We start from the raw sequence: 72,089 nt of genomic DNA on the forward strand, positions 1-72,089 counted from the left end.
GTTACATGTAAATGTTGTTTTGAAACCTTTAGGTTAACGATCTTGTTGAATGTTGTTAACCCATTATTTATTATAACAAATGAGATGTTAAATTGTTATATTATCATGATATTATGATATATAATATATCTTAGTATGATATATATACAGTTAAATGTCGTTACAACGATAATCGTTACATATATGTCTCGTTTCGAAATCATTAAGTTAGTAGTCTTATTTTTACATATGTATTTCATTGTTAATACACTTAATAATATATTTACTTATCATTTAACATAATTAACCAAGTGTATTAATATCTTAATATGATTCATATGTACCTAGTAAGACGTTGTTATAACGATAATCGTTATATATATCGTTTTCGAGTTTCTTAAATTAATAGTCTCATTTTTATGCATATAACTCATTGTTAAAATACCTAATGAGATACATACTTATAATAAAATCATGTTAACTATATATATAACCATATATATGTCATCGTATAGTTTTTACAAGTCTTAACGTTCGTGAATCACCGGTCAACTTGGGTGGTCAATTGTCTATATGAAACCTATTTCAATTAATCAAGTCTTAACAAGTTTGATTGCTTAACATGTTGGAAACACTTAATCATGTAAATAACAATTTCATTTAATATATATATAAACATGGAAAAGTTCGGGTCACTACATCGGACATGATAATTTCGAAGTACTAAAGCATTCCAAATTCCAGAATGGGGCTTGTTGGGCCCAATAGATCTATCTTTAGGATTCACGTCAATTAGGGGGTCTGTTCCCTAATTCTTAGGCTACCAAGCTAAAAGGGGCATATTCGGCTTCGATCATTCAACCATATAATGTAGTTTCGATTACTTGTGTCTATTTCGTAAAACAGTTATAAAAGCAGCGCATGTATTCTCAGTCCCAAAAATATATATTGCAAAAGCATTTAAAAAGGGAGCAAATGAAACTCACAATACTGTATTTTGTAGTAAAAATACATATGACGTCATTGAACAAATGTGGGGTTTGGCCTCGGATTCACGAACCTATATCATTTGTGTATATATATTAATACACATAATCGTAATCGAATAAGTTTATATATATAACTTATTAATGATATTATTTTTATATTAATAATTTATTTATATTTCATATATTCCTTTTATATAATAACATATTTTGTTATGTTATAGGTGTTAGATATATATATTTATGTATTTCATTTGTTTATCAAAACAGTAGTTCTAAAAATAATGATATTAACATTAATAATATACTTATGTTAATAATAACAATTCTAATAATGATAATGATAGTTTTAATGATAAATAAATGATAGCGTTAATAATACTAATAATAATAATAATAATAGAAATATTAATTTTTAATAAAAAGATAATTTTAATAAAAATGATAAAAATAGTTATTAGTAATGATAATATTAAAAATGGTAGTTTTTAGTAGTAGTAATAATAATAATAATAATACTTACATTAATAATAAAAATAATAAAGTTAATAATAATAATAATAATAATAATAATAATAATAATAATAATAATAATAATAATAATAATAATAATAATAATAATAATAATAATAATAATAATAATAATAATAATAATAATAATAATAAATTTAGAATACAACCTTTGAAGAAACAAGCATTTAAAAAGAAACGCCACTGCCCGGGCTCGAACCCGTGACCTCTCGCTTAACACACAACCCCTTAACCATTGAACCATCTATTTCTTTCTATTTTAACTAGGATTTAAATCTTTAAATCTTTTTAACTAGCTTCCTGTTTTCATCTTCTTCCTAACATCAACTATAATCATCATTGATTATATTATCAAACCCGTATCATAATCATCATCAATAATGATCCTAATCTTCGAAATTATCATCATTATCATCCTTAACAACATTTAAACGAGTTTCATCATCATAAACTAACAATCTATCATAAGTATCATTATTAAATCGCCATCTTAATCATCATGATAAAATCGTCATCATCTTCTTTATTACGCCTATCACCATCTATTTCATTATCATACACGTATAACGTAATTGTAATATCACTCATCGTTCTTGAGCCAACTTCAAAACGCATGAATCGAATTAATGATGTCAACCATACGGTTCAACATCATTCTTTATCACCATTTCTGTATCGTTATTATCTCCTTAACATCATCTATTTTGAAGCCATCATTCACGGTCACCATTATTATTATCGTTTATCATTTTAATTAACATTAACATAAACTAATATGTTGAAGGTATTTCGTATGCCCGAGAGACATATTAAATTGATGTGGCTAATGGGTTATGATCCAAGTCGGGTCATACCCAATAACAAGCTTACCAACACTTTATATGTATTTATTTTAACGGTTGGATTGTTAAATAAATACGCGACACTTGAACTTTAGAAAAATCGGTTTTCTAAATAATAATCACTTGAGATAAATTATTTGGATAATTTATATATGATGTGGATTTAATTATTTATAGGTTTAAATAATTATGTTATGTTATATTTTATAAAATGGTTTATAAAATTATTGCAAGTAACAAATACATGTTTATTTTATACAAGTTTTATAAAATTATTACAAGTTTTATAAAATCATTCTTGTTATAAAATAATGGATGGTGGGCAGATTTTGGAGCCCCAAGAAAGTCTATCCCATGCTTATTCTTGCTGCTTTCCATAACACAATTCCACATGTACATGTCCTTTGACTAGTAGCAATACATACATGCAATTGTACATCAAAATTCTGCACAAAAACTCTCCTAAAACCCAGCTGAATTTCGTGGCCTTTTGGGAGGAAGAAAGGGTTCTTCATTTGGTTATTGCAAGCTCAATTCAAGTGTTATTAAATCCTAACCAAAGGCTAGGTGTTGGTGCAAAAGCTTGGGGTATTTCTCCTTGAGGTTTCATCACTTTGAAGCTCCATTCTTCATCATCTTCATCATCTTCTTTTGAACTAACCCTCAACTAGCTTGAGGAGGTATAAACTCTAAACCCACTCTTAGTTTGTAAGTATGTTTCACAACTTGATCCTTATTGGGATTTAACTTTAATTGGTTAAAGATTTACAAGTTTCAAAATGGTAATCTACACGCTTCCGCAAATCTTATTTCTTGAATGATTATAAGTATTATGAAACTTGTTAAATCCTAACAATGGTATCTAGAGCCGAAGTTGTTGAAATATGCTTCGAGATGGTTATTAAACCCACTATAATTTTGCATTCTATGAACATGCATGAAGTAGAATGTAAAATTTTCGGTTTTGGGTGGTTTGTCTTTTTGGCCAAAATCACTTGTGATTCTGCATTCTGTACTGCCAATCACTTGTGATTCTGTACTGCCAATCACTTGTGATTCTGTGCTGCCAATCACTTGTGATTCTGTATTGCCTATCTCTTATGTAGTTAAAGTTCACAATCTAAGCCTTGACCTTGTGTTTGGTTGCATGCATGGTTGATTGATATTTATTCAATTGGTTTGTAATAATATTTATTCATTTGGCATGTAATAATTCATTTGGTTATGTAATTTATTTTATATTTGGTATGTAAAATAGATTAGGTTGTAATTTCATTTTTTAGACAAAATGTATTAGGATATATTTTGTAAAATGATGAAGAATGATGAAGACTTGAAGAACACATGAAGAAGCATTTGGATGCAAGGTTAAGTGGGAGATTTGAAATCTCCTACTTTGTGTAATTACCCCTTATCCGGTGGCATTTGTTTTCGGCTAAACAAATGTCTACCAAAATGGCTTGATTGTGAACATATTTGTTTTGCATGCATGGTTGTTTATTGTATGATTGTGGATTGTATGTTTGTATGCTACAAGTTAATCACACAAGTTAACAACAAGCAAAATGGCAATTTAATTGGTTAAATTATACATTAATTAACGACATGCAAAATGACAATTTAATTGGTTAAATTAAAAATGGTTATTAAGAACATTAATAAACGGTTATTAAGAACATGATTAGGATCATATATATAAAATGGTTTATAGACATGAAAATGGATTTTCATAAGAACCATACACTAAATGCATGTTGGTGTATGGCATAAAAGTTTTCTCAAACTAGAAATAATGAAAACTTAAAATCCCTTTAACACACTAGGTTAACAAGTTTAAACGCCATCCTATTGTATGACACTTAGACGTATTAAGGAACTTATAATGGGATAAAGGTCACCTAACAGTTATGAGCAAACTAATATGATTAAGGTAAATTTCGCACACTTGTGGGATAAAGGTCACCTAACCACTTGTATGTTAAGTTTACATGTCTAAACAAGTAGGACGACTTGATTTGGAAATCATGAACTTAGGGTCACCGAAGCATGATGAACAAATAGGCGTTGATGGGATAATATGTCATGCAAAAGGATTGCATGATCCCATAACTTAGAAGTTGCAAAAGGATTGCAATTGTCATATAATGACTACCTAGCTAAATCAAATGACGGGATAAAGGTCACCTAACCGAAATTTGGTTTACCGTTGGATTCTAAAATTTAATATATATCAATTGGATTTAAAGGGTATTGATTGTTAAATTTAAAATCGATACTTAAATGAACTTTGTTAAATTTTGTAGATGGCCGCCAATAACAACAACATGCAAAATGCACCTATTAACTTGAACAACCTATCGTTAAGGTCTCTCCTCGAGAAAGACAAACTCAACCATACGAACTTTATGGATTGGTACCGCAATCTTAGGATTGTCCTCAAACTTGAGGATAAGGCGTATGTGTTGGAAGACCCCATTCCCGATCAACCCGACGAGGATGATACGGAAGGCATGACTTATTGGGATAAGTATTGCACCGATTCGGTGCAAGTCGCTTGCCTAATGCTTGGGACTATGATACCCGAACTCCAAAAGGATTTCGAGCATCATACTGCATACGACATGATCACGCAATTGAAGGAGATGTTCCTTCAACAAGCTCGTGTCGAGCGCTTTGAAATGGTCCGAGCGCTTCATGCATGTCGTATGGACGACTCCCAATCCGTTTCATCTTATGTCCTTAAGATGAAAAGCCTCATTGATCGCGCAAACCGTCTTAATCTCAACATATCTAATGAGCTAGCCACGGATCTTATCCTAAACTCCTTGTCAAAGAGGTTTGACCAATTTGTAATTAATTACAATATGAATGGGATGGATAAGACCATTGGCGAACTTCATGGCATGCTTAGGACGGCAGAAACTAGCATGGGTAAGAGGGCTTCACCCGTGCTAATGATCAATGATGGTGGGTCCAAAGGTAATAACACCTCTAAGCCAAAGGCGGCTAAGAGGAAAGGACCCGCCCATCAAGGCAAGGGAAAGGGGAGGATGGTTACCCCAACCAAAAACAAGAACAAGAAGCAAAAGGTTCCCAGACAAGCAAACCCCAAGGAAGACCCGTGCTTCGGTTGCGGTGAAATGGGTCACTGGAAACGAAACTGCCCGGTCTACCTTAAGGAGTTGAAGGAAAAGAGGGATGCGGGGCAAACCTCAGGTAATATATATATGGTATATATAGAGCTTAGTATTACTTCTTCTAATACATGGGTATTAGACACTGGATGTGGAACTCACATTTGCAATTCTTTGCAGGGGTTCAAAAGAAGTAGCAAGCAAATGAGAACATCAAGTCTCTTTATGGGTAATGGAGCCAAAGTGCAAGTGAAGGCTCAAGGAGACTTTGTATTAAAGCTTCCAAGTGGTTTGGAACTTATTTTGAACAATGTTTTGTATGCACCGGATTTATGTCGAAACATTATTTCAGTTTCCCGTTTAAAACAATGTGGTTTTTATCTTAATTTTGTTAATGATGATATTCACGTTTATTTAGATAATGTATTCTATTTTAAGGCTTCGCCTTCAAATGGAATTTATGAATTGGTTCATGATGACACATCATCTAGTAGCTCAATATACCATACTAGCACCGAGAAACTCAAAAGGGATTTGAGTGATTCCTACTTATGGCATTGTCGCCTTGGTCACATAAACAAGAATCGAATGCATACACTTCAAAAGAATGGCCTTTTGAAATCAAATGAACTAGACTCGTTTGATGTATGTGAATCTTGTTTACAAGGCAAAATGACTAAAGCACCTTTCAAAGGGACCTATGAAAGGGCTAAGGACTTATTGGGATTAATACATTCGGATGTATGTGGACCCTTTAAGCCCATAACTAGGAATGGTGAAAGATACTTCGTTACTTTCATTGATGACTTCAGTCGTTTCGGATATGTCTACTTGTTAAGACATAAGGACGAAACTTTTGAAGCATTCAAAGAGTATCAAAGCGAAGTACAAAATCAACTCAATAAGACAATCAAGGTACTTCGTACCGATAGAGGAGGTGAATACCTAAGTGATGCTTTCCAAGATCATCTTAGAAGTTGTGGGATTATCTCGCAACTCACTCCTCCTAGAACACCCCAACTGAATGGAGTTTCCGAAAGGAGCAACCGAACCCTAATGGATATGGTTCGATCTATGATGGCTAGAAGCTCGTTACCTCTATCATTTTGGGGTTATTGTCTATGCTCCGCGGCTCGTATTTTAAATATGGCCCCAACCAAGAAAGTGGAACGAACACCTCATGAGATATGGTTTGGAAAACCTCCATCTCTATCATACTTAAAGGTATGGGGATGTGAAGCTTATCCTAAGCGTTACGTCCCTAATAAGTTGAATGCTCGATCCACAAAGTGTATCTTCATAGGATATCCCAAGGATAATATGGGATATTATTTCTATGATCCATCCGAGCAGAATGTATTTGTTGCTCGGAAGGCGGAATTCCTTGAAACTAAGTTCCTAATGGAAGGAAGTAGTGAAAGGAAGATAGATCTTGAAGAGGTTCAAGATCAAGTAGATGATACACAATTGGTTGACACTAGCACTCAACATGAAAATGTTGAGAGTGATCAAATGGATGATCAAAATACACAAGACGTTCGCAGATCTGGTAGGTGAAAGGACCCGTTCATATACATTATAAACGATTCACAATAGTTGATTACATCGCGAGGTATTTGACCTCTATATGATACATATTACAAACATTGCATTCGTTTTTAAAACACAAACTTTCTTTACATCGAAAATTGACAGGCATGCATACCATTTCATAATATCCACTATCTAATTATAAATTAACTTAATAGTAATCTTTGATGAACTCAATGACTCAAATGCAACGATCTTCGAAATATGCCATGAAATACTCCAAGTAATATCTTTAAAACAAGCAAATGCACAACGGAAGATTTCTTTTATACCTGAGAATAAACATGCTTTAAAGTGTCAACCAAAAGGTTGGTGAGTTCATTAGTTTATCATAATCATTCATTTCCATCATTTTAATAGACCACAAGAATTTCATTTCCAGTTCTCATAAATATACGTCCCATGCATAGAGACAAAAATAATCATTCATATGGATTAAACACCTGGTAACCGACATTAACAATATGCATATAAGAATATCCCCATCATTCCGGGATCCTCCTTCGGACATGATATAAATTTCGAAGTACTAAAGCATCCGGTACTTTGGATGGGGTTTGTTAGGCCCAATAGATCTATCTTTAGGATTCGCGTCAATTAGGGTGTCTGTTCCCTAATTCTTAGATTACCAGACTTAATAAAAAGGGGCATATTCGATTTCGATAATTCAACCATAGAATGTAGTTTCACGTACTTGTGTCTATTTTGTAAATCATTTATAAAAATTGCGCATGAATTCTCAGCCCAAAAATATAAAGGGTAAAAAGGCAAATGAAACTCACGCATATAAATATTGTAAAATAGTTAATAAAGCATTTGCATGTATTCTCAGCCCCAAAAATGTAAAGAGTAAAAAGGGAGCAAATGAAACTCACCATACTGTATTTCGTAGTAAAAATACATATAACGTCATTGAACAAGTGCAAGGTTGGCCTCGGATTCACGAACCTAAATTAATTATGTATATATATGTGCTGGTCAATATTTGTCTAACAAATTAGGTCAAGTCATAGTGTACCACAATCCTAATGCTCGAGACTAATATGCAAAGATCAACAAAAGTTAATTTGACTCAAAATGATTTCCAAAATTTATACATGATTATTATATAGTTTAAATATCGTCGTTTTATATTTTTAAATATTTTTAAAAGATTTAATAGAGTAAATAATATAATTCATTTATTAATAAATAAAATTTTATATAAAAATGTACTTTTATATATCTTAAGTAATAAAATTTATAAAGTTAATTTAAAAAAAAATATTATGATAGGTTTTATTAAGCTAATTATATTATTTGTATTACATATTTATTTGATAAAATAACATTGATAATAATAATAAGTAAAAGTTGTATTATTTTGCAATAATAATTATTATTATTCTTTTAAAAATATCAATATTTATATTTACTAATAATGATATTATAATAAAACGATAATTCTAATTATGATAACTTTAATATTTATGATACTTTTTAATATTAACTTTAAAATAATAATTCTATTTAAAATGATAATAATAATGATATTTTATAATAACAATGACATTTCTATTAAAATGATATTTTTTGTTAAAATGATAGTTTTAATACTAACGATACTTTTAATAATAATAGTAATGATAAAAATAATAAGAATGATAATTTTATCTAGATCAATATCTTATAATATTTTAATTTCATCATGATACTCATACTCATTATTTCCTAATCGTTTCGTTTAATAGCTTTTAATCGTCTTTTATATTGTGTTTATAATAATACTAATAATAATAGTACTAAAAAGAATTAGGTGTTACTAATATTAGTTTTAATTACAATAATTCTAATAATGATAATTACTATGATATTATTAATAATACTAATAACTATTTTAATGATAATAATAATAATAATAACAATAACAATAACCATTTTTAAATAGTGATATATATATTAATAATAATGATAATAATAATAATAATAATAATAATAATAATAATAATAATAATAATAATAATAATAATAATAATAATAATAATAAGATAATAATAATAATAAGAATAATAATAATAATAATAATAATAATAATAATAATAATAATAATAATAATAATAATAATAATAATAATAATACTAATTATAACTTTAACGATGATAACAATAGTAATAATAATAAAAATAACAATTTTTAATGATAATTCCTTTTATTAATAATGATAATAATAAGATAAAACTAGAACGACGATAATCACGACGATAATAATAATCATTTTTATAAAAATTCAATTGACTATAACTTCTAATCCGTTCATCGAACCCATTCGATATCTAAATGAAAAGTTCTCAATTTTTCGCTAGCCTTCCAAGGACATGCATATCTTATACCTTATCTCAACCGCAAGTGTAACTAATTCAGGATTCAACATAACCTATCTAAGGGCAATATCAAAAGTACAAGCATGCATAATCCTATATTCTCGAGCACTAGTCAGGGATACACTATTAATATGTAAAAATAATTTACGAGTACTCACGTATCAATATTGAGATTCAATATTGCAGGAAAGGTACGTAGACGCAACGGAGAAAATAAACACTAGATTGACCTCACAAGCATACCCATGAATCATACCCATCACCTCCATAGCTATAACCCATGTTTTCCTTAGCTCTATCCCGCTCGAAAAATCCATTTTGAAATAATACGCTCATGACCGCGTCGTAGTATTTTATGTATACTAATAATATCTTGATATAATATTGAGTAAATATATATATGTAAGTCGATTGAGAGAGTTTGGAGAAATATATTTTAAGTTTCTATGAATTAATGAAACCTATTGAATTCTATTTATAATAGATTTTTGAATTATTAAAGTATGAATTATTAAAGTGAATTATTAAAGTGAATTATTAAAGTGAATTATTAAAGTATGAATTATTAAAGTATGAATTATTAAAGTGAATTATTAAAGTAAATTATTAAAGTTAAAGTAAAGTAAAAGTAAAGTAAAGGTAAAGTTAAAGTATAGTAAAAGTATAAAACTATGTACGTATAATACGCATATAAATATATATAAAATTAATTTAAATCATTATTTATATTTAATAAAATAAAATATAAATATCGTTATCTTTATCATACTGGTTAAGTAATGAGTTGTCAAAAGTGGTTCTAGATCTTTATAAAAGTTATATACGTTTTAATAATAAAGTTCTTTTTAAACTAAAAACGTTTTTGTACGTTTGAAAATAAATCAAATAAATATGATAATTTTGTTTTCCAAAACTAAATATATTTAATAACCATTTTGTTAAAAGGTTAAAATAATGGAAATCGTTATATCATAAAACGTTTTAGAAAAGTAGAATCATATATATTCATAATAGGTTTCAAGTTTTTAAATTACGGTCTGTTGGTGAAGCATGGGATAAAGTCCAAAGGTTAAATAAACGTATGAAAAATGTCGAGTTACTTAACTTGTCGATATCCAACATCTAAGTTATTTACACTCCACGTTCTTACTTATAAATCACTTTACCATTTTCCGAATGTTGTCAAAAAGAATAGATTTCTTAAATCACAGTGGACCTCATAACATAGACCCGTAATCATATCACAATGTATCTGATAAATAAATCATTTGATATTATCTTCTAATTCCATCGATAAACATATTAAAACAAATGTGTTCGTGTAAAGTAATATACGTTTAATACTTTATTAATATTCTCAAGTTATAATATATATATATATATATATATATATACATATATATACATATCTATTTATATATAACGGTTCATGAATCGTCGGAATTTGGTCGAGGTTATAATGAATGTATGAACACAGTTTAAAATTCTTGAGATTTAGCTTAACAAACTTTGCTTATCGTGTCGGAATAATATAAAGATAAAGTTTAAATTTGATTGGAAATTTCCGGGTTGTCACAGTAGGATTAGTAATCCTCCTGAGAGATATGGGTTTCTCATGGATGGTTGCTATGTGGTTGATTTGGATGAACCAATAAACTACCAAGATGCTTTATCAAGGATTGATAAATATAAATGGCAGGAAGCCATGAACGCTGAGATGCAATCCATGTATGACAACCAAGTTTGGGAACTTGTTACACAACCTGTTGGCTCAAGGCTAGTTGATTGTAAATGGCTTTTCAAAATGAAAACCGACATACATGGAAACTTGGATACATATAAAGCTAGACTTGTAGCAAAAGGTTTCACTCAAACTCAAGGGGTTGACTGTGATGAAACTTTTTCGCCTGTGGCAATGCTAAAGTCTATTAGGATATTACTTGCCATTACTGCTCATTATGATTATGAAATATGGAAAATGGATGTCAAGACCGCTTTCCTAAATGGATATCTTGTGGAAGATGTCTATATGGTTCAGCCTGAAGGTTTTGTTGATCCGAAATATCCTAAAAAGGTATGCAAGTTAAAGAAGTCAATCTACGGATTGAAACAAGCATCTAGAATGTGGAATCATCGTTTTAATGAGGAAGCCGAGAAATTTGGCTTCATTAAAAATGGTGATGAAGCTTGTGTATATAAGAAAGATAGTGGGAGCACTATCATGTTCCTTGTACTATATGTGGATGATATATTGTTATTTGGAAATGATATTCCGGCAATGCAAAGAGTTAAAACTTGGCTAAGTAAATGCTTCTCCATTAAGGATCTTGGAGAAGCACAATACGTTTTAGGGATTGGGATCTACAAGGATAGATCCAAGAAACTGATAGGTTTGAATCAAAGTGCATACATTGAAAAGATCTTGAAAAGGTTCAAGATGGAGAACTCTAAGAAAGGTTTGGTACCTATTCAAAGAGGAACACTTCTTAGTTCATCTCAGTGCCCCACCATGAAAGATGAACAAGAAAAAATGAAGAAGGTCCCATATGCGTCTGCCATTGGGTCAATCATGTATGCAATGATATGCACTAGACCGGATGTGTCATGCGCTCTTAGCCTGACAAGTAGATACCAGAATAACCCAGGAAACAGTCATTGGATTGCTGTCAAAAGTATATTGAAATACCTTAGGAGGACTAAGGATATGTTTCTGATATATGGGTCTGGTGAGGAGGAACTTGCTGTAAAAGGTTACGTGGATGCGAGTTTCCAAACTGATCGAGATGATTCTCGATCACAATCCGGTTATGTCTTCACATTAAATGGAGGTGCGGTCTCTTGGAAGAGTTCAAAACGGGATATTGTTGCTTTATCCACTACAGAGTCGGAGTACATCGCCGCATCATTGGCAGCTCAGGAAGCTGCATGGATGAAGAAATTCATCGACGACTTAGGAGTAGTCCCTTCCATTCAGGACCCTCTTGAGATCTTTTATGACAACGAGGGTGCGATTGCTCAAATCAAAGAACCTCGTGCTCACCAAAAGACCCGTCACATTGAGCGGAGATTCAACTACATAAGAGATGAAGTTGAAAAGGGAAAGATATGTATTCGCAAAGTTCACACAGATCTTAATATAGCGGATCCTCTCACGAAGCTCTTACATGGAGCAAAACATACTGGACATGTTTGTGCATTAGGGCTTCGATATTCTAGTGATTGGTCATGATCTGTTTTAAGTATTGTAATGGAATGAAATTGTTTAAACTCATTAATATAATTATGGTATTAATTTATTTTGAGTTGTGTTCCTATTTTGCATATTTTATCCATGAATAAGTAATTATTCTAAATTCCGTAGTCGATCACATTTGTGGGAGCAAATGTGAGGTTTAGACTATTATGAACTTGGATTGGTATACATTCACGGACTGAATGTGGGGCAAGGTTGCTACCAAGATTCATAGATATTTGTGGGATACAAATATTGGAAGACCCGCTCTCAAGATTCACTAAATGGAGCCTTTGTGGTTGATCACATGTAATCTTGAGTAAAGGCGAATATCATTGTATCCTCTGACCTGAGATACATATTGGGTTCAGATATTTGCCAAGTATTGTGCCTTGATTCTTTCCTTCGCTATTCTGAAATATGGTAGTTCATAAGGAGGAGCTCAGGTATAATGCAAGGTATATATTTAGGACATATGTAGTCAAGATGGAATTTGTTCCTCTTATTCGTTGAGAGTCAGATGTCTAAGGCCTGATAAAGTTAAATCTAAAGGAGAGTGATCACTCTGTATCTCTTGGATTTAACATGACATCTAGGACAAAAGGATGTAATGAAAAGATTCACCTATTCATATTCGAGATGGGAACTCGAAAGGAATGATGTTATTGAATGGCACAAAGTCATAACATATTGGGGGTGATGGACGGTCGTTAGGTGGTATCCATCACTTGCATTAATTTCTTATGTTTCTCGTGCAAGTGGGAGATTGAAGGTATTTCGTATGCCCGAGAGACATATTAAATTAATGTGGCTAATGTGTTATGATCCAAGTCGGGTCATACCCAATAACAAGCTTACCAACACTTTATATGTATTTATTTTAACGGTTGGATTGTTAAATAAATACGCGACACTTGAACTTTAGAAAAATCGGTTTTCTAAATAATAATCACTTGAGATAAATTATTTGGATAATTTATATATGATGTGGATTTAATTATTTATAGGTTTAAATAATTATGTTATGTTATATTTTATAAAATGGTTTATAAAATTATTGCAAGTAACAAATACATGTTTATTTTATACAAGTTTTATAAAATTATTACAAGTTTTATAAAATCATTCTTGTTATAAAATAATGGATGGTGGGCAGATTTTGGAGCCCCAAGAAAGTCTATCCCATGCTTATTCTTGTTGCTTTCCATAACACAATTCCACATGTACATGTCCTTTGACTAGTAGCAATACATACATGCAATTGTACATCAAAATTCTGCACAAAAACTCTCCTAAAACCCAGCTGAATTTCATGGCCTTTTGGGAGGAAGAAAGGGTTCTTCATTTGGTTATTGCAAGCTCAATTCAAGTGTTATTAAATCCTAACCAAAGGCTAGGTGTTGGTGCAAAAGCTTGGGGTATTTCTCCTTGAGGTTTCATCACTTTGAAGCTCCATTCTTCATCATCTTCATCATCTTCTTTTGAACTAACCCTCAACTAGCTTGAGGAGGTATAAACTCTAAACCCACTCTTAGTTTGTAAGTATGTTTCACAACTTGATCCTTATTGGGATTTAACTTTAATTGGTTAAAGATTTACAAGTTTCAAAATGGTAATCTACACGCTTCCGCAAATCTTATTTCTTGAATGATTATAAGTATTATGAAACTTGTTAAATCTCAACATATGTATCACTTATGGAAAGTAGTTACCATATCATTTTCTTATCACCATAATCATTATGATCAACATAACCTCATTCTAAACATCATCATAATACATCATCGACATTTTCTTTATCACGTTATCATCATACATAAAACCCTGAATCACACTCAACTTTATTTTCATATCAGGATCGTCATCTATATGGAAATCCCATGTTTTAATCTATATTTAACTCGGCCCAACAGGCTTAAACATAACGGCCCAACAATAAAACCAAATCCTAAGTGGCCCAAATTGATAAACCAATTCAAGATAGTTCGGTTACATTAGGAACCAGATCCAAGATATCTAATTTGATAAATATAAAGAATGTACGTGGGGCTGTAAGATCCAAGAAAATATCCTCATTGTGACACCTCTACTTTTCCCTACAACCAAGGTTGGAGAACTCGGATCTCGGGGAGATCTCATTTGGACCTTTTTAGGGAGAACTCGGCATCTCAGAATAATCTCGAGGAGATATCGAACGTTGAATTTATGTTTTTTTAATAAAAATATACATAAAAACATAAATATATGTATATTTATATACGTTTTTACGAGATTTTACAAAAATATCCGAGAAATGAGCGAGAAAATCTTAGAAATTACGAATTTTACAAGGAAATCTTACAAATTAGCAAGAAAATCCGAGAAATAGTGACTTTGACGAAGTTTGACCCCGTTGATCGAGAAATCTCGGGAGATGAACATCTCGTCTCGGTTGCCTTCTAAAAACGAGATCTCGGAGGAGATCTCGGGGAGATCTCGGGGAGATCTCGGGAGATTTACAACACTGCCTACAACATCATCATTACTTACCTCACTACTGCTTGTTTTTATCTAAAATAAATCGAAGTAGCAGCTGCAAGTTTGTTAAATGGGTTGAGTTTTCACGTCACCAATCATAGCCATAAATTATTTGTTGGTTCACTGTATAGCAACAGCTCATAGCAGCAGGTAGGTAACAGTGGTGGTGGTTTGCATTTGGGGTTCGACAGAATAGAACAAACGGTAATAATAATTGGGTTTTTGCAGGTTGTAAGGGTGGTTTAAGGTGGAACAATAAACGAAGAAGAGGGTGGTGATATGAGTGGTTACCGGAGGTGGTTCATGGTGATGATTTAAGGTGGTGGTTTTCTGATGGTGGCGGGTTTGATCATAAAAGGTGGTTACGAGGTTGGGATGATGGTGGTTTCAAGTTAAACAGAAGTAGGAATGCTCGTATAGCAACAACAACAATTTGTGGTAGCAAGATGGTGGTGTGGTGGAGATCACGATTTGTTATGGTTCGTGGTGGTGTTGATTCTATGGTGAACTGAAAGCAAAAATAGAAAAGATTGTGGGTTTGTGTTAGTTTTACTCATGAATAGAAACGTGTTAGCTACAACACAGTTAAATATGGTGGTTGAGTTCTTGATGATGTTCAAAGGTTGGTTGGTTGGGTGGTTCTTAAATAAAAATGGGTTTCGGTTTCGCTTGAGGTATTTCGATGGTTTGATAATGAAACGAGTAATAATATAGAGTGTTTGTGATGGGTGTTTGGTTTAATGTGGGGTTCGTGAGATGGTAATTGTTTTATGGCGATGGCCCTTGGTGACCACGAAGAGTAATTGTGGAACAACAATTGTGGCTTGTCATGATGGCGTGTGAGGTAAAGTGAAGGTGATGGCTTCGGGTTTGAGAGAAAGAAGAAGAAGAAGAAGAAGAAGGAGGAGGAGGAGGAGGAGGAGGAGGAGGTTGAGTTTGTGGTTGTAGTGTTTGAAGTACTCATTTGCCACATAAAACACAAGGGTTCGAGCAGCAAGTTGGTTTTTGGTTTATCATTTTCTTATCATGTACTCTATATATAAATGTACATATAATGTGGATGGTGGGACAAGGGGCTTGTGGAAATGGACAGAAGATAAAGTGATGGATTGTTGGTTGATTTCTCAAACCAATTATAAAGATGTAGATATGTGTACCCGTGATACATATTTGTATATATAATAAATAAAGTGATGGGGATAGATAACAAACATTCATAGTATTAATATATATATATATATATATATATATATATATATATATATATATATATATATATATATATATATATATATATATATATATATATATCTAGTTGTATGGAAAGATGATAAATCAAACACAGTAAATTCAATTAAACACAGTATATTTCGATGTGCATGAATCTGACTTAATATGATTGTGAGGGAACATATTGTGACGATCGCTCTAAATCCATATGGACGAACACGTCATTCATCAATTTCATTGCGAGGTATTTGACCTCTATATGATACGTTTTGTAAACATTGCATTCTTTTGAAAAGGCACACCATAAATGAATGTTTAAATCAAAGGTTTTCGACATCTGATGATTTCTACATATAGACAATCACCGTAAATAATAGTTTACAATAGTAATTCCGTTGACAATGCAGTCAAAATAAGATACATGGTGATGATTTGGTGAATGCAACGTTTCCTTGATAAATATGCCATGTAAGACTCCATGCACATAGCTTGTCTAACATATAAGCAAACAGCGGAAGACTTCTAGGGAACCTGAGAATAAACATGCTAACAAGTGTCAACACAAAGGTTGGTGAGTTCATAGTTTTAGTGTTTCGCATAATATGTATATAAAGGTGGATCACATGATTTCAGTTGTTTCATCCAGAAACGTTTATCAAAATATTCTACAAGATTGAGCACCCTGGTAACTAAACTTAACGTATATATAATTTATACCCTTTGTATAATTATCTTAATAATACACGCAAACCAACGTGTATGCTTCTCAAATAGCATACGTCCGTTAAAAGGCTAGTGCTCTAGCTCGGACGGGGATATCAAGCCCTATGGATCCATATACTACTACTCGCGCTCACCAGTTCTTATAACCGGCAGTTACTAGTTACCAAAGCTAAGGGATTTTCGGTTCAACTCGGTGTAGAATTTAGTATGTACTTGTATCCATTGTGTTTAAAATAAAGTGCATGTATTCTCAGCCCAAAAATATAGATTGCAAAAGCAATTAAAAAGGGAGCAAATGAAACTCACCTTACCAGCATATAAAGTCGTTCACCAAAATGTGACTGAAACTCGGATTACCAAATAACCGTAGATCTCAACCTAGAGAACATATGTTGGTCAATAAATGTCTATTAAGCTAGGTCAGGTCATAGTGTATCACAATCCTAATGCTCGAGATCGACATACAAAAGTTATCCAAAGTCGTTTCAAAAAGTCAATTTTGACAATAGTTCAACAAAACAAGACGTACCTTATATAAGGATTCATTTACTCGGTTGGTAATATTCAAAAATTCAATTTATCAATCTTACAAACAAGTTGTTTAAATATTAATTGCAGATTCAAAAGCAATTCCAATTAACGTCAATTATAATTCAGTTGATCATATCTTTTAATCCGTTCATCGAAACTATTCGATATCTAAATGAAAAGTTATTGATTTTTTGCCAGCTTTCCAAAAACATGTATATCATATACCTTTTACCAGTAATATATGTATTTAATTCGTGATCTATTATAAACTGTTTAACGACAAAATTTAGCATACAAGCATGTATAAATATATATACTCGAGCACTAGACATGGATACACAATTAATATACAAAAGATAAAATATGAATGCTCACGTATCAATATTGTGATTCAATATTGTAGAAAAGTAAGTAGACGCAACAGAGATGATAAACACTAGGTTTGATTCATAAATATACCCCCGAACATTTCCCATAATTTCCTTAGCTCTATCCCGCTTGAAAACCCATTTTGAAAGTGACACGCTCAAGATCTCGTCGTAGTATTTTATGTATAATATTAATATTAATACTACTAATAATAAAAAGATTAATAATAATATTAATCTTAATAATAATAATAATAATAATAATCATAATAATAATAATAATAATAATAATAATAATAATAATAATAATAATAATAATAATAATAATAATAATAATAATAATAATAATAATAATAATAATAATAATAATAATAATAATAATAATAATAATAATATAAATAAAATAAATAAATACTTACGGAGTAATTGAATCAAAACATAAGCAAAATGATCGAGCTTTTATAGGTGTGGCCTGTCCCCAGACCCCATGCGATCGCATGGTTCTGAAGGCCATTGGCCATGCGATCGCATGGCCCATTTTTCCAGCTCACATAATTTTGGCAACTAGCTCGTCGACATATTTTTATAATATATATAATATATAATTTAAATTAATTAATTATATATATATTTTATTCTCGTGCATAGTTGATTTGTAATTTTTGTTCCGATAAGTCGTACGTCGTCACTCGACTTATGTCCCGGTTCCGGTTTTTCGAATGTCCCTTCGTACGCTGAGAAAATTCGCTCTTTACGTTTCGTGACACGTACCTTTGTCAAAATATAGTCTTAAATTATCAATAAACTATATCACTCAAAGTGTATCTTAAACTTTCGAGTGTTTTGGTCATTTACTTCTATAAATCATCGTCTCGTAGTATATACATATACATTTTCATTTTGAAATTGTGTTTTAATGTAGCAAAGGTACTGTAGCAAAGTTTTTTTACTGTAGCAAATAGTGATTTTCGAAAACACTCTAGCTTTTCGGGTACTGTAGCAATTCGAAAATACCGTAGCAAATTAGTGTTTTACTGGTTCATCTTAGACGTTTTAGTTAACTTATCTAAATATCAATCGAATCAATAATCGAATGTTACTATCGTTTACTAAATAACTTGAAATCATATATATATATATATATATATATATATATATATATATATATATATATATATATATATATATATATATATATATATATATATATATATATATATATATGCACATTAAGTTATATATATATATATATATATATATATATATATATATATATATATATATATATATATATATATATATATATTGTTCGTGAATCTTCGAGAACAGTCAAAGAATAATTGATTACATGAATATAGTTCCAAAACTTTGAGACTCAACATTACAGACTTTGTTTATCGTGTCAAAAACATTAAATCATTTAAAGATAAAGTTTAGATTTGGTCAGAAATTTCCGGATCATCACACATATGAAAGCAACTAGTAACAATATATGATAGCAGCCCTTATAAATTGGCACAATCCGTCGACATATATACTAGCATACTATTTCGTACTCCATTGTTAATTAGTGGCGGATAAAATTAATCAGAAGAATCCCAAATTTTTAAATTAGCTATATTTATTTATTTTAGTCATTATGGTATAAAATCCAATTATTAATTTGTTAAATAAAAGTTACATCAACTGTCCCTCTCATTCATGGGTGAAATATAAAAAGTGTTAAAACTTAACAAATAGTTCCTAAATACATTTTAAATAAGTCTAAAATTTATAGAACTCATTTTCGTATCACCGTTTATTTTAAAATTACATAAGTTTGAATTTAACTTGCTTAATATCAATCGAAACATCAAACGAGTATTACAATCATTTAATATTTATTTTTAATATACTTTATTTATATATAAAGATATATATTAAATAATAATAATTATTATATCCTATTTTTATTTTATTAATTTTTTTATAACAACAACATATAATACTTCAAATTATATTTCGAATTGTTATTTATATATACATACACACATATCTATTTACAATTAATTGTTCGTGAACCGGCGAGCACAGTCAAAGGGTAATTGATTTCATGAATATAGTTTCAAAATTTTCGAGACTCAACATTACAGGCTTTGCTTATCGTGTCGAAAACGTATTAAGATTAAGTTTAAATTTGGTCAGAAATTTTCGGGTCGTCACAATTCCTGACCTGAAGTATCCACTCAGGTCGCCTTTCGCTTAGTGCGGGGGCAATAGAGAGGGGATTTTACAGGTCATGCCTTCGGATTGGTCCGGGTTTCCTCCAAGGCAGTAGTTGGGGCGGGTTATGCAACTACGGGAGATAAACGCGTGAGTGGTTTAATCCCCATGGGTGATACCAAACTGACGTCAAAAAAATTTATATATATTGAATAAGACTTTTTTAAGACTTTTCTTTTGAACTTGTGAAAGCAAAATTAAGTGTGGCCACTGAGATTAATCATCTATCTTTGAGAAAAAATAATGTATTCTTCTTTGACTGATTGAGTTAGCCAACTCTAAGGAATTTATTTAATTTTTTTTATATTTTTCGAATCATAAATTCAAGCACTCTATATAATTTTTATACTTAGAATGTCCTAAAAAGTGTTGGTGATTTTAGTGTCATCCAACATACATTTTAGTGAATTGGGATTTACTTGAATGCAAGGGTTAGCTAGCTATATTTAACAACGGGTTCGGAGAGTATGGAGTACACGCATGTAAGAGTTGGCTACTAACTGTCGCGCAAAATGCGAGGGTCAAGGGGGTTGCGCCCCCTTGCAGGGTCCGAGGGCAGCGTTCCTGGCGGGGTCCAAGGGGCAGCGCCCCTGGCTGGGGTCCCGCTCAAATGAAGGTTACAACCTTTCATACAATAACTGTCAATAAACTGTTTTATTAAAAAGGTTTTTGGCATTTTCTCTACATTCATTCAAGCAAATACAGAAAACACACAAATTCTCTATACGCGATTTTGATTTCTTCTTGCCTGGAAATAAAATCGTTCTTGTCTTATTTCATTTAGGATTTCGTGTTAAACCGAGGCTTGTGAGGGGCGAAATACTTAATTAGAAAAGTGTTTCACGATTCATGAACCAATCCGATTATCTGTTTTTCATACCCGTTTTCTACAAAAAGTTGTATGGAATTTATGATCTACAAACAAGAACATGTATATGTATATGCCCATTAAAAGTAACCAAATTAAACAAAAGCAAACATACACAATATATATTGTATGAGAAAGTAAACGTACACATGTTTATAACATTGTTATATTCAATCTACTAGTACACGGAGAAAAATACAAGTGTGGTAGATGGTCTCAATCAACAATGGTAGCTTTTACCAAAAGTTGGGCGGCCGTATAATTGATTGTGTGAGTTCTAGGTTTAGACAAAAAAACCTAGGGTAGCCTAATACCACCATGTTAAGTGTATAAAAACCTTATGATAAGGTATATGCAGATGGTAAGATGGCAAGACTGACGCTCCGTTAGTTAGGGCGTTACGGGTGACATTTTTTGGCGTTTGTCAACCAAGGAAGAGGCCGGCGTTTGATTATTTATCAGTCAATCACAATTTAACACGGATATATTTTTACTACTAATTTATCTTTTTCTCACTCAACGTTCATTCATATATTACCACATTACCGGACTCAAATTTAACACTTAAATCTAACACTCAAATTTAACATTTCCACAATATATACCTTCACACTTTAACATTGTCACGTCACCATCACTTCCAATCTAATTTTCTCAAATTTAACAATTCCCCACTAGTTACATTCACTCCGCATGACAATTGCCACGTCACCATCAGAAAATCATTTTTTCTTCAAAGATGCGTTACCTGATTACATTTCAGTATCTCACCATCATCACTTGATGTCACGGTTAAAAATGGTCTAAGAATATTATTACTCCATTCCTCTTATAACTACTTCCATTCCTTATATAAAACTTTGGATATATACATCAAAATTCCTACCATACATTAAAAATACATATCATATCGTCTATATTTAACACTTTTTTTTTTTAAGATGTTTAGGCTTGGATGGTTTTGTTTTGTATATTTATGAATGGTTGTTTTGTATGATTACGTATGTATGTTTAAATGTGTATGTACGGATGCAGGTATGTATGTTTATATGCAGTTATGTATGTATGTATGTTTTATGTCCTATGTTTGCTTAAGATATATTTGTTTATTTATGTTAAGTGCATTGTTTTTATATGATCCTTATGGGTGCGTGTATGTATGTTTAGGTTTGTGCTTGTATGTATTAGTGTGTGTATGTATGTATGTTTATATGTGATATATATATATATATATATATATATATATATATATATATATATATATATATATATATATATATATATATATATATATATATATATATATATATATATATATATATATATTATTTATTCTCTCTTTTGTACATAGGTTTGTTCTGTGCTGTGTAAGACTTACTAGGATATACTTGTTTATGCGGTTAGGGCATAGTGTTTATATGGGTTTCATGTGTGTGTGTGTGTTGTTGTGTGCTTGTATGTAGCTGTATGTGTAGGTATGCTTGTCTTTTTGTGTACGTATGAATGTATTGATGTATGTTTATGTATGGAAGTATGCATGTATGTTTACGCAGGTATGCATTTATATATGTATGTTTATGTTTATGTAGGTATGATTATGTACGTTTGTATAGAAGTATGTTTATGGATGTTGTATGCGCGTTTATGTATGTTGGTATGCTTATATATGTGGGTATGTATGTCTATGCATGTATGTAGGTTTATATATGTATGTGTATGGATGTATATTTTTTTTGTATGTGCATCTAAATACGTTTATATGTGTCTATAATTGTCTATCGTTATTTTGGTGTAACATTGCTTGCGCCTTCCATGAGCTCCGTACGGCACACTCAGGTATGCATCGCTTTCTGTTTTTAGTATTGTTTCAGTTCTGGCCGGAGGTCCACCGGAAGCAATCTCTCTACCCTCGAGTACAGAGAGGGACGACTTTCTTCGAACACGGGTCCTGCCTGTGGACGGAGAAATGACTTCTCTTCTACTATAGGGTAGAGGTAGGATTGTCTACATCTCACCTCCCCTATACCTCGCACTTGCGGGATTGGGTATTGTTGTTGTTTCTTTTTACAAGAGACAAGTATTTGGAATCACAGGCGGGAGAATAATCCACCTACTCGATCATAATTCACGCATACACGCGCTTTCGAGCAGAAAACTGATACACATTATAGGGACCCGATCTTTAAACCATCCCAAGGGGCAAGTGGAGTGGGCTGAAATCCTGGAATAAGGGTCGGTAAACCTCCTCGGGATCACTCCATAAATCAGGTAAATACCCTAGAATGTTTCTAGAATGTTTTAAGGAAGGGGACTCGAATTTGAAACCTCACACCTCCAACCAACACATAAGATGTTAGACATAAGATGTAAGGTGTACCACTAAGATGTCATAAATATTCTCCTTAGATTGAATATTTAGATACAAGTGTTGAATAAGAATTACATTGCTTAGAGAGCTCCCAACAGTGATGTCTTGCACCCTGCCCAGCCAACCGCCCTCCTGGGCACCGTTGGCAGCAGCTATAGCCCAGGGTGCCGTCGAACCCTTCGCCCACCACCTCGTCCATTGGCTCGTGCTTTTGTGAAACATAAGATGTTAGACATAAGATGTAAGGTGTACCACTAAGATGTCATAAATATTCTCCTTAGATTGAATATTTAGATACAAGTGTTGAATAAGAATTAAATTGCTTAGAGAGCTCCCAACAGTGATGTCTTGCACCCTGCCCAGCCAACCGCCCTCCTGGGCACCGTTGGCAGCAGCTATAGCCCAGGGTGCCGTCGAACCCTTCGCCCACCACCTCGTCCATTGGCTCGTGCTTTTGTGAAATTATTGTGGACGGAAGAAACAAGACATTTAGCTTCTTCCTGTTTTTTTTTTTTTCCTTTTCTTTGTATTTATTTTTTTTTTTTATTTTTTTTTTTTGCCCTCCACAAGAAGTTTATAGTTTTGGTGTATAGTGGAGATTAATGAAGAAGATTAAGTGTGTTAGAGGAGGAATCAAATAAACAAGCACATGTAATTATTTTAGAGTTTGTTTAAATTGGGAATTTGGGCTACAATTGAGCCACATTCTTTTTAAAAATATTATATTATATTTTAAGTTCAAATTAGATTTAATTTATTAACTATAGTTAAAGTTAATTATAATAATAATAATTTATATTATAATTATAATACTAATAATGATAATAATAATAATAATATTAAAATTATTTTAATTTAAAATAATTAAATGTGGGTCCAAATTATATTGAGGATGTAGTGTCACTTTTGGAAGTGGTTCTGGGTTTAGTTATGGAAAGAAAGTGTTGATGTGACACTAATGTAATGCTGATATGTCAGCTAATCCTGAATGACTTGAGTGTCACCATTGAGAGCATTCTTATTGTGGCATCTAATGTTTGAATAAGACAAGTCCAAGATTAGGTTGGTTCAATATATTTTTATTACCTCGATGTGGCATCTCAAGATCCTTTACCCGAAGCACCCCAACAAGTTTTCAAGAGTTAGGCGGAATAATTTTAACCCGATATGATCCCTCAATTTCTTGTAAATGTACCTTTCTAACAATTGAAGGACATAAGATTTTGTAACTTTCCATGAATTATTCCATGTGAAAAAAGTTAGGAACGGGACGGTGTTTGTGATGATGTGAACAATTAGAATATGATGACAATAGTAGTTGATGAAGGATTTGCATAACAAGTTGAGATTTGCGGAATTGGTGCATTATGCATCATCAGTAATTAGTAAAGTTCACGCCACCCTTTTTAATGTTAAAAATATCTAAATGACCCGTGAAATTACGGGTTTATTTAAACGAAATAGTTTAATGATATGTTTTAGGTAATAAGTCAATGTAAATGCTAAAGTCATTTAGTTTAATAACCCGTGGAACCATAGATTCCGACTAAGAAACTTGGTCAGTATAAATGAACTAAATTTTATTCTCCCACCACCTTGTTCCAATTTTCATCACAATTATTATTTTTTTGTCATAAAAGCTATATTACAACATTTTATTGGGACATGTATTTCGCATACATATGTAACGTAATTAATCCCGTAAAAATGACTCAGTTTTGAATAATAATAATATAAATAATAAAGTTTGCTCTAAAATTGAGTATTTATATTTATAATAATAATTATTAATAATAACAAATGTCTCTTTAATTTTATTTTTTAAAAAACTAAAATACAATTATTATATGAAGGCTGTACAATATGCTTCAAAATTTATACATGTGTTAATGAGATGTTTTATCATAAAGTTGTATATATATGTTTCAAATATTGTACATATGGTCATGGTAGTGTTTTACCATAAGGTTGTACATATTGCTTCAAATATTGTACATATGGTCATGAGGGTATTTTATCATAAAGTTGTACATAATGCTTTATATATTATACAATTAATATGTTAATAATTTTATTTAAAATAATTAATTATTTTAATGACATCATCAAGTTAGTTACTATAAATACAATTTTTTTAATTATAAAATATTTAGGATTAATGACATCATCTAAGTGACCTAGATTTTTTCTTTTTTCTTTTTGATTTTTTTTCTTAACAAAAGAATTAACTTAATAATGACATCATTATTTTAGCATTTTAATGGAAACTATAGATTTGAAACACATGCCATTTTATTATCAATATCATCCACAAATCTTTGACATATAGACATATAGTTTTAGACAATAATTTATAATAATACGGAGTCGCAATTTGTAACAAATTAAGATTACATTCATTTACATGCATTATTATTTCCCGTTTGAATTGTGCCAACAATAAATACCATTCTACTCCTTTGATCTTCACATGTATTTATTTTATTTCAACTTTTTTTCCAAAATATAAGAAAAAAATAGTACGGAGTACCATTTTGCAGTGTTGTAAAAGTCGGCCGACTTGACCGACGCGTCGGCCGATGCGTCGTTTTTTTGGGTTCTCCGTCCCGTTTTTTCTGAAAACGACTCAAAAGACGGTCAGAGCTAAAAGTTCGGTCAAAGTCTGTCAAAGACGGTCAAAGTTGGTCAAAAACGGTCAAAGTCAGTCAAATTTTCGTCAAGATCTGATATATTTTAAAATTAGGGTTTGTTTTCATTTTTTGGGCTGCTCTTTTCTCTGTGTCCTTTCTAATTATGTACTCGGTAACATTAATTGAGTTTAAAGTTTGATTGTTTTTAAATTCAAGTTCTTATTTAAGAAATTTATGGTACATAATCAACTATTCTATATATATAAATATATATTTAAGAAATTATTAATAAAGTCAACGTTGGTCAACGACCGATGCGTCCCCGACGCGTCTCTCGACTCGGCCGACGCGTTCTTTTTAGGTCTCGACCGATGCGTTCCCGACTCGCGACTTTAACAACCTTGCCATTTTGTAATGCTAATGCAACCTCATTGAGTCATTGGTCAACTTGAAAGTGCTCTACATGGGCCAAAAGAATCATTCAAATATCTTCTAGAATGTAAAGTAGCGAATAAAGAATGCAAATTCAATTATGTCTTAAATTTTTTTTATTAAAATACCTTTATCTTAAAATTTTGTGAATCTTATAAATATATGGAGTGACATAGTTAGTTTCAGTGGTATCCTGTACGATTTTTAAAAATTAAAAAAAAAAAAAATATATATATATATATATATATATATATATATATATATATATATATATATATATATATATATATATATATATATATATATATCAGTGATAGTTGGGTCTCATGTGTTCAAAGTCTCACATCAATAATAAGACAAAACAAATGTATACATATAAGTCTAATGGAAACTCCTTTTACTATCAATTGGTGATGGCGAAAAGATACATTATTGGGCATATATGTATGACATGTTGAGTTATTCGATCCTATTACGATGACCCCATTGGACATATAGTAGATTCGCAGATATAATCTATAGATCGATTTTTTAACATCATTTGATTTTGCACTTGATACGTACTTGCAAGAGTATTTGAAGTGTATAAATTTAAAATACACATGGTTTCAGATGTTGAACGGAATTTTGTGGGCTTCAATTAGTCTGTGTAAAGTGTAGATCATTAGCAAAAACTAGTATTCGATTATGCTAAATATAGATGCTTGACTCTATAATATTTTTTGTATTTACTTATTGAATTTTTTTAATGACAATTCAAAGAATTATCATTAAAGAGATTAAGACATGCAAAAAAACTGGTAAAATGTATAAGAATCAACTACTTTTTAAAAATAACCTCATATACTACATTTTATGCATTATTTTAATTTTTAAATGACATCTCTAATGATTATTATTAGAAAAATCCTTACAGATTTCACCACTTACTCAAATTTATAGAGTAACAGTGCATATTTATGGTGGTAATATCAATTCAAAATAGTAGTTGATATCTTGAACTTAGGATACTTGTTTAGTTTGAATTTAATTTTACTCAAAAACGCTTGAAAAATTCGTGGGAAAAGTAAATTCTTAAAAATGCAAATTCTACGAAATTTCAGCATGTTGTTATCTCTCTATCATTGGGACACTAATATGACTGATTCAAACCCACAAACGTTAGTAATTACGGAGTAGTAATTTAAAGAGTTACAAATTCATTACCTAAATTTCAGGAGCATTATCCTTTGTTAACCGTTACTATGATTCACCCTGGATATTTGATGCTTTTATTCGATTAGTGAAGACACAATTTAATTGTAAGATCAAAGTGTTTCAAAGTGATGGCGGCACCGAGTTTCTAAATGCAAATGTCCGGCTTCTTCTTACAAATAATGGTACTCATCATCGCATATCATGTCCATACACTCCGCAACAAAACGGTCGGGCAAAGCGAAAACATCGCCATATTACTGAGACGGGACTTGCTATGATGTTTCACGCTCATGCTCCGGCTGCACTATGGACTGACGCATTTAGCTCCGCTACGTATCTGATAAATCGGTTACCATCTTCTATTCTGGGATTCAAATCACCTTATGAGCTGCTCTTTGCTACTGTGCCTCTTTATGACACTATACGAACTTTTGGGTGTCGTGTTTTCCCGTATTTACACGACTACTCATCTCACAAGTTAGCTCCGCGAAGTATAGCTTGTGTGTTTATCGGCTACAGCTCCAATTACAAAGGTTATCGTTGCTTAGATATTAACACTGGTCGTGTTTATATTTCTCGTCACGCTCAATTTGACGAGTCATCATTTCCTTACTTAGGTACATTACCATCTGTGGATCTTGCGACACTTGCTTTTTCTACTTATGTCGAAGCTACTCCTACCATTCCGTGTGCAAGACCTTCTCCTGACCCTTTGTCTACTATGCCCGTCACATCCACAGCGAATGATACTCCATGTTCATTATGTCCTGACTCGAATGACATCATTGCGCCAACATCTGCTACTGTCACCCCGCATGTTATTACCTCTGCTGCACCTATACCCGATGCATCTTCGGTTACTGAACCTCCTACACCTTTTGTTCATCCTATGACTACCCGTTCTAAGTCGGGTATATTCAAACCGAGATATATAGTTGATCTTGCTGAAATGGCTACTTCTCCTCTACATCGTGCACTTTTGGCTTCCTCCGAACCTAAGGGATTCAAGTCCGCTTCCAAAGATCCAGCATGGTTTGCTGCTATGCGCGAGGAGATGGACGCTATTCATCAAAATAATACTTGGGAGCTCATTCCTCGACCGAAACATGCTAATATTGTTGGTTCAAAATGGGTGTTTCGGACTAAGTATCACTCCGATGGCACCATTGATCGGTTCAAAGCACGTTTGGTTGTGCAAGGGTTTACACAAGTTCCCGGTCTAGATTATTCTGCTACCTTTAGTCCGGTTGTCAAAGCATCTACGGTCCGTATTGTTCTTTCTCTCGCAACACTTCATAAATGGCCACTTCATCAACTGGATGTTAAAAATGCTTTTTTAAATGGTCAACTAAGTGAAACTGTGTTTATGGAACAACCGCCGTGATTTATTGATGTTCGTTTCCCTAATCATGTATGTCATTTGAAGAGAGCTCTTTATGGCCTCAAACAGGCACCGCGTGCATGGTTTTATCGGCTTAGCACTTTTCTTACTCGGCTTGGTTTTGTTTGTAGTCGTGCTGACCCATCTCTTTTTGTCTTCAAACGTGGGTCCTGCATTATGTATCTTTTGGTTTATGTTGACGATATAATTCTTACCGGGAACGTCTCGTCTATATTCGCCAGTTTATATCACGTCTTCATCGTGAGTTTGCCATTAAAGATTTGGGGAAGTTAAGCTATTTTCTTGGTCTTGAAGTTCTTTATACGGATTCCGGTTTGTTTTTAAGCCAAGCACGTTATGCGCAAGATATATTAACACGAGCAGGGTTACTTGATGCTAAGCCGGTTGCAACTCCCTTAGCAACTGTCGAGAACTTCAGTTCTCATGGTACACCATTTAAGGATCCTACCTTATTTCGTTCTTTGGTTGGTGCTTTGCAGTATCTTACGATCACTCGCCCGGATTTATCCTATACTGTTAATCAAGTGAGCCAATTTTTACATGCACGTGATCACTTTCAAGCCGTTAAACGCATTATTCGATATGTCAAAGGCACGCTGACTTATGGTTTGACATTTCTTCATTCCCCTTCTTCGACTTTACTTGGGTATTCCGATGCAGATTGGGCACGATGTATTGTGACACGCCATTCAACTTACGGTTATTCTATTTTTCATGGTGGAAATCTTGTTTCTTGTAGTGCAAAGAAACAACCGACTGTTTCCCGGTCTAGCTGTGAGTCGGAATATCGAGCGTTAGCGAATACTGCGGCTGAGATTATATGGATTACTCATCTGTTACGGGAACTACATGTTCTTCCTCCAGATCGGCCCACTATTCTCTGTGACAATAAGAGTGCGTTATTTTTAAGACAGAACCCTATCCCCAATAAACAGTCGAAACATATTGACATCGATTATCATTTTATTCGTGAGCTTATCTCTTCCGGAAAGTTATATACTAAGTTTGTTCCAACAAACTTACAACTTGCTGACATCTTTACCAAAAGTCTTCCCCGACCGTTATTTCAATCATTTCGTTTCAAGCTACGTGTTGGACCTCCACCACTTCGCTTGAGGGGGGTATTAACGATAATTGTTGACCAAGCAAAACTTGAAGAGAAAGCTACCTTGGAGAGAAAGCTAATTTAAAATAAGTCAAGATACTTTCCATATGTTTGTATTTGATTGTAATTCTAATTCCTTGTATGTTCTATAATTAGTGGAATGATAAACCCTTGAAGGGTACAGACTTTATTAAATCGTTATAATTACACATAAAATTGCACCAAAGGCTAAATATATTTAGTCAGTAACATATTTTCCAAGAAAATCAATAAATAATTAAATTAAATAATACAGTAACAATAATAATAAACTGGCGAAGTAATCATTTTGACTAGTTAGGCCGTCGGTTGGTTCCAATTATTTAATTATTTTCTTTTTGAAAGAATGGTCGATTTCCTTTAGTTACAACACCAATTTGGTTTACAACAAAATAATAGTTGGAGATGCTCGGAGAATTTTATGCTATGTTTGGAATAAAAATGATACAGCCGTTGAATTACAAATAAAACTATTGCTAATTTTGGCATCTTTTTTTAACATAGCTTATAATGGCATCTAAATACATGAATAAGACAAGCCCATTAGTTAGGTTGGTTCAATAGATTCTTCTTACCTTAATATGGCATCTCATGATCCTTTCTTGAACTACCCGAAACATGATCATATCACAGCCAGCCAGTTTTCAAGTGTTAGGTTCTAAATTTCTAACTCAATAAGATCCTTTCATTTCTTGTAACATGTACATATTCCTAATCCAAACTTAGGACAAAATATTCCGTAACTTCCCATGAAGAATTTCATTCGTTATACGGCTATATAACGCACACATTATTCATTTGTAGTGCTGCAATTCATTATAACCTTATTCGTTTACCTGTTTACTGTTTACTTGTTTGATAGTCCATCTACTTGACCATCTAGCTTGATGGAGGCGATAGAAGACGAGCGCCTTTTGAGTCTTGGACTCGCAATCATGATTGATTCTGGGGCTCACGAACGAAAGATGAAGAGAAAAAGAAGGGAAATTAGCACTTTCAAGCCTTTGGAGGTCACGAATAGTGTCTCCGAAGGAAAGTTGTTTAGTCTTTTAGAGACGAGAGAAATAATGTTAAAAAGAGAAAACAAGAACACGAGCGATGACGGAAAAGGTCTTCATATGATCCATTTATTGCTCATGTCGGCTACTTGTCTCGATGATAACAAACTTGATTCAGCTGTCGAAAATCTAATAGAATTGTACCAAAATGTATCATTAAACGGCGATTCTGTTCAAAGGGTGGCTGCTTATTTTGCAGACGGATTAGTAGCTAGACTTCTCACCCGCCGATCACCCTTTCACGAGATGATAATGAAGCAACCAGGGTCCGAAGATGAATTTCTCGCCTACATCGAACTCTATAAAGTATCCCCGTATTTCCAGTTTGCTCATTTTACCGCAAACCAAATGATCATGGAAGCATTTGAAAGGGAAATGGAAAATAGTAATGATAAAAATAATTGTTCATTACATGTGGTTGACCTAGATGTATCGTATGGTTTCCAGTGGCCTTCTCTGATGCAATCGCTTTCAGACAAGGCCACAAACGGCAACCATGTGTCTCTTCGAGTAACAGGATTTGGGAAAACCCTAAAAGAACTCAAAGAGACAGAGGCAAGACTTGTCGGTTTTGCCAAAACCTTTAGAAACCTAATATTCGAGTTTCGAGGTATGCTAAGAAAAAATATTTGTAGAATGGAATCGATAAGGAAAAGGAAGAACGAGACGCTTGTTGTAAACTCAATCTTTCATTTAAATTCCTTGTGTAACTTGACACACATATCCGAAACGTTAAAATCAATTCAAAAGCTCGAACCATCATTGGTGGTTTTGGTTGAACAAGAAGGCGGTCGTAGCCCAAGAAGCTTCCTATCAAGTTTCATGGAGTTTTTACATTACTATGCGGCCATGTTCGATTCGTTAGACGACTTTCTTCCTCTAGATAGTGTTCAAAGGCTACAAATAGAAAAGAATCATCTTGGGAAGGAGATAAAGCAGCTAATGGACTTCGATAAAGACGAGGAGAATTCGCCAAAATACGAGAGGATGGAAACATGGAAAGGGAGGATGGAAGGTCATGGATTTGTTGGAATGAATTTAAGTTCAAAATCAATAATTCAAGCAAAGTTGTTGTTGAAGATAAGTAGCAATTACTGCCCAAATCAATTTGGGGGTGAAAATAATGGAGGATTCCTTGCCTTTGAAAGACAAGAAGAAGGAAATGCAATTTCTTTAGCATGGCAAGATAAATGCCTGATTACAGCATCTGCATGGCAATGAACATGAAGTTTTTTTTTTTTTTTTTTTTTTTTTTTTTTTTTTTTTTTTGGTATATTAGTTAATTAATTAATACTTTTGTAAATTAATATATAAATATAAATATAAATATACATATGTAATAATATGTGTACGTTGAGTGATAGGGATGTATCCTTGTACGACAACCACATAATTATAAAAGCATAGGTCTCCCAACCATGGGCGGACCTAGTATAGAACGAGTGGTGGCACAGGACCAGTGAAATATGCGATGTAGTGAGATATTTTTAGGGTTTTAGGTAGTGACACCACTGGATATATGCGGATTAACTTGGGGCAACCAGTTCAGGTGCACCTCGGTGGCAACAAAATAGTTTCTTGAAATTTTATATAATTTTTGCAAGAAAATGGTGGAAGGTGAGCAGGAGTCATTGAACCAGGAGGGAGATGGAGGAAATGGATGAAGATGATGGAAAGAGAAATGTAGAGTGGGTGGTCAAGTGATATGACCCATCATTATGTATTTTCTCGGTATTCTTTTTTATATTATTATTATTATTTATTATGTACTCCATATACAATAGATAGATACTCCCATGACATTTGATTCTTTTATCTAAATTGAATACGGAGTAATTAAAATGGTAAATAAGTACCACCTACATAATAAAGTACTACGTATATATTTGTATTGGATTAACAAGATGTAGTTTATCTTAAGTTTAGACGATAGATAATGGGGCTGCATACCCCCCAAATGCCCATGAGTTGTCAAGAGAAACGCCCCACAAACGCCTGGAATGGGGCGTTTGTGGGCGTTTGTGTTGGGGCGTTTGTCAAGAAAGCACGGCAGAATTCATGTGCGTTTGTGATTTTTTATTTTTATTTTAATTCTTTTCCTACTCTTTTCACCACTTTTTAACCCAATCTCCAATTATATTTTGACACATCACTCACAAACGCCCTTACAAAAGCCCCCATTACAACTCCTTCATTCCCCCGTCATGGCCATATCAGCGTCATACTCAAAAAGTACCCTTCTTTCACTCCATGTAGGCGTCACCATTATCCGCGGTCTTAGTACTTCGTAGTTTATAAAACTAATATTTTAAATTTTTATAAGAGAATTGAAAACTCGTTAAAATTCATCCACTTTAGCAAATGTTTCTAATGGATTGTTTATTTTGAGACTTTTACTAAATATCAGTACATACACAAGATGCATGTTTGTTGTCCTAACCAATCTATTCCAAGCCTCATAAAGAAAGGGATAATTTATAACAAAAACTCTTTTATTGTTGATTCATATTCGTAGTGTTTCTTCCCCTCTACCGCGTATTGGTACTAGTGGATTTGGATTTTTAAATTCTAACTTTTCAAACAATTTTTTTTTGCTCCCCTTAAAAAAAAATTTCGGGTTCTACCACTGGTAGAAATTTTATAAGTTTTTAATCAGTGACACCACTGACTATCAATCCTAGATCCACCACTGCTCCGACTGTCAACAATCTTATGCTTCTTCGCTCACAAAGGATATTTCAATTTTGTCGTGTTATAGTTAACGTAGTACGCTAGGATTTTAAGAAAAAAGGTAAAGTTAAAAAAAATAATACAAAATAGACACACTTAAATCTTTGTAAGCTAGGAAGTCAAATATAACTTGATATATGAATTAAGCAAAAGATGATTCATTTCCGTTATGAAAAAGATGATTTCATTCCGAAGCTTTCATCCCTACCTTATCGCTGAGTCTTTGGAAGCGGTTTCACAACGAACCGGAGGGCCAAGAGCCCAAGAGTTATAAAACATTAGAATACATGATCAACTATAAATGCAGCAGGCTTTAGATCGTTAACTAAAAAGTCTACATTCTAAAGGAGACTTGACTTGCTTAAGCATGTATTGTTTGTACTCAATTTGATCTTTGGATCTACCTACTTTTTTTTTTTTTTTTTTTTAACAGGAAAACAAAAATATAATTAAAAGCCAAATCGGCAAACCAAAACAACAATGTGCAGCCCAACAGGCCCACCAGACAACAAATACACGACCAAAAAAGGCAAAAACCTAGCCTAAACAAACTAGGCTAACTTTAAGACACCATTCTCCCATTTAAGCTTCCAAACTCTAGCAGCAACTTGAACACCCCTTGAATTCTTAACCTTCAACTCACACAGCTTCAAACGAACATTCAACTGAATAATATCAATCAGCTCAGCATCACTTCTAGACGATTGCTTGAAAATTCTGCAGTTTCTCTCCTGCCATATATAATAGACAGCTGCCCCCAACACCAATCTATGAATAATACTCCATATATTTCTTTTGTAAGGACTGGACTTGAGCATATTAATAATGTCACCAAAATTATCATTTAGGCTTCTCAGCATCAACAAAACCTTCATAGAACCCCAGACCTTCTTTGCATACATACATTGAAAGAACAAGTGCTCATGGGAATCCAAACAACATCTGCACAAATCACAAATATAATTTCCAGTAGGATTCCATTTCAGAATCCTGTCTTGAGTCAGCAATCTACCTTTTATAGCCAGCCATAAAATGAAGGAATGCTTAGGAATAGCTTGACTATACCAGACTACATGATTCCAATCAACCTTTGGACTATCCTCCCTGAGATCTTCCCATATTTGTTTAATGGAAAATTGGACTTTCTTCATATTATTGCACACCCATAACACCTTGTCCTTCACATTAATTTCCAGACTAGGTTGTCTAATATTATGAAGAATAGGAAACTTATTCATCCACTCAATAGGCCAACTCCACTGATTATCCATAACCATATCAGCAACCTTTAAATTGGTATTTAGTCTAGCTTCATGGATGTCCCATTAAGATATTGTGAAGCAAGTGACACCAAAAGAAAGCAAGTGAAGAGTTGTCCCATTAAGATATTTTAACCTACGTATTTTTAAGATATTGATGATACTAGTATTAGACCATAAATAATGGTAATGATGTGATGGGGAGTTTTTGTGAGTTATAGTAGTGATGTATCAAGTGTGACGGTCTGATAGCGTGATGTAATTCGTAATGATAAGACCGATTGTAACGGGGTAGAAGTGACCCCGTCTCTTCCATCGTGGCATCAAGAAACGCCATTTAATGGTTGTATCCGTCCGTCACTTTGTTGTGTTACTTCTGCGTTTGGAGCAAAGAGACGCAGCAAGTGACTCATGTCACTTGTTTTCTATTATTTTTTATTATTTTAAAAATAATATTTTTACCCCTTTTTAATATTTAACCCAATTATATTTTAACACATCATCACAATACTCCTAACTAACACCAAAAAGTAACACCACCACTACTCCACCCAAACAAGTAACACGTCCTAGTCATCCAAAAAGTGCTAAAAGGTAAGTGACACCAAAAGAAACGCCACTCACCGTTACGAATGGTCTAATGGAGTGATAGAGTGTGATGGGGGTATATGTACTAATTTAATTGGTAAATATATTATTTCCTTAATTCTGATTGGTTGAATCCCCATCACACCACTCTCAGCTTCCCATGATGCTCCCATCACGCAACCCATTTTTTTCCTCCATCACGCCGGGTTAGTGGCATGATGCTCCAAAAAAAACCCCATCACGCTAGCGTTAATATTGGTCTCTTTGTTTTAACTTTTATTTTCTTCTAGTAGTATAGTCTACATATTACATCATACCCCACTTCGACGTGATTGTATTGTTTATAACTTTTTCTCCAATTATACTATATACTAATTATGGACAAACACCCACCAATCACGCCCCGCCACGTCATCAATTTCACTGTTATACTGTAGCAGTACTGTAGCATTTATTTTTTTTTCCCTTTGGGCAAAATAGACTCAAATTTGATTTGCAACATATTTTCGGAACCATGATACAATCCTCTCTTGATGGTACTCAACTACAAATGTCAATAAACAAACCGGCGTTTAAAAAAAGGTTAATGGTCGATTAATTAAACTTTTTAAAAAATAGTTAATATTCGGTTAGTTGGCCGTTTTAAAAAAAAAAAGGTTAGCATCGGTTAATTGAACTTTTTAAAAAATGGTTAACATCGGTTAGTTGGCCGTTTTTAAAAAAAAGGTTAGCATCGGTTAATTGAACTTTTTAAAAAATGGTTAACGATAAGTTAATTGAATGTTTATAAAAAGGTTAACGATCGGTTGATTGAACATTTAAAAAATAATTGGATGTATTCGAAAGTGGTATACTAATACAACCCTATCGTAATAGAAGCCTAAAAAAATATAGGTAAAAAGGGTTATATTTTTATTTTTCATCACCTTTTTCAATATACTACATATTATTTGATTATTTATCTTTTAAAAAACCTACTAAAATTATATGGACCATAAGGTTTTGACAAATAAGTAATTTGTTTAGAAGCCTCAAAACTTAAGCATTGCAACCCAGACTGTAACATATATCCAGTTGTTTATGTATTTTTCATTTATATAGTAGAATATTACCAAAACAGTTGTCAGCCATTGCGTAAATGGTCTGGAAAGAGTGGACAACGTTTTGATGACTTTCAGGCAGAAAACTGTCTAACGATATAGTAGCGTTAAAATGACACAAATCCGCCGCGAAGCGCGGATCACAAATCTAGTTAAAACAAATTATCGTCAGACAACACAAAACAAAAACTCAAAAAGTAGGATGAGTTTTTGGCCATGTTTCTGTTTGGCAGTCGTAGGTTGAATTAGGGCAACAAGTTTGAAGATCAAGACCATGTCATTTTTAAAATGATATGCATGATTATGGCTTCAATTCGTTGTTCCTTCGTTCTATGATCGCTGACCTTGCATATCGTTTTTCCAAGACCTCAAAAGGTTCAATATATCGCAATATATATCTAACATAGTTAAAAAAAATTATCATGGTTTGTAATTCCAGTGTAATAGTTGGACTTTTCAGCATGTGTTAGTTTTTGTTGTTGTTTTTTTTTTTTTTTATGGTGTTTTACTCTTTCCATAGATGCATTTTAATTGCTGATGACTTTTATTTTGAGGTTTTAGCGTTGTTTGCTTTGCCAAAGAAGAACGGTGCAGGCTCAGAAGAATATAAATAAAAGACATACAATGAAGGGCTGTATTACAACACGATAAAAAGGAATCACACCAAATGCACAAAACAAGACGAGCCTGACCAATCAACCTCTAGGTCCTGCTCTTTTCAACTTACCATTAACCGTCTCTTTCAAGAAATTCTTCCCGGATTCTCGATATTGTAAGATAACACATTGGCGGATCCGTCACGGATCCGTCACTTGGTATGCTCTCCTGAATTGCAGTCAATAAAAAGTAGTGCAAAAAAAAAAAAAAAAAAAAAAAAAAAAAAAGTTCACAGATAAGCTATCCCAAACACACCTGAATTGTGACTATTAGGTGTTTTGATTAACAATTACACCCATTTGCATAAGAATTTTAAGCGATTAGCAGTTAAACACCACTATTTCAGAAGTTTGTGAGAGAACTTAGTTATGATAAACATCTTACATACTAACATAACTTGAACTGTGCTGTTTCCTAGTTCAAGATACGTGCTAATTGTACGCTATCTATTACGCATATAAATTTATTTTACGCCCCTTCTAAGTTTAGCAAGTACATGTTTAAATTAGTCTTAAATGCTAACACAACTTAAAGTGAAGCCAACCACAAACTACTATAAGTAAAATGACAGAAACCAGAAGAACAACTCCTATTCGATTGCTTAAAACGTTGAAACCTCCGTTTCATATTATTAAAAATGGATTAGGCTAATAATTAGCTGAACTTAGCACTTACTTCTGCATACAAGGGAACAATAAAGAAATGGTAGTTATCCTTATAATGTTGCACAGTACGACACTCTAAAGCATATTTAGTGGTGTATAGATAAAACTTAGAACGCAACAATTTATTCAAAGATATGAGAGACAAAGTTATAATACACTAAGCGCTAAAATCCAATATTGAAACAACTAACCATACTAAAGATTTGCTAGAAATTATCGTCATCATCAAAGATCTTTGGAACTCGACTCTCCACCGTTTTTCCACATGTAATTACAATTTCCCGACAAAAGGAACGACAAACTGTCCGATTCTTCAAACATACTCCTAGGAAAATCTTGAAACCCGTTCATCGGTGAAAAACAAGTAGCTGCAGGCTCACTATTGGTTTGAACATCTGAACCACTAGAAACGTTTGAATTGAAATTGAAATCAAAGAATCCAACTTCTTTACACCCTTGAATATTGGTACCGATATTCGTATTCATATCCATATTATTATCTCCTTGAACGTTATTTACACTAACGGATCCACCTTTAGTTTCATGATCTAACGGAATTGCAGGAGTATGGCCTTGAAAAAGAGAAATATGTCCAAAAAGTTTATCTTTTCTTGAAAAAGTAGTCCCACAAGAACACAACCATCGATCTCTTCCACAATGTTTCTCGTGCGTTTTTAAATCTGCAATAACGGAAAATTTCTTGGTGTTGCAACGGCTACATGTATAGCTTTTATCACAATGAGTTCTCTTATAATGATTCTTCACACACAAAATCGTTTTCAACGGTTGGAACTTTTTATGATCTTTATTCCGTTTACAACCAACATAAGGACAAGAATATCTCTTGATAAGCTTTGGTTCTGATACCACATCGTTATGTGGCTTCGCTAACGCTGCAGGTGTTTTATACTCATCTCCATGACCCCTCATATGCATTCTTAAATTAGCATCTCGCTTGAAACCCTTGCCACAAATGACACAAAAATGAGTATGCGGTGCGAGAATCTCGTCTTTTTCAAGCTGCAAGATTTCGTATGATCCAGGAGGAAGATGTTCTCCTTCGTCAACATCATCATCATGTTCATCATGATGTATATCCATATGATCTGTTTCATTCGACTGATCTTCCACCTTACTTACCACATTACTATCACTATAATAATTATAATTGTTATTAGTATTATGATCACCATCATTACAGTTAGTAGTAACGTTAGTAACGTTGACTCCATTACTAACAGATGGATTTGGATTTGGATTTGGATTTGGATTTGGATTTGGATTTGGAGTGAAATGTGTATGTTTGATCGAAGGAAGAAGGCTACCTGCAGTCGAAATGAGTTGTATTATAATCGAAGTAATATCTGCAGTAACAAGTTGTTGCTGTTGAACAATGAGTTCATTAGGTTGATCGATGGATGATTTGGCGGATGTTAAGTGGACCAAATCTTTAAGTTGATGAATCTTTTCTTCCATAATGGAAAGATTACTAAGCATAGTTTTTGGATCCCATAATTGAGGTTTAGCCTGAAGATGTTGAAAAAGGTTGACTTGGGTCAAAGAAGAAGGAACTGTTTCCAATTGTTTTCTAATCATAGCATCATAATCTACAATTGTAGAGTTTTCCCTTGGCTGCTGTGAATCATAGTTTGAAAAAGGCTGATGACAGATCTCATTATTATTTATATTATTATTATTATTTATATTATTATTATTATTATTTTGACTGGTATTGTTAGATGAATATGAATAAAAATGCTCCTTTGTAGCATCCATTTCTTCTTTAGATCTGTTACAACACATTACTAATTCATCAATATATATATACTTGGAAAAAATTTATATATCCAGATAACTTATAACCTTTTTTTTTTAAAAAAAAAATCCATAAAGGAATCAAGTCAAAACCCTAATTTTTTTAAATAAATCCATTAATCTGAATGACAGAGTAACTAGTGATTTGAACTATCAATCCAAGCATGATAAATAGGAACAAATCTGAATCTAACTGAAAATCAAAATGAATGAAACTAGGCACACAAAGCAAGGCAACACAAATTAAAGCCACAAATCAATCAATTAAAAACCGTAATTATTTTAATTTAATAAATCAATGACAAAGTAACTAGTGATTTAAACTATCAATCCAAGCATGATAAATAGGGACAAAATTTAAACCTATCTGAAGATCAACATGAATGAAACTAGGCACACAAAGCAAGACAGATATTATAGGAAACGGTATATTATTATGTAAAAATGATAAATCTAAAATAAAATAAATGAAAATGAAAAAATGAGCTTACCAGATTGGAGTAATGAGATTGCATGAATGATTAATGAGATTTGAAGATAGATGGAATGGAAGCAGAGAAGCAGCCACGGTATGGGTATGAGTTTGGGTGTCAATTCGAGGAATCTCACTATTTTTTTATTTTTTTGGAGTGTGAAAAAGAAAAAGAAAAAAATGAGAGGAGTCTAAGTTGTCTGTCTTCATCTTTTAAATAGAGATCAAATCAAATCAAATCAAATTTTTAATTAATTAAAAGTTTGATTTACGATGTGCCTCAAACGTAGGGTACATATGTGTATAGTAAAGTATACTCATCCATCAATTTTTTTTAATTTTTTATAAAACTAATTGTATAAAATTAGGATTTTCATCGAAACATAAAAAAATCAAAAAATACACACACCAAACCAAAATCTCACATTGGTCGGGGAACAAAATAAATGTATGAATATAATAAGTCGTGGAACTTCTACTACAAATTGGTTTTAGAGTACTAAAGTATTCTTAGGTTTATATTGTAGGACATGTTGTTTGAACTGTCGATCCTATCAGTGATATCAGAGCCAAATTATTGTCCAGATGTGGTGGACAGCGCATTGAGCGGACCTCTGAGCGCATGCAGCGAAGTGGCGCACCCCTTAGTCCGACACAACGATGAATGGACCCAGTTATCGTTTGAGCGGAGGCTTAAGAGACTAATGTATGCATATAAGTCTAAGAGTAACTTCTTCTACTACCAATTTGTTTGTTGTTTGGGCTATCTATCATATCAACTAAATAATCAAAACAATGAGATGGCACGTAACTAGAAAACTAACCTAAACCAGGGAAAAAAAAATACTATCTATAGATGAGCTTACCCGAATATAAACTGAAACCAAAACAGATGCAAGACAAACAACAAAAGGCCAACTGTGTGTAGCATAGTTGGTAATAGGTGGGGGCAATTTACCACAAATAAGCAAAGTTCAGGAGTTCGATCTTTGTCACTCCATAGTCATTTCCACTTTATTTAGATTCTACAGTATTTATTTTCTTGTCTACTCTATTTGTTTTGATGCATTTATCATTTTGTTTGAAATATTTCTACATTACATATACATGAAATTTAATGTAAATAAACTAAATCTTGATATGCGTATTGTAATCGAAACATAGTTTAATGTATAGCGGAACTATTTGTTGTTGCAAATGATTTTCCGCCACAATTCGCATGTCATCTCTACTACTGAAGCAATATTTAAGGTATAGAGGAAAATCATTTCTTGTAGCAACGAACAAATTAATTCAAATGGCGAGTAGTTTCCAGAAACATTCTACAGAGTAGTTAATACAATGTACATTTGCCATTTAATACAACATTTATATACAAAATTATAATAATAATAAACAACCGTTGAGTGAGTCAGGTATGCCCCCACATTATGGAATTGGCAGCCGATTGTGGGCTAGTGGGGGTTACCGGTTATCAACCTTTTTGCCACATACACAAACCAAACTATCAATGGCGAATCTCATGAATCTAAGATGAAAACTCTAAGGGGTCTCAATTTTTTTATGAAGTACCCTTCGAAATTAGTATATTTACCTTGAAAAAACTATAAAGCCACAAATACATGAGGTCTCATAGTTAAATTTAGTGTCATATATGATTTTGAGAGTATTCTTAAAAACAAATATTCAAAGATAGTGAGATCATGGGACCCCACGGCCTATAGTTTAGTTCGTCATTGTAAACTAGAGCAAAAAAAAAAAAAAAAAAGACCAAAATAACTCAATAGCGAACATACAAGGAATTCGAAGACGAATCAAGCACATCAAACCCCAATAACCCATCAAAAACACCTTGAACCTTATTGCCAAAATCCAAATCATCCGCTTGATCCGGCAATTTGTAAGCCCCTACATGGCTACATCCGTCTACCACCTTATTATTTTCCATATCCATATCCATATAACAATTATTAAATCCTAAAAATTATTATGCCTTTTCTCCAGCTAACAACTATCGCTTGTACCTACGGTTGCTAAACATACTGTTAATATATACGTAACAAGTTCTGTTTCTCACCTTTCCTATGACAATTTTAGAAAGTTCATTTCTCTTTAGTGTGCTGTGAATATCCAAATCAAAATAGAAATATATATCAGCAATTCATTCACGACTAAGCATATCATCACCAAGGACGCTCAACTAATTGATTTGCCTTTATTGTTTTTCTAAAGTACACGATTCTCAAAACATATATGCCATAATCATCGTCTTCTATAAGCATTCAACCTTGATGCAGTTTTGGATTAGATGAATGTCAGCTAGAACACAATCGTGACTATAGAGCAATATCATTTTGATGATGTGTTTGAAGCCTTCAACGTTGCAATCATGCCCAACTGTCTGCATACACAGGTGTCACATACATGGTGCATAATAAACCTCCTAGACTCATGTGAGGAAGCTTATATTGTCATTCGATAAGCTTTATTTCACCGATGAGAACTATAAGTTTCCCTTAACAAATCAACAAAGTTTGATATAGTTTCCGCATCATTATCTGTACATCTTCTGAGCAACCAATCATCCTGTAACCTAACGTCAACATCCCTACAATACGAAAGTGGGGAAATTAGAAAAGCCATAAATGTTGCTTAGGAAGAATAATCCTTACTAAAAGGGGCTATTTTGGACCAAATGATCAAAACTGGTCAATTTGGACTCATTATTGATCAACTGGGCCAGAATGAAACATATCATAACAGGTCCAGAGGAGCTACAACAAAAAGGACTTAACTTGCATGTCATAAAGTGCTCAGATCAAACTTCTCGAGATAAATAACTTTTAAGAGCTTGTAAGCTTGTAATGCTTTTGACCAGTAACATATCAGATGTAATTAGTTTAAAAATAGAGATATAAAGTTTTTTTTTAGAACGGCAATTTTGGCATCGAATCCTATCATTTGCCACCCACACACCCGTTAGAAAGAAACTCTTCGCATCCATCGCGCAAAGCGTACCCGGAATGCTTTAGGTTAACTGTTTGACCCACACCGAGTGAAGGATACCAGAGGCAGAACCTTTGAAGAAAACTCCCCCTGGATTTGAACCTGCACCTATTTTTTCAAGGATACAGGCCCATAACCAACTGAGGCTTTTTACCACTCAACCAATAGTTCGGTGGCGAGATATAAAGTTATTAATACTATGAAATTCAAACTTCAAAGTAGAACAAAAACCCAAAAAACAGCAGGACGATCCATTTGACCCGTTTCAGACCAAACACATATGACTAGCATGCACGTTAAATGTTACCTTCTCAAAGAAAGAACCTCATAGTTTCTTTGTAAGTGTGTAGCATGCTTTGTGAGGACATCTTGGATATAAGGTTTGCCAACAGTTCTTACAGCTGCAGCATTTAATAGATTTTGTAACGAACCGTGTTTTTTCAAAAGTTTCTGGGCAGTTTTCATACCAAAACCAGGTACTAAATGCTGAATTCCAGGAACACCATCGGCTTCATCGCCCAAAATGCATCCTACACAAACCAGCAACACTAAAACATGCAAAGAAGACCAGACAGAATACAACTCCATGAACCTAATTAACACCTCAAAAAGAGTCTTTGTTGATGTCAACGATTGTGTTGTTAGAGAAAATAATTAAAATTTTACTGCATAACTTGCACCGAATTTAAAACATATCATCTGAGTATATTCTATACAATTTCACTAGACTTGGCAAAATGGGCAGTTCGAGTGGGTTAAGTAATGGTCGAAACGGGTACTTTTAATCATGGTTGCAAACGGCAGTTGTGGCACACATTGTGGTGTTTTGATGACTAGCCCGTCCTGTTTCGCCCAAAAACGTCTAATTAGTCGGTCAAAGTCGGAAAAAGTCGGACAAAAGTTGACTTTTAGTCTGGCCTTGTCGTAGTGTGAACGAAAATCCCAAGCCCATCTAAAAATTTGCTGGGAAAAACATTGTCTTACATAGTATCCCTTAGATGTAAATAAAGAAATACACTATAATTATAGAAAACATTACAAAAAGACCTACATATTATTTAAACTAACACCACATCATCTTATTTGTCAATCATTTATTCTTATAAGATTTTTGTTTGAAATATTTATATTTAATATATTTATATTTAAAAGTTTTTGACCGGAAGGTCGTGATGCGTCTTTTTCAACCTTACTTCTAATACGGACGGAATGAGTCGAGTTGGATTGGGAACACTGGGCCAACACTTTGTTATAATCTAATTGTGAAGATCGAAAACATTTAAGTAACACTTTAGGCAACTTCAACCTCTTAACCCTTTTCATGTATAGGCAACTTTTAACATTTTACACAATATGATATATTCTACCACAAATCAGCCTATCGTTAAATAAACGTGTTAATGATACCTGATCTAACTTTGAAAAAAAAAAAAAAAAAAACTAGCATGAAATACTATTCACGATGTCAAGTATAGCAGAAATATACTGGAGCCACGAGAAAGTATGTACTTACGGAGACTTAAATCAGATATAGGATCACACTTGTATTGAGCTATATAGTGGTCCAACGTATAAAAGGACCATCGTTTTAATTCTGGAAGAGGCATAACTAACTGCACCTCTTCACATATCAGTTGCTTGAAATCTTTATCAGGAGAAGCAATAACAACACGATATCCCTTTTGTAAAACTTGTTCAACGAGTGTTGCCACAACATCGTCTGCTTCTTGAGCTGGAATCTTCACAACCTGAATGAGTATCATTCTTATATAAATGTTACTGACTTACTGCTTTCTTTACAAGTCAAAACAGGTATCTTCTAATACAGGTCTGAACAAATCAGGTTGGGCCGATCAATCAAAACAACAACAACAACAACAACAACAAAACCCAATACCACATAATTGGTGTATGGGGGAGGTGAGATGTAGACAATCCTTCCCCTATCCGAGAATAAAGACAAGTCATTTCTCCACCCAGAGTGAAAACACTCTCAAAAGTAGAGAAAGTCATCCTCTCTCTATTCGACGGATAGAGAGATTGCTTCCGAGTGGACCTCCGGCTAAGATTCCAGCTCCCCGATCAATCAAAACATTCGGATATATATTTTTATAAAAGTAATGTATTTAATTAGGTAATAAGGATCTATATTGTTGTACTAGTAATATATCTTAACAGAGCAAATTAGAAGGTCATATGCAATTCAAACAAGTTTGGCTGTTTGCGTGACTATTTACCAATTTGAACAGGTCAACCCATTCCCAGTTTAGCAGCCCAAATGTAGCAAATTGGTCGATATTGATACCTCTAGTAAATGCAGAAACTCAAATGTGGCAAATGGGTCAATATATTCAAAGTCAAAAGGTGAAGATATATTCTTTAGTAAAGTACTTGAAAATGTAATTTACTTTAGGTCAAGATCTATTGTCTATCTTATAATGTATTTATTGTGTGTATCCAACTTTCAAATGTTGTAATTGTATGTATTTGACAGTTCATTTGTTGGAGTGTCATCTATATAAGGTGTCGTGTGGCATCCATACAAGTTGCCACTCGGCAAAAGTACAATTGAAATTTGGATACATACAATAATAATAATTGAAAGTTTAACACACATAATTATAGTGGTAAATAGTATACTGGCGGTGAAGTGTGATTTCACAATGAACACTGATTATGAGATGAACAATAATTTTATTTTCCTTTTGTAAACGGTTCAAGAATCAATTGCTCTGATACCAGTTAATACGCACAATTGATCAAAGACAACTTAATTTGTATATTTATACGAATAAAAGAGATAATTTGACTACAATCCGAGATGTTGGATATCTCCCAAGTTCCACGGAACTAACAACTAATTCATAATTGTTTTAGACAGTGTGTAGGATATTTATATACATAATAATATTTATACGCTGTCCTTGTAGTTTCAATAAGTTCCCATAACTCCCTTTGATCGTATCACTATCGCGACAGAAGAATGTCTTGCACTTATTGCAAGGATAGTTAAGGATGAGATTCTTGTGTTAGTTACACCTTTTGTTCACGACAACTTTTCAAAACCAGATTGGAGATACAGAAAGGCTGCGAGACATACAATTGCATCCATTGTTGAAGGTCTTCATGCTGAAAATCTAGCCCCACTGGCTAGACATGCATTTGTGCCTTTGCTCAATACTATGAACGATCAAAATATTCATGTGAAGTACACTAATGCACATACCATCAGCAGAATATTGGAGTTTCACAAGGATATGTTGTTACGTCAGCAAACATTAAAGAGGTTATGGGAGTTTTAGAGCATGTACTGGAGATCCATCCCATGTGACAGATACGCTGTTTGCTGCAATCTATCATTGGATCCGGGGTTTCAATGTCGATTTCCACACCTCGGTTCAGACACCATACATTCCCGAGATCCTCAAAATTCCAGTAAAGATCATTGGGGAAATAAGAGCCGCTTATGATATCAAGATGTTATTCGTAGTTTCAGAAACGGTGGTTCGTATTTCTCAATTCTAGTTAGCACATTCTCATTATTAGTTCGAACAATAGCTAATTGGAATTACAAAAAAAAAATGAACCATCGTTTATGAAACTACTGAAAACATCTTAGTATCACAATCAGCCATTGTTTCTCCAATGACTTTTTCAAGAAAATTTAAGGATCTCGAGAAGTAAGGTGTATGAATGAGGTATGAAAATCGACATCAAACCCTGAACCGGATGATAGATTGCAGCACACACTGTATCTACCACGTGAGATGGATATCCAATATCTACTCCAAGAACTCTCATAACCTCTATAATATTTGTTGACGTAACAACATATCCGTCTGAAAACTCCAAAATCCTGCTAACTGTATGTGCACTAGTGTAATTCACATGGATATCTTACTCGTTCGTAGTATTAAGCAAAGGCACAAATACAAGTCTAACGAGTAGAGCAAATTTTCAACATGTGGACCTTCAACAATGGATGTAATTGCATGTCTCGCAGCCTCCCTAGATCTCCAATCTGGTTTTGAAAATTTGTCGTAAACAAAATGTGTAACCAATACCAGAATTTCATCCTTAACTATCTTTGAAACAAGTGCAAGACGTTTTCATGCCGCAATAGTGATACGACCCGAGGAAGTCAAGAGGGTTATGGGAAATTATTAAAACTATAGGAACAAAGTATTATTTTATAAATATCGATTGTCTAAAACAATTATGAATTGGTTAGTGTTTGTTCTGTGGAACTTGGGAGATATCTTACATTTCGAATAGTAGGCAGATTATTTCTTTTATTTGTGTTAATATATAAATTAAGTTGTCTTTGGTTAATTGTTCGTATCAATTGCTATCAGAGCAATTGATTCTTGGACCATTTACAAACGGAAAAGTAAAGAATACTGTTCATCTCATAATCAGTGTTCATTGTGAAATCACTGTTCACCGCCATTATACTGTTTACTAGATTATTGTTCACGCTGGAATCAATAAATTCTCTTATGCATGAATAAAATTGACGTAATACTGATACATTACGAAATATTATGAAATGCTTCGGTTGGCATTATTAAAGTTTACTGACCGGCACATTACATTTGGTAAGCGTATCTGAGATGAGTTGATGTGATCTCATGTTGACGGAACCCTTAACTAATTCGTGCGAAGCAGACACCCACGGTGTAAATTTTCTTCTATGTGCCTTATATGAAGGTAACATTTGTCTCCTATACTCATGAGCTCCTTCTCCATCTATAACCTACAAAATGAATAATAAGATGACATAGCATGAAACACAACGCCTTATATAAATAAGAATTTATCTGTTAGTAGTACACAAAAGCCTTTAAAGTATCCTATTATGCGAACAAATGATGAGCAGTTTACTAGCAATGGTTACACCTTTAGAAACTTTACCCTCTGGACAACTTAACAAAATTATGTTTAGTAGCTTGTATATTGTGCAACTGAATCCTGTTTAACATTTTGTTACTGTCAATTTAACATCTTAACTTAAAGCAGCTTTACAAACTTCATTTATCATACATGTCTACATTAAGCTGTGTATATCCATTTATATTACTGAATTGAAATAACCTCCACATAAAATCATTAAAATAAACTCATAACATAATCATGGACATAAACTTATAACATAAATTAAAGATTAAATAAATTTATAATAAATACAATAATCGAGTGAGTACCGCAATGACAGGATCAGAAAGTGAGACTTGAGAGAAAAAAAGAGAAATCCAATGAGCAAAAGAATGTAAACTTGGAGTACTTCCATTGTAACATATTGGGTTTACATCTAATAGAAACACCCTTTTCTTTTTTAATTTTAATTGGTGGTTGTTGTTGTTGTTTAGGTCATCTTTGTGTTGCACACCAACTGTTTGATAAGAAGCAGATGCAATAATTAGTGGAAGGTTGTTGCGTTTCCGGAAACAAGGAGGATGGGATGACCCGATTAGAAATGTCGGGTTATGAACACCAACCCGGATACCCATGAGGGTACGGATGTCTACCGTAGTCGTCATCATCATCCCCAAAATGTATCGAGTGATTTCTAAATGAATTTGCAGACTTGCACCAAAACTACTAATTAGCAATTTTTTTTTTTTTTTTTTTGTCGTAACATTTTATTTATTTATCTAAATTTTTAATTGTCTGAATTAATTATAAATCAAATATACTTAAGATATATCAGTGTGTATTTTAATTTTGATATTACTAAATTGATGAAATTAAGAATTTTTTTTAAACATTGAAGATTTTATTAAAAAAAAAAATAGAAAGTGGCAAAACGCTAGAACCTCAAAGAATTACAACGGACGTATTGGCGGACTTCTAAATTTTAACCAAGTAAACGAATAAATTACGAATAATATCAAACAAAGAAGAACGACTCAGCGTATTCGAATTAAATAGATGCCCGTTGCGATATCTAATAAAGTAGTGGCCACAATCACATACACTTTGTCCCGATTCTCTGAAGAAGCATTCCACGCATTCAATCAAATCTTCCAATCGACCCAAGACTCACATGAAGACATTAAAGACATGTTCAATTCAACCAAATACGAACCTTACGCCAAAAACTTTGAATTTTTTAAATATAGCTCTAAGGCTTTATTAAGAAAAATATCATATGCTTTAAATGATAGAGCATGATATTAGTGATGGTAGTTATTATAGGTGGTGGTTAACAAAGTACAAATAAGAAATGCATATTCTAATATTTTAAACATATTATTAGGAATAAACGTGCGAGTCCTAACAAGACTTGACAACTCCTGATTATCAAACTCACCAGATAATAAACGAAAAATATGATGAACATGAAGAAACTAGAAAAAACGTAAAAATACGATAATATAACGAGGTTATATGTAATCAACACTTGATTACTTTAATCATCGGCCAACCAAAAATTAGTCTTATTATTAAAATTCATAGGTACAAATTACAGGTTACATATGAGGGTATTTATAGCATAAAATGAAATAGAATCGCGATACAACGAGGAATCCTAGTCAAAATCCAATTTCAGCCCGTGAGGTCAACCAACTCTCTATAATTCTCCCTATATTGGAGCCACCTCCCTATGCGAGAAAATTTCTCCCTATATGCGAGTCCTTAAGCTGCACCAATTATTTTGACTTGTTTAACTCGATTCTGAACTCCAACAATCTCTCACTCGAAAAGACGTTAAACAACACCTAACTTTAATCTGACTTCATCCCACAATAAAAACCTGACCCGCTAATTACACACTCATTTTGATACCATCGAATTTGCACATGAATCACGCCTCACTTCACTCGATGACCTTCGATAGAATTCTTTCGACACCAAAAAATAATGTCGAGCTATACAATAATGCTACTAATTTGAGTTGATGAAAAAAGAAACGTTTATCGGCTATTGAAGTGTAACACCCCGTTTTTCCCCATACATGATTTACAGGTGTATCGTGTATGTAAAATAGGTGTATGAAGGAATTGAGACATGTTCATGCGTTAAAGTTCTTGTATGTGAAAAGTGATCAGACCAAGTTAAAGGTCGCGGCGCGGAGGAGTGGGTCGCGGCCGACATTTCAAACAAATCAGGATCAGGAGGCATGGTAAGGAAGGCACCAGACCACGCCTTGGGTCGCGGCGTGACAAGGCTCGTCGCGGCGCGGTATTTCACTGGTTTCAATTTCAGGAGGCTCGACAAACAAGCATTAAAACATGCGTATTCTCGCGGCGCGACGAAGAGGGCCGCGGCGCGGCGTTCTGGGCAGACTGGCTCCAGATTTTAGTAATTTTAAATAAGGTTCAAGGGCATTTTGGTCTTTTCGCGTGTGAGCCAGATTTGAGATCTTAATCTCATCCACTCATTTCATTTCTTCATTTCTTTTTCCTTTTCTTCTCATTTTCCTCTCAAAAAACTTCAAACCCCAATTGGTTCAAAGGGATTTTTGGAAAGGAAGAAGCGGGTTTTGATCGAAAGCGTAAGAGACAAGTTTGTTCTCCTCGTTCTTAGCTACAAGGTGATACTAGCGGTAAGCTCTAACTCCGAATTTCATTTTCGTGTTCATCATTCAAATTTGAGGCTTTTGGCTTGTATGTTCATAGATGGAACCCATTTAGTTGTTAATTGAAGATTAACACCAAGATTCGGGTTTATTGTTGTTATTGGCGGGTTTTGGGTTTGGTGAACAAGTGTGAGTTTGTAAGACTTGCAAATGGGTGTAATCACTAGTATTTAGTGATTATTGAGGTGTTGGAAGCCTTTAGAGTTCATGTGGTTGACTAATTTTGATTAGAGTCAAAATTAGGGTTTGGTGATGATTATGACTCAATTGTCGATTTAATAAGGTTTATAAACTTAAAATGGATTAAGTTGAAGTATAAACCCGAGTTAAATATGTTTTGGTGTCAAAACTTGTTCATGGCGAAATGTTGACTTCTTATGGGTCAAATTAGGGTTTATGGGCGATTTTGAGAATGATAAGTGTTTAACACTTATGATTGGGTTTAATTAGTGTGTTAGGACCATTGTCACTATTGTTAGTGATTATTGGTTAGTTTGGGCGCGATTTGAGCTCGAAAGTGCAATTTGGGTCGAAATCGCACTAGTTGTCAATTTGGGTTGATTTGTAAATCCACCCTAATTGTGTTGTTGTATTTGTGATTAATGGAATAGGTACTTTCCATTGGCGTGTTGCGGATTTTGGATTTCACTTCATCGAGGCGTTTAAGGTGAGTGTAAATTTACTATGCACATGTGTATGTGTAGAATGGGTGCGTGTGTGTAGAGTGACCCTTGCTTGGGTTTACTCTATGTTGTTGTGGTTGAATGGACTCCTCTTGTGCTTCGGGTCCATGTGATACGCTTATGCGTTGGGGGTTTTTACCCATGGTGTTGTGAATTGGCTAGCGCTTTGGATAACCCTTTTTGGCGATGGGTTGCTAGCATTGTTGTTGAGGAAATGAATCTCGGTTAGTGCGGATTCATGATGACTAGGGTTGTTTCGGTCATCTTGTTGAAGTGGTGAATTTCGGGTTGTGCGAATTCACTAAGGCTCGGGTAGTTCGGCCAACCTCGGTTGTTGAAGTAGTGATGGAAGTGAATCTCGGGTAGTGCGAATTCACTAAGGTCCGGGTAGTTCGGCCAACCTTCATGTGGTTTGGGTTAAGGGGTTAACCTTATCGATATTGTTGTTTATATACTTATTGTTGTGTTGTAGTTAATCTTGTGGCATTAGCTTGGTGATTTCGTAGCGTGTAGCTACTTTGTGTATTGTGCTCTTTTATAGTTGTTTACCATGCGGATACGGTATGTGTTATTTTGATGCTTGGTGATGCGTAGCCATTTTATGCATATGTATGTGTATAGTATCTTTACATTCACTAAGCATTAGCTTACCCTCTCATTGTTGATATTTTTATAGGTTCGCGTGATGGAGGCTCGGGTAAGCATGGGGATTAGAGATCTTGGCTAGGTTGCTTTAGAAGATCTTGCTTTTGTACTCGATTAGGATTTGGGTAGCGTAGTCCCAAATCACCATGCTCGGTTTTGTGTAAATGTAACTAGTCGGGTCATAATGATTATAATCGGTTTATGATTTAGCTAACGTATTATTGTATTAAGAAGTTTAAATTATTGTCGTACGTCTTTAAGTTCGTTGAACTTACTTTGATCAAAATATGTTTTGGAAACTGTGTAGTGGGACCAAAAGTATTATTTAACGTGTATTAAAAGGAAAAAAATTTACGGGCCGGTTTTAATAAGGGTTGGGTTGTTTCAAGTGGTATCAGAGCATGGTCTAAGGGATTTGGGCGACTTGAGATAGGTGTCTAGACTTAGACTTTTGTGTGTGCTATTGTTGCGGGACTTGTAGGTGAACGGGTCGGAACGGGTTATAGTTAGTGCCTTGTTTGTAGGTGGACTAACGTTTATGTTAATATGTGGATTCTATTAATATATTATTGCGTTGTGTTGGTTTATATCATCGAGCGAGGCGGTCATTGTACTAACGAGTCGATACGGCGTGTGTGCGTAATAAGGATTTGCAAACCTTATTACGGGTGCAAATCGTGTCAAACAAGTGATGTACGATGGGTGTTGAGCAAGATGGGGCGGTGTTGTGCGTATGGTTTTATACGTTCGTGGACTAACCGTTTTGCATTCTTTAGAATGACGATGCGAAACAGGATCGAGACGAATGCCGAGGAGTTTAATACTAGAGTTGCGGCCACCGTTGCGGAGCGAATGAGTGCGTTGGAAGAAAGAATGGATAGGAGGTATTCCGAATTTCGGGGTAATAGTGAAATGGTGCGTTGTCTTAAGAGCTTCATGAGGACTAAACCTCCGATGTACAATGGGAGACCGGATCCTTTGGTAAGCGCAACTTGGATCTCGGATGTCGAAGGGTGTTTTCGCACGATTGAATGCCCTCCCGAGAAGAGGACAAGACTCGCTACTAGCTTGTTGTGGGGTGGGGCAAAGGATTGGTTGGATGGTAAGATTGATCTTGTCGGTGGTGAACCGTTTATGGCGTTATCGTGGGACGAGTTTAAGAATGAATTCTTCGAGGAGTTCCGAACTTCAGCCGATTTGTCGAAAATGCGTAATGAGTTGCGAAATTTGCAACAAGGTTCTATGGATTTGAATACTCTCAAGACGACCTTTATGGCGAAGGCTCGTTTTTTCCCGGAGTATATGGGGAATGATCATTTGTTGATGCAAGATTTCTATCGAACCTTGAATGATGACTTGAAGAATAAGATTAGCCGGGGTCAAGCGAAATCATTTGCGGAATTATTCAACTTGGCTAGAGGTTTCGAGTCGTATTCGTGATCCAAGAAGGGTGAACCTTCAAGTGAGAGAAGGGTTGTTTCGTATGGTGCTCCGAGTAAGAGGACTAAGGGTCCGAGTGTGAGCACGGGTGGTACACGGACGAATATATCGGGTTCTAGTGCGACTAGATGTTACAATTGTGGCGTGAGGGGTCACAAGTCTTGGGAATGTTCGGTACCAAATGGTGATGGCATGGTGTGCTTCAATTTCCAAGAAGAAGGACATCGTAAGTCGGAATGTCCCAAGTTAGCGGGGACGGGTGCGGCAAGGAGACGTTAAGGTACGTTTCGTTTTAATAAATATGTCCTTTGATTATTTATTAAGTGCCGTTTGAATTTGAGTTGATTAAATGCCTTGTGTTGTGCATATTGTTGTTATGGGTGACGTTCCTAATGGAAGTACCCTATGGTGACGTTTGATTGTCAGGCGAATGGCGTAAGACTTGGTGCAACCAAGCATTCCTTAGTATTTGGGAAATGTTTCTACCAAGTCATGGAAATGGGTTTTGGTGTTCGATTGTTAAGCGCGTGTTCGCTTGTGTGTTGAAGTTGATGAACCATGAGGTTCGACGAGTGGGATGAAACCCTTGAAATCGAGTGTTTTGGATCTCGATGTATGTTGGTAAAGGAGTCTACGTGACGCGACATTAGGTGCCTCTTTTATACCTACTAGCGTGGTGTTCGACTCCGATTATGTTGTGGTTACATTGTACTTAGGGTACCGAAGTGAAACCCTTAGGTACATGAGTGACTAGGTGGAAGTTGACAAACTATAGCAATTGGATGATTGCGAGAGTAAAGTTTGTGTAGTTGTGATGAACTTTTCGTTCGAAGTGTTTAAGGATAGGTTAAGATCCTTGGTATGCTCAAGGTTGGAGCAAGAGATGGTGATGGGTCGTGTGAACCCGATTATTGGTAAAGTCTACCTTTGGTAGCATTGTACGGTTGTACGAGATGCGGTTACGGAACGTAGTTCCAAGTGGGGGAGTTACACTTCCGCACGAGGAGGTCTTAGTGTGAGATTTCGGATGATGTTTTGTTAGATCCGAAAATCGTGTCGGGACCTAGTTTTGGTCGATTTGTGGTAGAGTACAATTTCAGTTAAATTGTACTTATGATTTTGGATTTGAATTATCACCGAGGTGGTAAGGTGGCGAACCTCGTTGAGAGATAATGGACGTGTTTGGCGAGCAAGGTGAAATCCATCGGTTAAGGGATGTGCGTGTCGGGTTCTCTCTTGGGGAATTGTTGTTTTGTGCCTATGTTCGATATAGGTGGTTCTTGCTCGTTTGTCGGAATGGTTAGTGGTATCCGTTAGGATTCACTATGGCGTAGCAGAGCGCGATGTTACGCTACTTGTTGTTCGAGGCCAAAAGGGCGTTGATTGATGAAGCATGACCTTCGGGGTCCGCTGACTTCATCATGGGATTGTCGATTGGTGAAGCATGACCTTCGTGGTCCGCTGAATTCATCATGGGAATATGTGATTGGTGAAGCATGACCTTCGGGGTCCGCTGACTTCATCATGGGCGTATGTGTTATATCGGTGGAGCATGACTTTCGGGGTCCGCTGACTTCATCCGGTGTTGAGTTGTGAATCTCGTGTAGTTCGGATTCACGATGACGCGTGTAGTTCGGTCATCTTATTGTGGAAGTGAATCGCGTGTAGTTCGGATTCACCAATGACTTGTGTGGTTTCAGTCATTGTATTGAGGAGTGAGTCTCGTGTAGTTCGGATTCACAAATGACTCGTGTAGTTCGGTCATTCATTTGGGATAGTGACTCTCGTGTAGTTCGGATTCACTAAGGCGCGTGTAGTTCGGCCAATCCTGATTGTTGTTGTGGTGAAGGTAGTGAGTCGCGTGTAGTTCGGATTCACTAAGGCGCGTGTAGTTTTCGGCCAGCCTTCGTGTTGTGTGATCTATCGGTTGTTTTATACACCGATGGTGGGGTCGTAAGGACCATGATGTTTGATCTATTGGTTGTTTTATACGCCAATGGTGGGTTCGCGAGGACTATGTTGTATGATTAGTGATGCGATAGCCGTGTTTCGCTCACATGTTGTTATGGGTGTGACAATAGTCGATTTTGTACACCTTTGGATTAGCGTTGCCATAGTCGTTTTGGGCGCTATCGGTTTTAGCCGTTTGATATGATGTTACGGTAGTTGCGTATTTGTCGTGTTACGCACTACAAAGGATGTTAAGTGGTGAGTGTTATCCGTAAGGATTCGCTTCTATTCGGTCTTCGTCGGTTTAGATGGTTGACTTTATTTAATGTGCAGTTGTTACTAGCGATGTACTTGGTATGGTATGCTAGGGGTTGATATCTCGGTTCGAGATTGGTTGAGTTTTTTCCGATGTGAGGGATTGAGCATGGTTTTAGTGCTCGGATTTGGTGGACTTGATAAATCGCGAATGACGATTAGTTGTTAAGGGTAACTCTATGAGAAGAATTGCCTAAAGGAGTTGGAAGGATACGTGGCGGATTCGCGTATTCTAAGTGATCGTTGTAGACTTCAGATATTGTGTGTATTGTACGTCTCGAAATGCGTGCAAGTGTGTATTTAGTTAAGTGACTAAGATCACGAGGACGTGATCGAATCTAAGTGGGGGATAGTTGTAACACCCCGTTTTTCCCCGTACATGATTTACAGGTGTATCGCGCATGTACGATAGGTGTATTAAGGAATTGAGACATGTTCGTGCGTTAAAGTTCTTGTAAGCGAAAAGTGATCAGACCAAGTTAAAGGTCGCGGCGCGGAGGAGTGGGTCGCGGCGCGACATTACAAACAAATCAGGATCATGGGGCATGGTAAGGAAGGCACCAGACCACGCCTTGGGTCGCGGCGCGACAAGGCTCGTCGCGGCGCGGTATTTCACTGGTTTCAATTTCAGGAGGCTCGACAAACAAGCATTAAAACACGCGTATTCTCGCGGCGCGACGAAGAGGGCCGCGGCGCGGCGTTCTGGGCGGACTGGTTCCAGATTTTAGTAATTTTAAATAAGGTTCAAGGGCATTTTGGTCTTTTCGCGTGTGAGCCAGATTTGAGATCTTAATCTCATCCACTCATTTCATTTCTTCAGTTCTTTTTCCTTTTCTTCTCATTTTCCTCTCAAAAAACTTCAAACCCCAATTGGTTCAAAGGGATTTTTGGAAAGGAAGAAGCGGGTTTTGATCGAAAGCGTAAGAGACAAGTTTGTTCTCCTCGTTCTTAGCTACAAGGTGATACTAGCAGTAAGCTCTAACTCCGAATTTCATTTTCGTGTTCATCATTCAAATTTGAGGCTTTTGGCTTGTATGTTCATAGATGGAACCCATTTAGTTGTTAATTGAAGATTAACACCGAGATTCGGGTTTATTGTTGTTATTGGCGGGTTTTGGGTTTGGTGAACAAGTGTAAGTTTGTAAGACTAGCAAATGGGTATACTCACTAGTATTTAGTGATTATTGAGGTGTTGGAAGTCTTTAGGGTTCATGTGGTTGACTAATTTTGATTAGAGTCAAAATTAGGGTTTGGTGATGATTATGACCCAATTGTCGATTTAATAAGGTTTATAAACTTAAAATGGATTAAGTTGAAGTATAAACCCGAGTTAAATATGTTTTGGTGTCAAAACTTATTCATGGCGAAATGTTGACTTCTTATGGGTCAAATTAGGGTTTATGGGCGATTTTGAGAATGATAAGTGTTTAACACTTATGATTGGGTTTAATTGGTGTGTTAGGACCATTGTCAATATTGTTAGTGATTATTGGTTAGTTTGGGCGCGATTTGAGCTTGGAAGTGCAATTTGGGTCGAAATCGCACTAGTTGTCAATTTGGGTTGATTTGTAAATCCGCCCTAATTGTGTTGTTGTATTTGTGATTAATGGACTAGGTACTTTCCATTGGCTTGTTGCGAATTTTGGATTTCACTTCATCGAGGCGTTTAAGGTGAGTGTAAATTTACTATGCACATGTGTATATGTAGAATGGGTGCGTGTGTGTAGAGTGACCCTTGCTTGGGTTTACTCTATGTTGTTGTGGTTGAATGGACTCCTCTTGTGCTTCGGGTCCATGTGATACGCTTATGCGTTGGGGGTTTTTACCCATGGTGTTGTGAATTGGATAGCGCTTTGGATTACCCTTTTTGGCGATGGGTTGCTAGCATTGTTGTTGAGGAAATGAATCTCGGTTAATGTGGATTCATGATGACTCAGGTTGTTTCGATCATCTTGTTGAAGTGGTGAATTTCGGGTTGTGCGAATTCACTAAGGCTTGGGTAGTTCGGCCAACCTCGGTTGTTGAAGTAGTGAAGGAAGTGAATCTCGGGTAGTGCGAATTCACTAAGGTCCGGGTAGTTCGGCCAACCTTCATGTGGTTTGGGTTAAGGGGTTAACCTTATCGATATTGTTGTTTATATACTTATTGTTGTGTTGTAGCTAATCTTGTGGCGTTAGCTTGGTGATTTCGTAGCGTGTAGCTGCTTTAGGTATTGTGCTCTTTTGTAGTTGTTTACCATGCGGATACGGTATGTGTTATTTTGATGTTTGGTGATGCGTAGCCATTTTATGCATATGTATGTGTATAGTATCTTTACATTCACTAAGCATTAGCTTACCCTCTCGTTGTTGATATTTTTATAGGTTCGCGTGATGGCGGCTCGGGTAAGCATGGAGATTAGAGATCTTGGCTAGGTTGCTTTAGAAGATCTTGCTTTTGTACTCGATTAGGATTTGGGTAGCGTAGTCCCAAATCACCATGCTTGGTTTTGTGTAAATGTAACTAGTCGGGTCATAATGATTATAACCGGTTTATGATTTAGCTAACGTATTATTGTATTAAGAAGTTTAAATTATTGTTGTACGTCTTTAAGTTCGTTGAACTTACTTTGATCAAAATATGTTTTGGAAACTGTGTAATGGGACCTAAAGTATTATTTAACGTGTATTAAAAGGAAAAAAAAAATTATGGGCCGGTTTTAATACGGGTTGGGTTGTTTCAAGTGGTATCAGAGCATGGTCTAAGGGATTTAGGCAACTTGAGATAGGTGCCTAGACTTAGACTTTTGTGTGTGCTTAATTGTTGCGGGACTTGTAGGTGAACGGGTCGGAACGGGTTATAGTTAGTGCCTTGTTTGTAGGTGGACTAACGTTTATGTTAATATGTGGATTCTATTAATATATTATTGCGTTGTGTTGGTTTATATCATCGAGCGAGGCGGTCATTGTACTAACGAGTCGATACGGCATATGTGCATAATAAGGACTTGCAAACCTTATTACGGGTGCAAATCGTGTCAAACAAGTGATGTATGATCGAGACGAATGCCAAGGAGTTTAATACTAGAGTTGCGGCTGTCGTTGCGGAGCAAATGAGTGCGTTGGAAGAAAGAATGGATAGGAGGTATTCCGAATTTCGGGGTAGTAGTGAAATGGTGCGTTGTCTTAAGAGCTTCATGAGGACTAAACCTCTGATGTACAATGGGAAACCGGATCCTAATCTTCTACTATTATCATCTTGTTGTGGTTCGTCAGAATAAAAAAAAAGAATAGGAATGTGAGTGGAACAACAAGTAGTGTGATGTCCCGTACAAAACCGTCGTGTACGAATCATCAACAACAGGATCATTACAAGGTTAAGTACTATATGCTGTTTCAAAAGAAGTTGCATTCACGATAAAAATGCGATGTCATAACCGACATCAAACGTTTTACATTAACAGTATGCTTGTACGAATAGCAAACATGAACAAATGTATGTGACCCTTAGGTCATTACAAATCATAGTTTCAAAAGTAATATAGTTTGAATGCAAGATAAGGTGTTTCATGCAGTTGACATCTCTAGAGCAGCGGGTGTCTACAGCAAGTCTAGTAACACAGCGGAAGCAAGCTTAGGCACCTGAGAAAAACATGCTTAAAATGTCAACACAACGGTTGGTGAGCTATAGTTTAAGTATAACAGTAATGTAAGGTCGGCCACGAGATTTCAGTGCTACAAAGAGCGTTTCAAAGCAGTATGATAAAGTATATGCTTAACCGTGGGCACTTGGTAACTAACTTAACGTTTATACCCCCTAAAAGTACACTTGGCAAGTGCGTATGATTACGAAGTATTAATCACTCGTTAAATGCTAGCGCGACTAGCCCGAGTAGGGATGTCAAACCCTATGGATCCATATCTAAGATTCGCGTTCACCGGTTCAAAAACCAATGACTAAACGTTACCGAGCTAAAGGGAATGTTTATGCCGTTATATAACCCACACATATATAAGTTTTAAGTACTCGTGCCTAGTATGTAAAACATAAAACGCGCATGTATTCTCAATCCCAAATAGTTAAAGTAAAAAAGGGATGCTATAACTCACAGTGTTAAAGTAGTGGTAAAGTCGAGTCGGGAAGTAAGCAAGTACGTTTGTCCAAAAGGTCCTCAACCTAAGTCAAATATTACTAAGTCAATAAATCATCCCAAAAGGTTTAGAAGTAAGTAAATTAGGTCTTAAAGGTCATCATCATTCATCACCAAACAAAAGGTGTAAAGTAAGTTTCGTTTATGAAAGAAGTTTAAAACAAAGGCTGACTTTGATCAGTCACCACGGCCTCTATACCTACTGAAATAAGGTGAGACCAGTGGCCATGGATCTGTATATGAGTCCTTTAGTTGTGGTAAAAATTCCAGAAGCAAAATCGTCTTCGTTTGACCGTGGCAATGGTTTAAGTGCGAGTAGGTCAGAATTTTCTGCACAACGTTAAAAGGACCTAGTGACGATCGGAGGGCCATAAATCCTAAAACGTAACTCGGATTAAGACGAGTCTTAAATGAAAAGTTATCTACTCGAATAGAGATATCTGAATACCACAGTTACAGTAGCCCAGGTCATGCTGATCAGACCCAGAATACAGAAAACAGAAGGGTCAGTAGGTTCCGGTAGTTCTTAGTGCTCGATGCTTATCACGGTTCTCATCCTTGATGGATATAGCTTCAAGTGTACAACTCGTTGATGTGTTTGCATCATTTTCACCAAGATTTGACCATAATAACACTTATGTAAGTCTAAGACATGTAGCAAAACTCATTTAAGTGTTGCAAGTGTTTTGATGAACCAAAGTTACATCAAAGTCTTAGATTTAACACATGCATGAAATATAAATTGAAAGTAAACTAACTAATCAAGATCTTAAGTTGTAGAACATAGTTCTTAGTTTGATCTTGAAGATCCAAGACCCAAAAGTCTTGATCTAAAGTTATTAAGTTAATTCTATGTTCTTGAACTTTTTAAAGTAAATCTTTAGTTCAAGAAAAATGAGATCAAAGTTAACTTGTAACACTTGACCATCTACAACCAAAATCACGATTTTTAAAAGATGAAAAAATGAAGAAATAAACTAATTACACAAGTAGTAAGTTCATGGGTTTCATACTTTTAAAGATTCAAGCCTAAGTCTTGATCTTTAGAAAGTAAACTTTTAAGTTTACTTCATGAACACAAGTATGACTTACAACACATGGACTTTCTTTCTTGTAACATATAATATGTAGAACATAAACTATAGAGTTTTGTTCTTGCATGTTTTTGTAAATACAAGATAAAATGAAGAATAAACTAAAGAGTTTGATTCTTGATAACTAATGAGTAATAACTAACAAAGACATGTAACAAAATAACAACAATGAACAAGTAACTAGTCAACAACATAAAACAAGTGATGATGGTGATTATGTGTGTGTGTGTGTGTTCGGTTTTTGCAAGGAAAGAAGAGAAGAAAAATGCTCAAGATACTTACAAGTAGAGAGCAAGAATGAGAGAAGAAGTTTGAGAGAAAAATGCTAGTAAGTGTGTGTAAAAATGGAGAGGTAGAATGGTAGTAATAGGTATTCAAAGTTTGAAACCAAAAACAACCTCCAAGGCCACTATGGCCGTGAGGTTCCCATCACCAATGGGGGAGGAGGATGTCCACTAAGTCTTGCATGCTCTTTGACTCAAAGTTTGGTAATTAAGGGTGCATGCATGGGGGTAAGGTGCAAGTAAGTGGTAACTAGATTCTTACTAAGTTTATCATCTAGGTTAATCCTAAAGTAATACTTACATGGGTAATGGGCTAGTAAGTCCATTAGGGTGAGTAGGGTGGGCTCTTAAGTCCACTAACATTAATCAAGGTCCAAGTTCAAGTAACTAACAAGTTAATCCAATTATAGCCCAAGTAATTAACTAGTAGTCATAATTAATTAAAAATGATTAATAGAAATTAATCATGAATGTAAATAATATTTGAAAGTATTATTCGTGTAATGTACGCGTGTCACAAAGACGTTTCGGGCAATCAAAGTTAATCGCGGTAACAAGTAAGCGTATATAAACAATACATTTAATAAATCACAAGTATTAATAATAATAATTATTAACAAATAACGTTGGAAAAATCCAGGGTCGTTACAAGTAGGGTCTTGGTGTTTGTTTTAAATTTCCTTTTTCTGTACCAAGTTGTTCTAAACAACTAAAAGATTCACGGATATGTTGATCTATCAGTAATGCAACCAACTCAACGGGCCTACCACTCGGTATTTAATAATTGGAACAAACAATAAGTGAAGCCAACTCACGAATCCACTAACTTGCAAGCTTTTCAATTATTTAATAAATCTCCTTAATCTATTCGTTGGTTACAGTTTAAAATAGAAAAGAAACGCAGCCACAACAGCGTTGAATAAGAAGGAATAGAGAGGAAAAAAAAATGGCAGCGTAGTGGTAGCAGTTTAACTCATGGTTTGGGGGTGATCAAGGTGGTGGTTACGTTGGTGATCAATGAAGGAAAACAAAACAAAAGACAAGTAAACAAACACCAGCTGCATCGAATTAAACAGAAAACAAGGGTGATGGTTTGAGTAGCTATTATGGTTCTAAAGATGGTGGAGTTATGGCGTTTATAGGAGGTTGAGGATGGTGGTGTATGGAAGGTGGTCTTGGTGGTTGATGTAGGTTTACATGTGTAACATCCCAAACCTTGATGCGCCTAAAATATGACCCCCAAAAAAAAAAATCTGGGCTAGTACATCTGGACGGCATCCAGGATTCTGGACGGCGTCCAGTACTGAAGGCCTGGACGGCGTCCAGCCTTCTGGTACGACGTCTCAATGAACTGCCAGGGACTGATCCCCGTGCTCAACTTACGCGAGCGAAAAACCCGCTTCCCGACACTTTTTAACGAAACCCTTTTTGCAACATGTCATTATAAGTTAAACTAAGAGATTTCCACAATAAAATCGAGTTTTACAATATCGGGCCCACATCGAACGTTTTATGTGTTTCATTCAAAAATACAAGTTTCGACCGTACTAGTTTAATTTCCAAACTACACTAGAGCATGGTGTTTGGGCTTAAACTACCCAAATCTTGGTCGAACTTCCAACAAGCTAAACCCCCGAGAGCCACTACTAATCCAAACGAATACATTTGCCCTTGTCCACGCCAGAGCCTAAAAAGGTAAACAACGAGAGGGTAAGCTGAAGCTTAGTGAATGCAATAATTATACACGTACATATACAATATACCTACTTGCAAACACTTACACACATACCGCATACATGCTAGCAACACAATTAGCTTATCATCTCAAATACAAGCTATTAACCTCCAATACCACAAGCTAGCAATTCAATAGCATATATACATTTCGTACAATATAATATGCTTATGCTACAACACAATAATCATGGTTAACCAATCGTACAAGGAATGGTACTCGAATTTCCCATCGGTGTTTATAACATCCGTTAGGGTACTTAACACGTCGTACACTAATCCCACGGGTGGCATCTTAACACGTCGATACTTCACCCCGAGTGGTGTCTTAACACATCGACACTTCACTATTCATATTACTTGAGGTGGCATCTTAACACGTCGACACTTCACCTCGAGTGGTGTCTTAACACATCGACACTTCACTCTTCGTCATACCTTGGGTGGCATCTTAACACGTTGATACTTCACCCCGAGTGGTGTCTTATCACATCGACACTTCACCCATTACCTTACATGGAGTGGCGTCTTAGCACATCGACACTTCACTCGTCACGTGAACGTGGTGTCTTAGCACATCGACACTTCACATCTCACGCTACACAAATAAATACATTATATACCTACGCATATAATTATCCCACTCACCTGAACACGTCGGTGATGATTACACTTCCGTACTCTTCAAAGCAAAGTACCTAATACATTACGCACATATATCAATCATACATTCAAGTTGGTCAACCACCATATTCACCATGAAAGTGCCATTTGGCCCATAGTGCAAACGTGACCCATTGCCACCATTCATTCTAACACTAGGTCAGGATTTCATCATACCCTTACCAATAATTCGATTTTGGTCTTAATACACCTTTTAACACGTGATTATCTCATTTTCATACCCATTAACCCACCTAGGTCATCAAAGACTCATTTGACCTATTTCAAGGTTAACACACTCATTTGGGTCACTATCATACCCAAATACACCCATTCACTTTAAACTCTAAGTGTGCTAGTGATTTACTATCATTTAAGACCCATATACACCATTTAACATTTCCAAACCCTAGGTTAGTCATCTTTGGGTCCTCATGACCCAAACTTACCCAAAAACCCCCAAAACTCTAACAATTGAGTTTTATGTTCATCTTTACCCCCAAACCCTAACCCTTAAAAAATTAACAAGGGAATCAAGGTTAAGACTTACCACTACAATCAAAATGTAGCTAGGGAGTAGACGAACAACTTTAAAACACGCACTCTGACCCGAAACAAGCTTCTTCCTCTTTGGATTGAGTTTTCTCCCACTAAAACCCTTCTCTCTATCTAGAATTTAAGTGGATGGAAAGTGGTGGTTGAAAAATGGAGTAATGGCACTCCATGAACTGACCTAGAGGCCTTAAACTCGCTCCATAGGTGAAATTACCAAAAAGCCCCTTTAAAATATCCAAAAAAGACAGCTGGCCCGTCAGACTATTTGGATGGCGTCCAAAAGTCTGGACGACGTCCCGTCCTTTACATTGGGACGGCGTCCCATAATTCTGGACGGTGTCCCAAACAACTAGGAAAAACTGGATCTTACAAATCTCCCCCACTTGAACCGGATTGCGACCTCGCGATCCAAGCCGCATGACAAGCAGGAAGATACACCAACATAAACTCTTCGGATTCCCACGTAAACTCGGAACCCTTACTCCGATGCCATTGGACTTTAAAAGTCCTCACCTCTTTGTTACGCAACATTTTAACTTTTTCATCAAGAATTGCCATTGGTTCCTCAACATACTCTAATTTGTTGTTTAAGGAAATCTCGTCCAACGGTACCCACGCCGTGTCATCCTCAAGACACTTACGGAAATGGGAAAAATGAAATGTATTATGGATCCCCGCAAGCTCTTCGGGTAACTCCAAACGATACGCAACTTCAACAACTCGAGCTAAAATTTTAAATGGCCCAATAAACCGAGGAGCTAACTTTCCTCGTTTTTGAAACCGAATAACACCTTTCCACGGCGAAACTTTAAGCATCACCATGTCACCTTCTTGAAACTCAATCGGTCACCTTCTATTATCGGTATACGCTTTTTGTCGATCTTGAGCCTTTTTCAAATGAGCCCGAATCATATCAATCTTGCTATTCGTCTCTAAAACCAAATCGGTACTCCTGATTTCTCTTTGACCCACTTCACCCCAACAAATCGGGGTTCGACACCTATGCCCATAAAGCATCTCGTAATGTGGCATCCCGATACTAGTATGATAACTATTATTGTACTAGAATTCCACCAATGGTAAGTGCTCATCCCAACTACCACCGAAATCAATAATACACGCCCGTAACATATCTTCCAAAGTTTGATTCGTACGTTTGGTTTGATCGTCCGTTTGAGGATGATACGCCGTGCTCAATTTCAATTTTGTACCCATATCTTCATGAAACTTTTCCCAAAATTGAGATGTGAAACGAGTATCTCGATCCGAGATAATAGATATAGGAATCCCATGTCTTGATATCACTTCCTTGATAAACAACTTAGCTAAAGTCTCCGATGATATCGCTTCCCGAATGGGAAGAAACAAGGCACTTTTCGTCAATCGATCAACTATTACCCAAATCATGTCAAATTGGGTTCTCGCCGTCTTTGGTAACTTTGTGATGAAATCCATGGTAATGTGCTCCCATTTCCATTTCGGAATTTCTAACGGTTGCAACGTACCATACGGCTTTTGATGTTCGGTTTTAACTTGCAAACATGTGACGCTTTGTTCAACATACTTAACAACATCACGTTTCATGCCCGGCCACCAATAATCTATCCTCAAATCAAGATACATTTTTGTCTCGCCCGGATGGACGGAATACTTTGACTTATGTGTTTCATCAAGTAGCACTCATCGATAATCACCCATCTTAGGCACCCACACTCTTCCTTGAAAGGATAACAAACCATGCGGACCTAAAGTAATAGATTCCGTTTGTCCCACAATTCGTTCCTCATGCTTATTGTTAACAAAAGCTTCAATTTGAGTCTCGCCAAGCTTTACAAGAAAATCGTTAGTAATAATCATGCGTAACGATCCTACTCATATCGCCGGATGTTGACTCTTTCGACTTAATGCATCCGCGACCACATTCGCCTTACCCGGATGATAAAGTATTTCACAATCATAATCCTTCACCACATCCATCCATCTACGTTGATGATAATTCAAATCTCGTTGATTAAAAAGATGTTTCAAGCTCTTGTGATCTGAATAAATCGTACACTTGACACCGTACAAGTAATGGCGCCAAATTTTCAACGCATGAACAACCGTCGCCAACTCAAGATCATGAGTCGGATATCTCATTTCGTGTTCCTTCAATTGTCGAGAGGCTTAGGCGATGACTTTACCTCATTGCATTAGAACACAACCGATCCCATTTAAAGAAGCATCACAATAAACCGTCATGTCTTCTACACCTTTCGGCAACACTAAAACTGGAGCTTGACATAACTTCTCTTTTAACAATTGGAAAGCAATTTCTTGATCGTTTTCTCAATTAAATCTCGCGTTCTTTCTCGTTAACCTTGTCAAAGGAGAAGTGATTTTGGAAAAGTCTTGGATAAATCGACGATAATAACCGGCCAATCCGAGAAAACTTCGGATTTCCGTAGGCGTAGTCAGTCGTCCCCAACTCTTCACCGTCTCAATCTTCCCCGAATCTACTTGAATACCATCCTTGTTCACAATATGACCAAGGAATTGAACTTCCCTTAGCCAAAATTCACATTTGGAGAATTTTGCATACAACTTCTCCTTCCGCAACGTCTTCAACACACCCCGCAAATGATGTTCATGTTCCTTCATACTCTTCGAATAGACAAGTATGTCGTCAATGAACACAATCACCGACTTGTCCAACATAGGTTGGCACACTCGGTTCATAAGATCCATGAATGCCGCCAGTGCATTCGTAATACTGAAAGGCATAACTACAAACTCATAATGCCCGTAACGCGTTCGAAAAGCCGTTTTCTCAATATCTTCCTCACGGACCCGCATTTGGTGATAGCCGGACCGTAGGTCAATTTTGGAGAAATATGTTGCACCTTGGAGTTGATCAAACAAATCGTCAATCCTAGGTAATGGATGTGATGACCCGAAAATTTCTGACCAAATTTAAACTTAATCTTTGTATGATTAACATTTCCGACACGATAAACAAAGTCTGTAATATTGAGTCACGACAGTTTTGGAACTATATTCATATAATCAATTATTCTTTGACTGTTCCCTATGATTCACGAACAATATATATATAACTTAATGTGCATATATATATATATGATTTCAAGTTATTTAGTAAACGATAGTAACATTCGTTTGTTAATTCGATTGATATTTAGATAAGTGAACTAAAACGTTTAAAATAAACAAGTAAAACACTAATTTGCTACAGTGTTTTCAAATTGCCACATTACTCAAAATGCTACAGTGTTTTCGAAAATCACTATTTGCTACAGTGAAATTGACTTTGCTACAGTGAATTGCTACAGTAAAAATTGACTTTGCTACAGTAAAACACTATTTTAAAATGTATTTTAACAAATAGCGAGACGATGATTTATAGAAGTAAATGACCAAAACACTCAAATGTATAAGTTATAATTTGAGTGATATAATTTAGGGATAATTTAGGGCTATATTTTGACAAATGTATGTGACACGAAACGTAAAATGCAAGTTTTCTCAGCGTACAAAAGGACATTTGAAAAACCGGAACCGGGACATAAGTTGAGTGATGACGTACGACTTATCGGAACTAAAATTACAAATCAACTATGCATGTGAATTTAATATAATATATAATTAATTATTTAAATTATATATATTATATATTTATTTATTCATGTCGACAAACAAAAAACAAAAGAAATGTGAGCTGTAATTGGAGGCCATGCGATCGCATGGCCATATAGAAGAAACCCCATGCGATCGCATGGGGATAGATTTCAGCTCTGATTGCTATAAATTGCTCGTTTTGCTCGATGAAAATCACACACAAACACACACACACAGATATTTATTTTTACTCCGTATTTATTTATTATTATTATTATTATTATTATTATTATTATTATTATTATTATTATTATTATTATTATTATTATTATTATTAATAATAAGATTATTATTAATCTTATTATTTTTATTATTAGTATTATTATTTTTGCGATACAAAAATAAAAATGTACCTAAAATATTACGACGGAGTGCTGTCCAAGTAACTTTCAAAATGGTTTCCAAGCGAGCTAGAGCTAAGGAAATTATGGGTTATTGCCAAGGAAATTATGGGTAATGTTCGGGGGTATTTTTGTGAATCAAACCTCGTGTTTATCATCTCCGATGCGTCTACGTGCTTTCCTACAATATTGTATATCAATATTAAACAGTGAGTTCATTTGATCCCTTTTTACATATATTTTTGGGCTGAGAATACATGCGCAGTTTTATAAACTGTTTTACTAAATGGATACAAATACTAAAACTGATTTTGTGTGAGTTTCATATGCTCCCTTTTTAATTGCTTTTGCAATCTATATTTTTGGGCTGAGAATACATGCACTTTATTTTAAACAATGGACACAAGTACATACTTAATTCTACACTGAGTTTGAACCGAAAATCCCTTAGCTTTGGTAACTAGTAACTGCTGGTTATAAGAACTGGTGGGCGCGAGTAGTTATATATGGATCCATAGGGCTTGATATCCCCGTCCGAGCTAGAGCACTAGCCTTTTAACGGACGTATGCTATTTGAGAAGCGTACACGTTGGTTTACGTGTATTATTAAGATAATTATACAAAGGGTACAAATTATATATACGTTAAGTTTAGTTACCAGGGTGCTCAATTTCGTAGAATATTTTGATAAACGTTTCTGGATGAAACAACTGAAATCTTGTGATCCACCTTTATATACAGATTATACGAAACATTAAAACTATGAACTCACCAACCTTTGTGTTGACACTTGTTAGCATGTTTATTCTCAGGTTTCCTAGAAGTCTTCTGCTGTTTGCTTATATGATAGACAAGCTATGTGCATGGAGTCTTACATGGCATATTTTTCAAGAAAACGTTGCATTCACCAAATCATCACCATGTATCTTATTTTGACTGCATTGTCAACGGAAGTACTGTTGTAAACTATTATTTACAGTGATTGTCTATATGTAGAAATCATCAGATGTCGAAAACCTTTGATTTAAATATTCATATTTGGTTTGCCTATTCAAAAAGAATGCAATGTTTATAAAACGTATCATATAGAGGTCAAATACCTCGCAATGAAATCGATGAATGACGTGTTCGTCCATATGGATTTGGAGCGATCGTCACAGTTGGTATCAGAGCGTTGGTCCTAGCGAACCAGGTCTTGCATGAATGTGTCTAACTGATAGTTGTTAAGATGCATTAGTAAGTCTGGACTTCGACCGTGTCTGCATGTTAAAAGTTTTGCTTATTACTTCTTGTCGAAAATTACATGCTTATCATTCTTAAGTCTAGACATGTTTTACTGCATTGATTGCATAAATAGGGTATAGACAAAAATTCATATCTTAGCGTATCTGTTACTGTAAACGTTTCCTGACATCTTCCGAAAATTTCACCGTGATTTATGGAATTTGGTATTATATATACATATGTAAATTATGTATTGAAGAGTACCAATCTAAATTCTATAATCTATTTCATATCAAAAATCATCTCTCTAATTATACTAGATGGATCTCGTATCTAGTTCAAATTCCTTAAACTCCGACAGCTATTCCAATATGGATATTCACCTGAATTCCGAAGACAGTGTAACCGGAATGGATCAACCAATCAGCCATCACCTATTTTGGATGAATTGGGGATGGGTTCGTAGCCTACTTAATTATTGGAGACAAGAAGAAGGCGATCCCTTCCATCCACCACATTGCCCTCTTGGCGAAGAACCTGAAGCACTTACCGGCGAACCTGTTCGTGATACCATTTTCTCTCTCATCTCCAGAATATCTCGTCATGATCATATACTCTCTCAAATTCTGGATCTTATTCATCCGCTCGTCCGAACCGCCAATCATCCCGGTGTAGTAGAAGAAGTTAACGAGCTTCACGCTCGGGTAGTGGCTTTGGAAGATTTCTTTAATACCTGAGAATAAACATGCTTTAAAGTGTCAACCAAAAGGTTGATGAGTTCATTAGTTTATCATAATCAACCATTTTCGTAATAGTAATAGACCACAAGATTTTATATACATAAACGTTTTAATAAAAATATTCTAAGTGGTTGAGCACTTGGTAACCATAATTAACATTTAATCAACGTCGCACATTCTCTTTATTATGAAATCTCACTACACTGTACCAAGTGTAGTCACTGAAACGAAGTACTGTGCAACCATTGAATACTGGTCGTCCAGTCCAGTTGGGGTTGTCAGGCCCGATAGATCTATCAACAGGATTCGCGTTTACAATACCGCATGTAAATGGTAGTTACCAAGCTATTAGGGAAAAATATGCAAAGTGGTACAACTCAACGTAGAATATGTTTTTAGTACTTGTGTCCATTTCGTAAAACAGTTATAAAACAGTGCATGTATTCTCAGCCCAAAAATATATATAAAAAGGGAGTAATGAAACTCACAATACTGTATTTCGTAGCAATTATGTATATGACGGCACTGAACAAGAGCAGGGTTGATGTTTCGCGAGGTGTATATAAAATAGCTTATATTTTTACAGGAAATACTATTAAATACGATACAATTTTACACAAGATATTTATTTATTTAGAGAATGGATATACTTAAACCTTTCTACAACACTTATAGGCAGTGTACCTAATCGTACAGTAGTGTAGTTTTTAGTAAGTCCGGTTCGTTCCACAGGGAATCTTTTTAAACAAAGCTTAACGCTATATTAGTTTACTTTTATAAAAATACAATATATATATATATATATATATATATATATATATATATATATATATATATATATATATATATAAGTAATATTATTATTATAAAGGGGGGTTTTTACCGTTTAATAACCGGTTTGTCGATTTTAAAACTTTAGTCGCAGTTAAAACCAAATGTAAAATATTAAAAATAAATACAAGACTTAAATTAAAGCGTAAAGTAAATAACGATAATGAAATTGCGAATAATAAAAATGCGATAAAATAAACTTGCGATAATTAAAAAGTACGATAATTAAAAGTGCAATAACAATAAAAATGCGATAATTAGAAGTGCAATTAAATATAAAATAAAGGAAATTAAATATGAAATAAAAGAATTATGCTTATTTAAACTTCCGTAATCATGATGTTTGACGTGTTGATTTTAGTTTTATGCCCATGGGTTAATTGTCCTTTGTCCTGGATTATTTAATATGTCCGTCTGGTTTTTGTCCATAACAGTCCATCAGTCATAAATATAAAGTGCGAGTATCCTCGTCAAATTATCCTTATACCCGAAGTTAAATATTCCAACTAATTGGGGACTTAAACTGTA

The 72,089-nt window shown here is 34.8% G+C and overlaps 5 protein-coding genes across 5 annotated transcripts; 2 read left to right on the plus strand and 3 right to left on the minus strand.

Moving 5' to 3' along the window:
• The first annotated feature begins 29,216 nt into the window (after positions 1 to 29,216).
• On the plus strand, positions 29,217 to 30,372 carry LOC139902271 (uncharacterized mitochondrial protein AtMg00810-like). The gene is made up of 2 exons (XM_071884911.1): positions 29,217 to 29,340; positions 29,441 to 30,372. The coding sequence occupies exons 1-2, from the start codon at positions 29,217 to 29,219 to the stop codon at positions 30,370 to 30,372; spliced, it is 1,056 nt and encodes a 351-aa protein (XP_071741012.1).
• An 841-nt stretch (positions 30,373 to 31,213) lies between these two features.
• LOC139898924 (GRAS family protein RAM1-like) lies at positions 31,214 to 32,605 on the plus strand. Its single transcript, XM_071881728.1, has one exon. It carries the CDS (start codon positions 31,214 to 31,216, stop codon positions 32,603 to 32,605), a length of 1,392 nt encoding a protein of 463 aa, XP_071737829.1.
• Positions 32,606 to 34,665: 2,060 nt separating this feature from the next.
• On the minus strand, positions 34,666 to 35,391 carry LOC139902272 (uncharacterized). The gene has a single exon (XM_071884913.1). The coding sequence runs from the start codon at positions 35,389 to 35,391 to the stop codon at positions 34,666 to 34,668; it is 726 nt and encodes a 241-aa protein (XP_071741014.1).
• A 3,048-nt stretch (positions 35,392 to 38,439) lies between these two features.
• Positions 38,440 to 40,828, minus strand: LOC139898925 (protein SENSITIVE TO PROTON RHIZOTOXICITY 1-like). The gene is made up of 2 exons (XM_071881729.1): positions 40,690 to 40,828; positions 38,440 to 40,172 (listed from the first exon to the last, which is right to left on the minus strand). The coding sequence occupies exon 2, from the start codon at positions 40,157 to 40,159 to the stop codon at positions 38,609 to 38,611; it is 1,551 nt and encodes a 516-aa protein (XP_071737830.1). The 5' UTR covers positions 40,160 to 40,172; positions 40,690 to 40,828; the 3' UTR covers positions 38,440 to 38,608.
• A 1,543-nt stretch (positions 40,829 to 42,371) lies between these two features.
• On the minus strand, positions 42,372 to 49,233 carry LOC139898926 (uncharacterized). Its single transcript, XM_071881730.1, has 5 exons — positions 48,881 to 49,233; positions 48,259 to 48,432; positions 45,190 to 45,424; positions 43,984 to 44,206; positions 42,372 to 43,278 (listed from the first exon to the last, which is right to left on the minus strand). Exons 1-5 carry the CDS (start codon positions 49,220 to 49,222, stop codon positions 43,161 to 43,163), a joined length of 1,092 nt encoding a protein of 363 aa, XP_071737831.1. The 5' UTR covers positions 49,223 to 49,233; the 3' UTR covers positions 42,372 to 43,160.
• Positions 49,234 to 72,089: the final 22,856 nt, after the last annotated feature.

Source organism: Rutidosis leptorrhynchoides, chromosome 3 (assembly GCF_046630445.1).
Source record: "Rutidosis leptorrhynchoides isolate AG116_Rl617_1_P2 chromosome 3, CSIRO_AGI_Rlap_v1, whole genome shotgun sequence".
NCBI lineage: Eukaryota > Viridiplantae > Streptophyta > Magnoliopsida > Asterales > Asteraceae > Rutidosis > Rutidosis leptorrhynchoides.

Excerpts from the sequence above, each read along its gene's own strand:
- LOC139902271 (XM_071884911.1), top strand. The coding sequence starts at position 29,217 with ATGGCCTCAAACAGGCACCGCGTGCATGGTTTTATCGGCTTAGCACTT. Across the intron at positions 29,341-29,440 it reads AAACGTGGGTCCTGCATTAT|ATTTGGGGAAGTTAAGCTAT; the intron begins GTATCTTTTGGT and ends TTGCCATTAAAG.
- LOC139898924 (XM_071881728.1), top strand. The coding sequence starts at position 31,214 with ATGGAGGCGATAGAAGACGAGCGCCTTTTGAGTCTTGGACTCGCAATC.
- LOC139902272 (XM_071884913.1), bottom strand. The coding sequence starts at position 35,391 with ATGGTTATGGATAATCAGTGGAGTTGGCCTATTGAGTGGATGAATAAG.
- LOC139898925 (XM_071881729.1), bottom strand. The coding sequence starts at position 40,159 with ATGGATGCTACAAAGGAGCATTTTTATTCATATTCATCTAACAATACC.
- LOC139898926 (XM_071881730.1), bottom strand. The coding sequence starts at position 49,222 with ATGATGATGACGACTACGGTAGACATCCGTACCCTCATGGGTATCCGG. Across the intron at positions 48,433-48,880 it reads TTTCTGATCCTGTCATTGCG|GTTATAGATGGAGAAGGAGC; the intron begins GTACTCACTCGA and ends TTCATTTTGTAG. Across the intron at positions 45,425-48,258 it reads TTACCAAATGTAATGTGCCG|GTTGTGAAGATTCCAGCTCA; the intron begins GTCAGTAAACTT and ends ATACTCATTCAG.